The sequence below is a fragment of the Papaver somniferum genome, chromosome 11 (genome assembly GCF_003573695.1).
Source record: "Papaver somniferum cultivar HN1 chromosome 11, ASM357369v1, whole genome shotgun sequence".
Lineage (NCBI taxonomy): Eukaryota > Viridiplantae > Streptophyta > Magnoliopsida > Ranunculales > Papaveraceae > Papaver > Papaver somniferum.
In genome coordinates, this window is record NC_039368.1 from 116,300,464 (window position 1) to 116,372,552 (window position 72,089).

Here is a 72,089-nt window from a genome sequence, read left to right on the forward strand (position 1 = left end):
CGGTTGGTCTTCTATAACCACCTCTTGGTCTTCCATAACCACCTCTTGATAAAATATATGGTACATTCTATAAAAAAATTAAATATTTCACATCATTTTTTACGAAAAATACACAGAAATGACTGGGTCAATATTGAAAACCCAGCCGTCAATAACTAAACGGCTAGGTGGAAAGGCAACACTAGAGCCATAATATTATTTACGTCTGGGTCGAGTAGGGATATTCTAGCCGTCAAGAAATAAACGGCTGGGTCGACCGCCCATGGTCCCATCCGTAAGAAGTTTACGGATACGAGTTCCTGGCCGTTTATTTCCCTATTTTTGGATTAGTCTTATTATGGCTTAGTCCAGCCGTAAAACTATAAACGGTTCAGTAACCCAGACGTCGCCGTCAACATTAAATATCATTTAATACTTTCGTCCAGGAAACCTAACCGCCGATGACAGTATTAAATGCTTCACATGCACGTAGAAAAAAGCTGGCCGTAACTGATTAGTTACAGCCAGGAAGTTTTCATCGTCCCATCCGTAAGATTTCATAACAGCTGGGAGTTCATGAACTGTGAGCCGTATAACATAATAACGGCCATGAGTTCATTGTTTCCCAGACGTGATTGTACCTGGCGGCTGGAAAACTAGGATTTTCGGAAGGAAAAAACTTGAACTTCTAGCCATTCTGAGATTAAGAACTGAAACTGGAGCTAGAATAAAGATATACCTGGTAATCTTGAGCATTGGTTTCTTCGATTTCTTTTTCTTCTTGGGTTGGTCCTTCGAAATCATAGTAAGGTTCATAAGGGTTATTTTGAGTTTGAGAAAAATTTCATGATTTTCTGAAAAATCAGCAAAGAACAGATCGTTGTTGATGATAATAATATGTTATCATATTTTGAAGATGAATGGTCACCTACATCAAAATTTTTGCTTGAATCACCCATTTGCAAAAAATTTCTCCAATTTTGTTTTTCTCTTCTGCTTCTTCTTCTCCTTCTTCTCTGATTTTCTTTTGTTTTGATTTTCAGTTTCATCACTTAACTTAAAGAGATAAATTAGTCTTAATTGATTTGTTAATCATGATTAATAATGTTAATTGCGTTTTATCATCTAAAAATATATGGGTCATATAGTCTTTATATAAATATATTACGAGGTGTGTCCCAATTGATATTTGGTGACCCTAGAAAGCCCCGGAAAAAATGGATTTTCTTAGCACCAATAATAGAGTTCAAATTTTATCTAGGAGGCTTATAAGCGGAAGTAATAACTCCGCTATAATAATAATTTCTTTTTTGCGGTCTCAAAGCTATAATTTATGGAACTTTTACAAATTATTTTTCCCATACATTGTTATTATTCAAACATGTAGCCAAAGCCATCGCATTATTTTTTTCGTTACTCTTCGATTGGATTACACCACTATCTAATAAGAGCCCAGTGCCTTGGAATCATATCTGAGTTCACAAAGCCCACAAGGTGAAATGAGTGTACTGGTAACTGGCCTACGGCTTTTGGGGGCACTTCCCTTGTAGAATTTCCTCTCTACTCATTTAAGTTCCTCATTCAACCTCGATAAAGCATATTTTCATTTCATTAAAGAATAAGTATGTACACCCAAGCACTAATGTCTTTAGTGTAATTACTGTGCAAGTTAAGGATTAAGTTAAGGCGGCTAATAATCTAGTCAATAATGTCGAATAAAAAAGCAATACTCCAAATTGAAATACGCAACCACTCCCACAAAGGCAAATAAAAGGTTGCAAAAAAGGAAAAGAAAAGTTGCATCTAAGAAAATCATCAAAGTTAAAAGGCAAATCATAATCACTTGAAGCTATTACGATGAGGTATGAACTTATAAATGAATTCGACGTCGGAGCTTCAGCCGACGATGTCTGGGCAGTTTACAGCTCTCCCGATCTCCCAAGGCTCATAGTTGAATTACTTCCCGGTGTTTTCAAAAAGATCGATGTGGTCGAAGGTAACGGTGGTCTTGGCACGGTTCTTCACCTCGTCTATCCTCATGGTACGTACGCATATACTTATCAACGCTAATCATTTTCTTACATGTATTAATCAATTAATTAATTGTGGTTATCAGGATCTGTGCCACTCTCTTACAAGGAGAAGTTCGTAACCATGGATAACCATAAACGACTGAAAGAGGTGCGACAGATCGAAGGAGGATATCTGGAGATGGGCTGTACATTTTACATGGATAGTTTCCAAATCCTGAAGAAAACTCATGATTCATGCACCATAAGATCGATTACCAAATACGAAGTTAGCGCCGAACTCGCAGAAAAAGTTTCTTCTCATATCAGTGTCGAGTCCCTTGTTGATATGGCTCGAGCTATCTCAAAATACGTCATCCAAAACAACGAGAAAAACAAGGCAGAAGATCCTTCAACTTGTTCTGAAGAAGGTCATGATAAAAAGCATGGTCATTTGCATAGGATTTGGATTTCTTTGTTTGGTAAGTAATTAGAGATGATAATTATTTGATGATGATGCAGATCATTAAGCCCTTCTTTAGTGTACTTTAAATTTTCTTTGATTTGATCAAGACTTGCTATGTGCGGTGACGGGTTGTGAATAGGGTGTTCGTATTTTAAATTTGTAATCCAATCGAAGAGTAACGAAAAAAATAATGCGATGGCTTTGGCTACATGTTTGAATAATAATAATGTATGGGAAAAATAATTTGTAAAAGTTCGATAAATTATAGCTTTGAGACCGCAAAAAAGAAATTATTATTATAGCGGAGTTATTACTTCCGCTTATAAGCCTCCTAGATAAAATTTGAACTCTATTATTGGTGCTAAGAAAGTCCGTTTTTTTCGGGGCTTTCTAGGGTCATCAAATATCAATTGGGACACACCTCATAATATATTTATATAAAGACTAATATGACCCATATAATTTTAGATGATAAAACGCGATTAACATTATTAATCATGATTAGCAAATCAATTAAGACTAATTTATCTCTTTAAGTGAAGTGATGAAACTGAAAATCAAAACAAAAGAAAATCAGAGAAGAAGGAGAAGAAGAAGCAGAAGAGAAAAACAAAATTGGAGAAATTTTTTGCAAATGGGTGATTCAAGCAAAAATTTTGATGTAGGTGACCATTCATCTTCAAAATATGATAACATATTATTATCATCAACAACGATCTGTTCTTTGCTGATTTTTCAGAAAATCATGAAATTTTTCTCAAACTCAAAATAACCCTTATGAACCTTACTATGATTTCGAAGGACCAACCCAAGAAGAAAAAGAAATCGAAGAAACCAATTCTCAAGATTACCAGGTATATCTTTATTCTAGCTCCAATTTCAGTTCTTAAAATTTCAAAGGACCAACCCGTAACCGCGGATTTTATCCGTATCCGTCCGTAAAATTGCGGGTGAAAACCAATCCGCAAGAGTTATGGACCGTACATGGATGCATTTTCAAATCCGCATGCGGTGCGGTTACGGTTACGGGTGGGCTTTAAAAACCGCGGATTATCCGCACCGCAGGGCAACCTACTTATCTATCTATTTGAATGCTTGCAATGAACCGTCAAGTTCAAATTCATGCTAGTAGCATTGTTTTCAGTACTTACAAGCTCAGCATATCGCAACCAAGAACCTTTGAGGCTTATAATATTCTCGGACTTTTTTAATGGGCCTCGTCTGTTTTGGAATATCTGTAAGTGCTACACTTATAAAGCACATAGTTCAGGAATTACTTCACCAGATCCTTGGATGAGAACAATATATCCCTTGGGCCTTCGCAGCATTTACAACACTAGTATCAGGCCGCCTTACAGAATCAACACACGGAAGACATAATTGCTGGGAAATTTATATACTTCAAGACAACAATTACGGCTGTGAATTCGGCTCTACCAGTCTAGCTAATCTTTTTCTTTTCTTTTTGTTTTACCAAATCCGCGGTTAATCCGCAACCGGTCCGTACAATCCGCGGATCCGCGGATATGAAATCTGCGGATGATTGGGCCGGTCACGGTTTGATTTTCCAAATCCACAATTTTGACGGTTTGGTTGCGGGTGACCCCTAATCCGCAACCGTCCGTCCGTTGCACACCCCTACAATTTTTTGGGACCATTGTTTTATTTGGGGTATGACATTAGAAGAAGATCTAGGTCACTCCTTATCTAGATATTTATATTAATACCTAAACTACCCTCCTGACTAATTTTGGGTAATGATTAGTTAGTGTAATGATTAGTGCAATGATTAATTTAAAGACAAAATATTACCATTTTTAAGAACGATTTTTTGAAGGTTGTTTTAGGCATACATGAATCTTATTAGGCATACCTAATAAAGACAAAAAAGGATGTGAAATAACAAAATCAGAAGCCCCTTCACCAAATTTTCTTTTAATGGCAAATATGCCCTTTTAGGATTAGTGTTAATACTAATGACTAGTTAAAATAATTCTTATTAGCTTAAAATCATAAAAAGTTTGTGTTTTTTCACTAAGGTTCGGCGAGTCTGGAATATGTTCGGCTTAATATATCAGCCGAACCCAACTGGATATTGACAACTAATGAAAAGTTCGACAAGCTGAAAGTGTTATTATTATGAGACGAACCCACTTTGTAGCCCCTAGTTCGGCTTGTTTAAAAATGTCATAATGAGCCGAACCTAATCCTGTGTGATCTAGAAGAAAAATTATGTGACGTTCGGCTTACATTGAGAAAATCGTAAGCGCCGAACCTTTTGGTAGTACATGGTTCGGCTATTTACATAAGTATTATATAAGCCAAACCTGATCATTTATTTTCCTGATAATTGTTGAAGTAAGAATTTTGTATTGGTTCGGCACATAATGTGAATATCGTAATAACCGAACCTCGTAAATGTGCTAGGTTCGACACATGTTATGATTATTGAATACGCCGAACCCTTATGCGTCTCTATCTGTGACTAGGTTCGACTTGAAATTTCATGCACTGTTCATATACACTTAAAGGAAGCTTTTGTAAAGAACAGTTCCGCTAAAAACGCAACTCAATTTTGAGCCGAATCCAACACCGTAACCGTCATTTAATCGATAAAAACAGCAAATAGGAGATTAGGTTTGTAAAAACTTACTTTCTTATCCTCATTTGTGGAGTTGTAGATGTAGTTGGTTCAATTTCTGGTTCAATTGGTGGTTGATTTTCAGTATCTACACCTTCATCTTCAATTGGTTCTTCTTCTTCAATTGATGGATTAGAAGACAATTTGGTTTGCCTAGACCCTGTTATTTTCTTTTTGTACGAGTCATTATGTAGTTGAGTTTAATCGACGATCAAATTTTTACGATCGACAATTAATCACGGTAATGAATTTTTTCTTTTTCGCGGGAGGGGATGAGTTCGGCTAGGGGAGGAAGAAGAAGAGATGTTAAGGGAAATTGATTTTGATTTTTTGGAAAACTAATTTTAGATTTTTGTATTAAGGGTATATAGGTAATTGAATTACCCATAGGGCACCCCTTATAAAGTCACCCAAGATGGGACTATTGTTTTGTATGCCTAAAAAGATTTAGGTCAGCCTTCATTTTTTGGGACCATGGATTTTTTGGGGACCATGATTTTATTTTGGGTAAGGCATTAGAAGTAAATCTAGGTCACCCCTTATATATATAGATATTTATATTAACACCTAAACTACCCTTCCGATTAATTTTGGTTAATGATTAGTTAGTGTTAATAATAGTTAGTATAATGATTAGTGCAATGATTAAGTTAAAAATAATTAGTGGCATTGAAAATTCAGATAGAGTTTTTTTTTTTTTGAAAGAAGTAGAATTATTGAGAGAGTAAAGTTAAAGAAGATGAAGAAGGAAAACATGAAAACGATGGATTTTACCAACCACAACCGGAGGAAGAGTATTTGGGTACCCAAGTATGCTTCAAACTTAGATAATGTTGGTTGAATTGCTCCAAATTTTCAAAAAAATGTAAATTTTTAGTATAGATTTGGGTTTGTTCGGTTACCTTATGTGAAGAACAGGTTACCGAACTCATCTGGAAGTGTAGTTCGGTTATCTTTTCCAAACACGCAGGTTATCGAACTCGCACTTTAATGGAGGTTTTTAGCCGTTCGATTAACAGACATGTTACAGACTTTGTTAATAGATTTACAGAGTCATGTTCGGTTGGTTCGCAAACTTTAACGCAAAAACATATCTAACGAACTCCACATGTATGTAATTAGTGAAGAGTACAACAATTTCAAAAAATTAGAAGCCACCGAAATTTCACCACCAAGAAATACACTTGGGGTGCTTAAAGTACAACAATTTTAAAGGGAACTATATATATATATACATCTCTTAGCGGTATATAGATCTTATGGTACGTAACAACAAGAATGACTTAATGCATGCAATAACAATTGAGATATTTTGTAAAAAGGTCGTATATTTTTGCTTATATTAGGGTCCGGATCGTAAAACATGTCGGTGATGCATTAGGGTCGTAGACTAACTGAAGATCGATATTTTTAAAAGTATCATTAGTTGATCTTTATTTTTTGCCAAAAACCTAGATCCTCAGCTGACTAGCGTTGACAGTTAGGATATTGTTAAAATATTTTACCCTCTAGTCTTTTCACATCTCTTTCCATCCGGTGGGGAAGTCTCTTTTCTCCAATTCTTTTTTGTTTTCCGTACATCCATTCTTCGAACACCTAATGATCCTTTTTGTTGTACATCCATTTCTTCGAACACCTAATGATCAAGAGCAGGAGCAGAAGCAAAACCTGATGGTGTCGCTCATTAAGAATTCCTTTTATGTAACTGTATACTCCTGCAAATTCAAATCATACACAACCCACATACCATAGTCCATCAGAAACTCAAAACATTCATAATCTCCTCCATTTAGTGCCCGTTATCATAGGCAGTAACAACATCAGAACCCATCTGTTCTTTGTATCTCTTGAGTCAATATCTGGACTTCGTCGTCCTCCACTCTATGACCAGATACAGCGACGTTGAATGCATAGTGACTATCAAAAACCTTAGGTTGGGAAGCGTATGAATCTTCCATGGAAGATAAGAACCCTGTTTCTGTTTATGGATGATAAATTACGATGTATTATTAGTATTTTATGGGTTATAGCTTCTTCTCAACAAACTGGGCTACTTTGGTTTAAATAGAAAAGAAAAATTAGTTAGTCTAATTAGTTAATGGTTAATCAATGAGATTTATTAAACAACTTGAATGTCTCAGATAATAAGTTGAAATTGTTGAATAGATGAATACCCTACCATCATTCGGCCACCAAGAACCAAAGGCAACATCGACTCTTCCATGTCATCTTGAACTGCCCCCTTTAATTAGCACCAACCGGAATCATATATAAATTTAGCCGTAAACCTTGGTTTAGTTAAGTGTTTAACCAGGTTTGGATAAAAGGTCATTCAACCATTTCATAGGGGTATTTTAGTAAACATATGAGACGGTCAAAGTTGGTCTACGACCCTATCGCATTTAGATCATAAAACAAAACCTAAGAGCGCCATCTCTTAGGCTTCGGAATAAGCCGATCCAAAGCAGTCACTGCCGCAAGTGCACCTTATTGTGTCTTGGTGAAAGTCAATATTTTCATATCCTTAACTGAGAAATACAATTATTCATACTATATGGAAAAAGATAATTGGTGTGGCACTTTTGTTTTGAGTTGTTTAGTAGTGCGGCATATCGCAAAACATGTCTTTGATAATATGTCAGCCAATACCAACATGGGAAGGCTGCAACCTGCTACCAGCAGTGTAAATAACCTTTGAACTTGATGCTTAATTATATTTCAGACAAAAAGAAGAAAACAAAAACATACTGCTGGCAGCTTATTAAATCAACAAGAACAACATTGTTTCTGGAGCAAGATCATCAAGGAACTATTGTTGAATTAGCTTTCTTCTTGTTCTCTAGCACATATTTTGAGATAGCTCTAGCCATGGTGACTAGAGAATCGACACTGATGAGAGGAGAAACTTTAACAGCAAGGTCATCTCTAATTTCGTACTTAGTTATGGATCTGATGATGCATGAATCGCGACCTCTTTTTATGACTTGGAAACTGTCCATGTAGAAGGTTACACCCATTTTCAGGTACCCTCCTTCGATTTGTAGTACCTCCTTCAAACGCCTGCGGTTATCGATTGTCACGAATTTCTCCTTGTACGTAAGCGGCACCGATCCTTCATTGTTGAAAAGATTATGCATGCATATATATATATATATATACATGCAATATTAAAATGGTAACACGGATTCAGAAACAGAAAATATTAACAATGTTCACAATGAGAAGCAAATTGTGAAGATTTATACGTACCAGGAGGATAAACAAGGCGGAGAATGGTACCAACGCCACCATCGCCTTTAAGTACATCTATTCTTTTGAACATACCGGGTAATAATTTCACAATGAGTTTAGGGAGGTTATGAGAGCTGTAAACTGCCCATACTTCATCGGCTGAGGCTGCTACGTTGAAGTCATTAACAAGGGTATATTTCGATGATTCTCCCGTACCAATTAAGAATAACAAAAAGATTGATAAACCAGCTTGATATTTCATTTTCTCTTTATGAACTCCAGCTGCTCCACTATATATAACTGATGGGTTACCTTAAAGCTTGAAATGGGTTAGGACAGAAGTAATCAGGTTTAGGTTTTTCTTTCAACTCATGGCCTAGTTTAGGTATTTATAGTCCGGAACTCGGTTCTTTGCAATTTTCGGGTGGATAGTATAAACATGAACATAGTAGGTTGACACATTTTTCTCATGGTTGCTAATGGGTTACTAGATTAACGAGGGTATGAATTTCACATGACCAATTAGTGGAAAATGCTTACTTCGCTATCCTCAGTAGTTTTCTGGTACCCCTATAAGCAATTTTGCATTCTGTAGAGTAAGAAAAGACCCTTCGATGCACAGAGAAATATGGGGTGGTTGATTAGTTGATAACAATCGACAATCTTAAAATGTCACGAAATCCAAAATTTCAAATTCTGAAGTCTAAACTTTCACCTACTGGCAGCATTGCTGACCATTCGGTGCATAAATGTTGTTGAATAGGAAGAAACAAAATTTGACAAGCCTTACTTGTACTTCTAACTGCTCCCGGCAGCTGTATTTTTCTTGGATAGCCGCCATGTACATTGTATCACATGGATATGACAGAACATGTCACCAGGGTCTTACTTACAACCGCCCACACATAGCCTACAACTCTACAAATGTTAGATTCTTTATTGGTACTTTTTGCTGACATCTTATTTTATTTTATTTATTTATTTCGGATAGGAAAAGACTTAATTGTTCCTTGCTAAACTATGATGGTTGTTCCTTAGCTAAACTTAATCGTAAAAGAACCCTTCTCGATGGACCGACAAAAAAACGAAGACAAAAAAACAAAAAAAACTTCCGAAAAATGGATCATTTGTCCAAATATTTTTCAAACATGGTTTAAATGGACGAGTAAAAATTAGTATGAGTGAAATGGACAAAAAGAAAATAACAAAGATGAAACTGGATTCATCATGATTTAAACTTAAAAAATAACAAGGATGAAACTGGATCCGTCCTGTGTAAATTAAAAATAAGAAAAAGTATTTGAAAATTAGCATGATGAAACTGATTACATCCTGACTATTTTTAAATTTTTGGTCATTTAAACGGTATCAAAATCTAAGTGTCCTTTTCACCCAGAAATTATTGGTTTTGGTCTTTTTAACCAATTTTGTGAAAAGTTTCTCGGTGTACTGAAATGCACATATGTTTTGGGTGCGGTGACCCTTTGATCCGTCTAATTTAGCATATTCAACCCAGAACAAGTTTTATTTGTGACTTAAAAATTTACACCCGTAGTGATCATAAATTACTGCCTGTTGTTGGGGTTTCTGATAAAATTATCTAAGAAATCTAACTAAGTTATTGAGATATTTAATTCGTGTCATACATATATGGAACAACTAATAATCATATTATGTGAACACAATGAGATGGTCGTTATACATAGTAAAATTTGATAAGTATGTACAAGAGAGTGAATAGAGAAATTAATGAATTAATTGAGTAACATGTTCATGACTTCAAGTTACATCCATAACCAACAAAAATAATTTAGCAACTCATTGTTTTACCAAAAATCATGAAAATATCAATAAGAAGATATAAACTAATCCTAAGATTCGAAAATGCTATATATCCGGATAAATAACAACATTTTCTGATGTTAATCCTAAGATTCGAAAATGCTATATATCCGGCTAAATAACAACATTTTCTGATGTGGCAGAAAGAGAATGTTTTTATCTTTACCACGTCACTTAAAAGTAAAAACCAAATATTTCTAATATATATATTTATTTATTTATTGGTCTTTTATTTCGTTAAAAGTTGAAACTAGGTCATGAGAAAAACCAAATCCTCACATAGATCGATTTTTATCGAACCAAGGTTATTAAGAAAATGAAAAAAAAATCAAGGTGAAATATTGATCAAGAGCAACATGTATAGGAGCTATGGTGTTGCGTCGTGCTACATTGGCTTGGATGAGGCTTTGGCTGAGGCTGATACTATGATATGCTCGCCATTTAAGTTGTGGTGTTGAGTCGTGCTGCTTTGGTTTGGCTGAGGATGATGCTATGCTATGCTCTCCGTGTGTGCCGATTGGCCGGCCACTGAAAGCCTAAATACTCATTTTCATGGAGGGCGGTGATACGTGTGGAAGAGGTGGGTTTTAGGTATGTAGACTAACAACCTCTCTTCTTTATTTTCCTATAAATTTCTTTACAACTCAAATCAGCGAACACGTAAAGGCAACCCTGCAGTTTGTGAAGGAGGGAAAGCCTTATGTAGGCAAGATTGTGAAGGGGAAACACCTCGTAGCTTCTGCAACTGGGACATTGTGTAAGTATATCCGCATTAATGGTCGAGAATTCTTAAACCCATTAACACGGTGAATATTGTCCATCTGGTCCAAAACAAAACAATCGCGACGCGGGTAGCGTCAAGTATTTTGCTTGTCGTAGTGCAAGTTGTGCAAGGCTTGGACATGTCGGCGTAAAATCTACGTTCGACTCTTAGGAGATATTCTCTAGTCGACCCGGTACTTGCTACTGGAAAAGACTTTGGATTTGGATATTGATCAAGTTTAACATCATAAACAAGCAACTCTTTGTTCATCTTTTAATTCGTTTCACTTCTCCTGCCAGAAAATCTAATTCATGTTGATTGAAATATTATAATCTATAAAAACAAAATTTAACTACTTTGATTATGCCTCTAACTGAATTACTAACAAGATTTGATCGATGAAGAAAAGTGTTTCTATACCTGATTGATTGGTCATTAGTTTTGATCGTCAATAACAATTCTCAAAAATTACAAATTTATGATAAGGAATATCGAGGATTACCCAAGATCGACCTTTCGATGCTACTGACATTAGAGAACTAGAAATTAAGTCAAGGATTCCAAACGTTTAGTTTGATGTGAAGAAGAAGATAAAATAAATATATCAAAATTTTAGTTTTTATTTTAATTACTGTGGCGTGTTAGTGGCAATAGGTTTCTCCTTCTACTAGGTCATTGTCACCTCAGAAAATGCGGTCAAGCAGTTGTTCAAGTAGCGGGATTACGCTAAGATTATTGAGATATTTTTCACGGTTACAGATCCTATATCCTTCTGTTATTGTGGATAATTTGTACATTTTAAAAAAAAATAGTTTAGAGGGTCGACTTATATAGTACTCATCAATTCGAGGTTTTCTGGGTCCCTATTTGCTTGACTTTGAAACCAAAGGCATGCAAAAACATCACGTTTACATATGGGTCAAATACTCATAAACCTAGCTATAGGTAGCTCTGAAAAACAAATTTTATGATGGTGTTCCAGACTCCCATACGGCTAGGTCAAATAGACCAAAACATGTTCGTATGTAACTCTGAATTTGTATGTTGTTCTTTGTCGTTTCCTGAATATAATTCCCTCGTCCTACATAGATTCACCATATTATTATTTTTTCCTTAATTTCGTCAATTCATTCTCTACACGATAAAGGTCAATAAAACTTAGTATCTCTTCATATGAACTGATGAATAGGTTGGATACACTAGACCTAGCCATAAGTGTCTCGGGAATTCTTGTCGCGAAATTCAGTTGTCTTCATCTAGGTTGAGGGTTGATTTCCTAGCCATATGTGCATCTGAAACTCCACAAACTCAGATCATTATACGACTAGGTCTTGAGATACTTTCCCATCTTATGTCCTTTTGAAATTGGACTCTTAAACTCCTTTTTGTATCACAATGAACTAAGTGGGAAATTTTGAATAACTCTTGCTAGTTATTAGAAGATTAGGATTATCTATTTTGAATTTATCTTGAACAATTGTTATCTCTTTCTTAAGAAGTTTGTTAATCAATTTGATTAAACATTGTGTTGCGTACTTGTTTCAGAGCATACACCGATACTAGAAAAAATAATGCCTAAATACTTTTCAAACCAAAACTTCAAAAACCTCAGCTGTAACAAGCAGTGTTGACACTATTGATTTCATATATTCTTCTTACCAGATAAGTATTCATCTATTGAATGGTACAATTTATCTATAATTGGAAAAATCTGTTAAATTATCTATAGATGGTCATGGAAAGCTTGGATATATCTTACTAGTGATGATAAATAACAAAGTTGAATCTGATTCAAAATTTAAAACTTGGAGATCTGAAAATTCCTTGGTTATTGGATGGATTCTCCAATCCACGAAAAGTTACATCCCCAACCCACATATATTGCTAAAAAAATTGGGATTAGTTCTTGCAACGTATTTGAATCTTCGAAAACTCATCACAGATATTTGTGTTGAAATCTTAATTGTGGAGTAAAAAGCAAGGTGACAGAAACATCACAACATACTTCAATGAGATGTCGCCTGGTGGCAGGATCTAGACCAATATTATGTTGATAAATGGGAAATCCAAATGATTTTATCTGTTTTTGAAATCGTGAATTCGTGTTTATCTATTTTTGGATGGAGTGAACCCAAGTTTAGATGAAGTAAGAGGTAGGGTTTTAGGAAAGAAACCACTTCCTAAGTTAAGGAAGTATTTTCAGAGTTGAGGCAAGAGGAAGCTATAAATCGAGCTTGCTACACACTCAGATTCAACATGAGAGTTATTTTTTAGTTTTCCATGGAGCACATGTAGATGGAGCAAAGACAAAGAAACCATTGTGTGATCATTGTAAAAAACCATGACGTACTCATGAGAAGTGTTGGAAGTTTCACCCACACTTGAAGTTTCAAATCCCACGAGAAACTTTGCTAGTAGAGCATTGCAAATGACACCATAAGAGAGACAAAATATAAACAAGCACACAACCACACAACACAATATATACGTGGTCCACATTTACAGGCTACATACACGACCAACACCACCAAAAAACTTCAATTATAATCAAAGACCATTACATGTCTTTTCCTCAACCCAAGACAAGACTCAAAGAGTTAACAAGGTTTACCCAAGAACACCATTGAGGAAACCATGGAAATCCTCTAAACCATTATTCAAACCAGCCCCATATCTTCTCATCTTCACCTTCTTCACAGCTGGTGGTAACAGAGGAGAAACATGGAAATACTAGAAACTTGGTTTAGGGTCTTAGATACTAAAACACCAAAACCTCTTGCTACAAGTTTTTCTCGTACCGATATTGATCTTCACAGTAGCACTCGACCCTCTAAACAAAAAGACTGAAATACTAAACACAAGGATTTACCACTCTTATATGTTGGATTGATTTACATCTCTAATTCTAATTCTTTATATAGAGAACAAACTTGGCCCTTAAGAAAAAAGTTATTTTGGAAACAAGTTTTCCCAACTCGTCCCTTAAGTTCCCAAACTTTAGGAACAAGATTTGTACAAGATAGAGTTTGACTTTTAGTTTAAATCCCAAGAGACTAAATGCGAAAATTCTCCATCTCGGATCATGCTTTCAAGCATCAGACGATCAAACAAAGAATCACCTTTATCCAACTACACACCATCTTTATATGCCCTTAGAATTACCTTTGAAGCTGAGATCAGAACTTCCATATTCGACCAAAAATCCATGATATTGATAAAATTCTTTCAGAAGAATACTTGTGAAACTGACTACTCTTTAAAAAACCCATGAAAATCTTCAATCGCCATCAACAAACCCTTACACATACTCCAGCATTGATCACCAAAAGAACCATCTAGAAGAATCATCATTAGATCTACCTAATCATTAAGCTAACAACATATTAAACTCTAATCCAAAAAGGAAGAATTAACTTTAATATCATGCTTCAGCACATGTCATGATTACCATGTATCTGAGACTAATCATCAGATATTCCCATTGTGGTTAAAAATCTTAATCCTTTAAGCAATTCTCAAATTAAAGCCGCTATCATTCTGACATGCTTTCTACCACCATTATACCCAACATAATTGCAAAACATATGTACCGTGTGCATGCCCATATTCTCTTGGTACATGCTTCTGAGATCAGGCATATTCTTGATATCACGTGCAAGCCATCAAGAATATTTTAACATAGATTTAATTAAGAACATAAATTTATAACATCTCATGCATAACTTCCAAGCATTCCCTGTATTGCTTTTACATGAGACTTCATAGCCCCATCCTTTCTCGATCCAAACTTTGGAACCCATTATTTATAGTATGGTTACTAACACCCTTCAAGAAGTATATATGTATTCTACCTCATTCATCTTTATTCTGCATCCCATACTACATCGTAAAACGAAACGAAGAACATACATTTTTACCAAGTTGAACCTCCGATTTTTAAATCACATCACAAACCCATCTTTATGTTAACACTAGTTGAAATATTATTTTCATAAGCATATTTGTTCACCAGAACAATGAATTATCGTTCAAATTCATGTTCAGTCACACCCACCCATCCAATGACTCTGATACCAATTTGTTGGGAAAATTGGCACCCCGAGCGCAGTAAAACACAGGATCACAAAGGAAAATGTGATTTGAAACAAACATGAGAAAAATAATAAGAGAGACAAAAGATAAACAAGCACACAACCATACAATACAAGATATACGTGGTTCAGCTTTACAGGATAATCCACGGCCAACATCATCGGAAAACTTCCATTATAATCAAAGACATTACATGCTCTTTACGCAACCCAGGAAAATACCCAAAGAGTTAACAAAACTGAAACGTGAACACCATCGAAGAAACCATAGAAACGAACTCTCTAAACTAGTCTTCAAACCAGCCTCATGTTTTTTCTTACACCTTCTTCATATCTACTAATAACAGAGGACATGAAAACACTAGAAACTTGATATAGTGCAAAGCCCTAAATCTTAAACACTATAATACCAAAATCCCCTCTCCATAAGTTCTTTTCACACCGATATTGACCATCACGGTAGCACTCGATCCTCCCGAGTCCCAACAAATACCAAAATTCTAAACACAAGGATTTACCACTCTTCTAGTTTGGATTGATTTACACCTCTAATTCTTGTCCTTTATATAGAGAAAAAAACTTGGCCCTTAAGAAAAATTTACTTTGGAAGCAAGTTTTCCCAACTTGGCCCCTAAGTTCCTAAACTTTAGAAACAAGCTTTGCACATAAAGATTGGTACTTGTCCCAAACAATTTGATACCAGTCTTGGTGATAGGGATTGTATTTCCCCCGAAAAAGAATCCACCTCCAAAACTTAAAGGTGAGAAAACCACCCAAATTCATGCATTTAACCTTACATAATTCGTTTTTGACGGGTAGACTCTGATTCATCTCGGTGCGTTGGACGAGGATGGATTTTCAAATCACACAATTTTCACATATAGGAGGCGGTTGAAACATCACCCTTCCGTTGGACATTCGATCCAAAAGATAACATATATAATTGTAGGAAATTAATATAGTTTCCTATAGATTAGGGCTTTTTAGAGAACTTTGTTCCCATTATTCTCATTTACCTATTCCTCATTTATTCTCTCTTGTTGGTTCTCAGCTTGTAGCTAGGTTACCAACACCTTCCATGTAATATTACTATTTTTCCTATTTTCAATAAAAGCCCTCAGAGGCACGTTTCATAATAATAATTAATAATAATTCGTTAGTGCTTAGTTTTCTTATAGATGAATATGTTCCTTTAAGTTGTCAGAAGTCCTCGAACATTTATACTTTACATTGCTTTTGTAATTGCTATGTTGTATTTCTTTAAATTTCAGTAGTCTTAGTTATATCACTCTTGTTCATCATTTATCAATTTTCATTTTATTTTTTTAAAGCCCCTTAATCCAGTCTCGTTTAGTCTGTTGATCCGCGCAGTGAAAAGATATTTTTATTTTTTACTTTTTTTATTATTTTTTTTTGCAAATTGGTTCAGCTAAAAGAAGGCTAACTTAGGATGTTAGAAACCCATGGTACAATTACAGTAGAACAATCTAATGAAGGGTTAGAGGTTTTCTTTGCATTAGATTTATCTACTGCGAGAGCATTAATAATACAAGATGTGGAATGACCTCTTAATTAAAAACAGAAGTAAATTGTTTTGCTTCCTAAGATAATAAGTCAACAACATTTTTTGTCGAAAATCCAAGAAAATTTGAGCAGAGGATGATTTCATATTTCGCTTCTTCCATTATATCATGGTTCTGCCAAGAGATGATAAATGAGATCCCATTTAGGTAGTCAAAATATTTCTGCAATCTCCTTCTATGCTGAAAAAAAAGGTTGATTTTCTTTGGCCACTGAGCTGCTTAAAGTAATTTTAATGTTTTCGGTCCTTCTGGAGATGATGTTGTGGTCGGTCCTGCTTTTCCTTGTTCAAAGTCACCTGTATCATTTCTAAGGATTTGATAAACACTTGCATGGTCAATCTTAGATTTCCAAGCTACGTCCATGTTGATTTTACGGTGAGAAGTGCATGGGGATTTCCAAGGTTCCTTTGCCTATGTAGATATATTGTTCTACCTAGGTCTTGTCTTGCTGTTTTTTTCAAATGTCTCTGGATTTCTAAAATTATTTGAATGTACGTTCTTTGGGGTTTTTTTTTTCCGAACACCCTATTGTATTTGTCCTTCCAAATAAACAAGATTTTAGTCATGACTAGTTCTAAAGAAATGTCAGTACTAGGATTTGGCAAAATGACAGTAAAAAAATAAGTGATTTATGGTTTCATCTGTATCACAACCGAAAGGGAATTTTGGAGACAGTTCCTTCATGGATCCTGAGAGTTTACAATTCGTCGACATCGTATTTAGAAAAAATTTCCATGTGAGTAATTTTACTCCCCATGATAAATCTTGTTTTCGAGAGTTTTTCACAAAATAATCAAACATGTTTAAGTTATTTGTATTTACAGTGTTTTCATCCATCTCCTCCCACATGCTGGTGGGCCCAGATCCCTGTTAATTCGCTGATCGTAGGTCCCATCATCTCCTCTCAATGACGGTTTTGGGGAGTTTTTGGGCGGTCTGTTAAGAATCATTGGATGAAATAATCCATAGCCGTCGTTGATGGGTCTGTCGAAGTGAGGCCCATTTTGTATCTGTGTTTTCTCACAGGTGGATGAGAGAGCTGATGACTCTTCTCCACTACAGTGTCTAGTGTCTACTGAAATAGAGAAGGTTTTTAGATAGCGAAACAAGTTCTAGATAGAAAGAGATATAGAGTCAGAGCGAAATGGGAGTTGATTATTACAAGGTTCTTGAAGTCGATAGGAATGCAAGTGATGATGATTTGAAGAAAGCATATAGAAAACTAGCAATGAAATGGCATCCTGATAAAAACCCTAACAACAAGAAAGATGCCGAAGCTAAATTCAAACAAATCTCTGAAGCTTACGATGTAAAAATTCCTAAAACCCGTTTTGTATTTGTAGTTTTATTTCATTCTAATTATAGTTCACTTACTTTTTCATGTGTAGGTTTTGAGTGATTCTCAAAAGAGAGTAATTTATGATCAGTACGGAGAAGAAGGTTTAAAGGGCCAAGTTCCGCCACCTCAATCTGGTGGTGGTGGTTACTCTGATTATGCTGATTATGGTGGTGGTGGTGGTGCATTTAGGTTTAACCCAAGGAGTGCAGATGACATATTCTCTGAGTTTTTCGGGTTTTCAAGTCCATTTGGTGGTGCTCATAATGGCGGCGGTGGTGGTGGTTATTCGAGGAGTGTTTTTGGGGATGATATCTTTGCTTCATTTAGAGGTGGAGGTGGTGGTTGTGGCGAGGGTTCTGTTCCAAGGAGAAGTGCTCCGATTGAGCGAACACTAACTTGTAATTTGGAGGATTTGTATAAAGGGACTATTAAGAAAATGAAGATCTCCAGGGAGGTTACTGATTCAAGTGGGTAAGTTTCTTTGTTCCAGTTACTATGATTGAATGAATTATAGTTTAGTTTGTACTGTGTTTTTGAAATGGTGAACATTTGTTAGATTCTGGTGACGGATTAGCCGGAGAGTAGGTTTAACTCTTTACTTATGTTGCATTATGCTTTCTTGTGAATGAATGTGATTGTTGGGAGATTATGGCTTCTCGAGTAGCAATTAGGTATGTTGGGAGATTGAAGCTCCGCATGTTTATGTTTCAATGTAATCTTGAAGTGTTGGTAAATTTGTGCAACTGTTGTTTGATTAATTATTTTGTATGTACATATAACAATGCATTTTTTGGTGTGGGCAATTTTTTTAGTACGATTCTAAATGGAGCTTCGAGTATTTATATTCGAGAATTCAGGTCGATTTCTTTAAAACTAATACTTTTGCTTCTATGACGGCCTTAGCATCTCAGGTTATTCTATCGGTTTCATGGGGATTGTCAGATTCAGAAGTTTGTAGCGAGCATTGGCAATAAACAGCAATAGATGAAGTTGTCGTGTAGCTTTCTCTTTTTTAATTCCAAATTACTCTTCCGGCATGCTCAGTTTGCCAGTGGTTTAGAGTTCCGCTGTAGGTCATCCTTGGGGTTTATTTCATGTGGGTAAGAACACACAATGTAGGTTACTGGGGTAGATATCAGGGCCTACGTGCAGTTCATGCACTTCAAATTCTAAAGACAATCATCCTACTTTCTGATAATTTCAGTTTTAGTAAATAGTAGTTGGCTGGAATACTCGCAAACTGCGTATTACAAGTTGCTGGTCATCCACCTGCCAAATGAGATGTCTAGAGCATATTGCCATTGGTCTGAAAAGAGAAGTGTTTATAAAAGTTCATCGTGGATCATTACACACATCCAATGAGTAACCAGATCTTATATCTAGGAGCTGCATATCCTACTGTTGGACCAGTGTAAGCAAATAAAAATCTGTCGGCTTGTTGCTTTTCTGTATCTTCTTTGTGCATATAATTGTATTACTGAAAAGCAATGTTAGACAGAGTTGTGTGTTCTACAGTTGTACTCTATAACAAATAAAAGCATGTATTGTACCGTTGTACCTTAATTGCTTTTCGAATTTATGGTGCATATAATTGTACTGCTAAAAGGCAATTGTGGAAATAGTTGCCAAATTCTATTTACTACAGTAAGAAACTTGGAAGTTCTGGTTAGCCTTGTTAATTTACAGTACCAGTTTTACAATTGGAATCTTATCTAACATTTTTTTTCGTACTGTTTCTTTCTAAAGGAGGCCTACGACAGTAGAGGAAATTCTGTCGATTGTGATCAAGCCAGGTTGGAAGAAGGGGACTAAGATCACATTCCCAGAGAAGGGCAATGAGCAGCGAGGTATGATACCTGCAGATTTGGTTTTCATAATTGACGAGAAACCTCACAATTTATTCAAGAGGGACAGCAACGACCTGATTGTGAGCATGAAGGTATCTCTGGTTGAAGCGTTAACAGGATACACAGCACAAATAACAACTCTAGATGGTCGAAGTCTAACCATTCCCGTCACGTCAGTCATCAGCCCCACCCACGAAGAAGTTGTCGAAGGAGAGGGAATGCCAATCCCAAAGGATCCGTCCAAGAAAGGAAACCTAAGAGTCAAGTTCAACATCAAATTCCCAGCCAAGCTTACACCAGAGCAGAAAACGGGTATAAAACGATTGTTGAATTCCTCATGAATGCATGGCATCTCTCTACTTTAACCTACCTCAGCCGACTCAACGAGAGTTGATGCATTTTCACTTTCTTGCCATTAGCTCTAGCAATAATAAATTTTACTTCGGTAGCAATTACTTCACTTGAACAAAGAAGCTGTGCCGCATGCTAAACACTGTCACCTCAGTTTCCTGCTTTAGGGCATCATGTAGTAGTAGCCCTTAGCTATAACCTCTACTTGTTTTTCCTTTAAGAAAATTTTCATGTCTACTTTGAGTTCCTTTTCAGTAGATGAACACTTCTTTTGTAATTGTCCTAGCAGCAGTGGTGAATACAGGTTGTTGACCTTGAAAACATTACGACTCCTCTCCAAGAGGGTCAAGATTCTAGATCAAAAATATCAGTCCCTCAAAATCCCATACTGGTCTTGAGTGGGACCAGTGTTTTCCACGTGGACACGGTCGCTATCGTCCACCTCGACACAAATAATACTTTTCCACAGTTGTTTCTTTTCTCTACTCATTTGGTATTGTCAATCGTTATAAAGCAAAGTTGTTGTAAATGGTCCACCCACTTCGATAGGTATTTCACTTGGAAACTTTATGGTGTCAATTTCAGTATTTCAAACCAATTTGCTTTTCATTATTAATTGCATCTTTGAATGCAAGGAATCTTTTGGGGGATATTTGATTGACATTTTGGATTTTGGTGTTGGATTCTATTTCGCGTGCAAATACAAGACAATTCTTGTTTAACCAGGATATCTTGCGTAACTTGGATATCACTGGGTTTGATTGGTAGGATTGGTTTTTTCGTGTTTTTCTTCACTGGTGGAGATTTCTAAACCAGCGTACACATTGACATTCAAGACCATAGTATTATTCTTCGTCGTCGTCATTTTGGTGCATCGAACATTTTGGGGGTCATTTTCAGTCTAAACAGGAAACAAATGTGAATGGTGACGATCTTTTAAACATAAATAACTTTCTATTTAGGGTAAAGTCCTCGTCATAAAACACTAAGCTCCCACTAATGCATTTCTTCAATCATTCATCTTCTTTGTTTTGGTCCTTTTTAGACTACTTTTTCATCTCCCACAAATCCTGTGATTCATTCATTTCATGGGAAACTGTTAATGGATTCTAAGTATTGAGTCACCAAGCTTAAGCTTAAGAAGTGAACTTAACTGTATACTTCTTTTTGCTTGCTTAAGTTGTTTTGGGTAATCAGAAATGCCTTCAAATTCAAACAAAGTGGAGACATCAATGCATAGCGCTAGCATTACTTTATACCCAAAGGACTCCCAACATTAAAGTGGTGATAGCAGCCGTGCTATCACAATGGACCCTTCAAGGCTTTAACTTTACTTGCCAAAACATATTACACCGTGTGGTGGGTCTCGCATGGTCCATCCACAGCCGTGCACCCGACTAAGAATGTCCAAGCATTTGCGCGTCGACGCAACTAAACGGGTCGGATCCAAATACGGGTACCAAGGATTGAGTTTGGTCATATAGGATCAAAACTGTCTCCCCACTAAACCCTGTTAACTAGACAAATGAGACTTTATGTCATGTCTAATCATGGAAACAAAAGTTTGATTAACTAAACCAAAAGTTTCAAAACAATATGCGCTTGTGGAAATGAAAAGATGCATAGATCCCCCCACAGAGTTGCAACAGCAACAGCAACAGCATCATAATTTTCATAGTCATTGTTCATTCCACTAACTACATGCTACTCATCATCAAAACAGTATATATACTACTGAGAATGAGATGACCCAAAAAAATAAGTTCTTCTAGAAAGGTAAAACATATTCTTAAAAGAGTATTAATTAAGTTTTTTCGAGTCAACTATGATAATGTAAACTAAGAAAAACTTTATATGAGAAAGGAGAAGAAGACATTTTCATTTTCTCTAGAGTTTCCACTACTTGATGTTTGCTTTGCTAAGCAGCAAGGTCAGTGGCTCCAACCAATCTTTCTTCTTCTTCCAATATATGTACATTACACTAAGAAAGCTGAATAATTTCAGCAAGTGGGCGCATAGTATACCTAGCATCATATACAGAAGAACTAACATCAATTCAAATTTTATCACTTCAACTTCAATTTTACCAATTTGAAGGGTTCATATGGGTGGATGATGCAGTAGTGGTCCTCTTCTTCTTCTTCTTCTTCTTCTTCTTTCCATGGACCCATTTTCTCTCTTTTTTTCCTCTTTACCAACTTTTCTTTTTTCGCTTTTTTTTTTTTCTTCGTTGAATCGCATCTCTTCTAGAGATGCTTGAGCACTTAAAATTGTTTCCCTTCCTTATCTAGTTCACCATCAAAGCACATTTTGATGGTTTGTGCTGTGCTTAAAGGAAATATGTTGCTTAGCCTAGCTGAAAGTATGTGTATCTTTTTGGTTACTATTCCGGGCAGCATCTCTCAAAAGCTGCATGCAACACGTTTGAAAGATTATGTTTTGAATATGCTTTGTTAAAAATATGATGATCATGCATTTTTGTGATAACAAGAAAGAACATATTTGACTGATCTCATTTCAAAATGCCATGCATTACTTGTATAGATGCGCATCTAGAGGTTATGGATATCCCCCACCCAAACCCTAATGACGCCAATGGGGGTGTTTATGTGAAAACCTGTGTCCCTAATGACCCTTTGAGTCTTGGGAAGGGTAACTTAAATTTGCTTCTCTGGTCTTTTTTGAGGTGAGATTTGGACTAAACGTAAAAGCTTGGGTTATTGCCAAAGTGGGACAAAAGGGAAAGAAACAAAAACATTCCAATCAAACACCTTTTTAACTTTGAATAGCATCTTTAGGGTTAAGATTTTATGGCAGGACAAGTTGGGGGAACTTAAGGGGGAGTGATCAGTGCCAAAAGTAAAAGCAGCAGAAGAGTGTATATGTTCCTCCTACTTCTTAGCTAGTTCCTATCCTCCTGGAAAACAAACTACACGCCTAGTGCCACTTGTCGTTCCCGTGTTACTCCAGCCACTCTTTTGATCCCTTGGCTTAAAATCTCCCAAACTTTTGCAAGTGGCATGTATTATTTCGAGGCTGCTTCCTCACTCACCCGAATTCATTCGTATCACACTGTCCATCGGACTGATAATCCCGCATGAAATTTGATAACCTTCTGCAACAGTCATGCTGTATTCCGAAGCTTTAGATATGCATAGTATAAAACTAAATAAATTACACGAAAACAATATAATTTGACAACGAACTGTCACGAAAATATCAAGAAGCATTATTTTTTGTTTCTTGATGAACATGACATTTACTTCTGGAAGAAATTGTTTACTGCTTTAGTAATGAAGTAATTTCCAAGGAATGCAGATCTAAGTTGGTGTGAATTTCCAAAACCAAACAAAGTTCAAAAATTATGTGAATAAAAATATAGGCCCCCTGTACCAACAGCTTTGTCCAATAAAACATAAGAATCAAATTATGAATTCAAAAAGTAGTTGATTTTCTAGTGTATATGTGCAGTTATTTTGGGGCATTGGGACCCCATCTACAGATCGTTCCAATAAGATTTGATAAACATTTTCAATGATATATTCACTAGTGAATAATACTATTCCCCCTTTCCTTGAGTGATGATGTCAAAGATATTTGTTAACAAGCAAAGATCAAAAATACCGCACCTAACAAATACCCCAACCAGTGCACAGAACATACTTGGTGGATGAAGCTCAATCTCCATGGTTTCAATTCTTCTTCTCATAATTTTTTCAGAAGAACATCCCAGTTCTAGATGATTAACAAGGCAATGATAATAATTTTTTCAGAATAATTTTTAAAAGCAAAAGAGGTTGACTTTTCATAAAGCAAATTATTTTTACTTCGGACTTATGGATTTGTTTTTGGTATTCAAACACCCTGTAAATATCAAGAAACCCTCGGCGTAATTAGAAAGCCAGTGGGTACGACTCGAATCGTACGAGTTAGTGTGACAATTCTGTATGCTGAGGTGAGCACACGAGTCTCCACTCCACTCCACCACCACCTTGCAATTTGCTATTACTAGCAAGTTGCAAACCTTTTATGTTCTGCTCTCTGAAAAAAATCCCAAAAACAATCTTTTTCTTTCTTTCCACCTTTCATGTCAACACAGTCAGATGTAACTTTTCTGTGTCCCCTCCTCCCTCCCTCCATGGCCCCATCCCAATTAGTGGTCATGGCATCTTCCACACCTCCCTTAGATATCACAGAGTCTGACTGAGAGAGATCAAAACTGAGAGATTCCATAACAGAGAATCAGTGCTTCTGTTTTTTTCTCTACAGTGTGTCTAAAAAATAAACAATTTAAAAGCAAAGATATGAACTCATCAACTTTACTTGAAATTTTTTATTTCTGAAAGCAGAGATATTATTTTCTTCTCAGAAAATTATTTTATTTTTAGGAGGAAGTGTTAGTTATGCCAACACCAGTGACTACAGCGAGACAGTGCTTAACAGCAGAAGCTTCAAAAGGTTTAGATGAAGCTGTTACCGTTGCTAAACGTAGAGGTCATGCACAGACAACTTCACTTCACGTAATCTCTTCATTTTTGATACTTCCTTCGTCTTCCATCCTCCGGGACGCTTGTTTACGCACGCGCAACTCTTCGTACTCGTCGAATGTTAAGTTTAAAGCTTTAGAGCTTTGTTTTAATGTCGCACTTGACCGTTTACCTTCATCACAACATAATGGTAGTAGTGGAAATGGTAATGAACCGCCGGTTTCTAATTCGTTAATGGCTGCCATCAAAAGATCTCAAGCTAACCAGAGGAGGAACCCGGAGAGTTATCATCTTTATCATCTTCAACAAAACCAGCAGCAATCTTCAGTTTCTTGTGTCAAAGTTGAAACTCAGCAGCTGGTGCTGTCTATACTTGATGATCCTGTTGTTAGTCGTGTTTTCGCTGACGCAGGGTTCCGTAGTACCGATATAAAGTTCTCCATACTTCGTCCATTACGGTATAATTCATCGTACCCGCCTTTGTTTCTGTGTAATCTAGCAGCTGGTGCAGCAGCAGGAGTTGGTCCTGATGGTGTTTCTGTAAGTGACTATGAATCTGGCCGGAAGAGTTTTAGCTTTCCGTTCTCAGGGTTTTCCGAAATTTCTGACGGAGACGAGAATTGCAGGAGAATTGGAGAAATTCTTGTGAGGAAGAAAGGTAGAAATCCGTTACTAGTTGGTGTCCATGCTAAAGATGCTATAACAAGTTTCAAAGAAAATGTAGAGAGTCAGAAAAACGGAGTGTTGCCGGTTGAATTGCCCCGGTTGGATTTTATATCCATCGAAAGCGAAGTTATGGAGTTTGTTGCCAAGAATGGAAGTGAAAGACGAATGGGTTCGAAATTTGATGAGTTGAGTCAATTAGTAAAGAATTCTTCTGGTGTTGTTGTCAGTTTTGGAGATTTAAATGGCTTCGCAGGAGATGGTTCGAGCGGCGGCGATGCTAGTAGTTATTTGATTTCGAAATTGACAAATTTGGTGGAGACTTGCAGTGGCAAGTTATGGCTAATGGGTTCAACAAGTAGTTATGAGACATATTTGAGGTTTATCACAAAATTTCCTACTGTTGAAAAAGATTGGGACTTGCAGATTTTACCTACTGCTTCTTTTAGATCTTCCATTGGTGGCTACTTCTCTAAACCTCACAGGTTAGTATCTTAATTCATTTACATATTATGACTTTTGGTTGTCTATAGTGAGTGATGATACGAGTGACCTGAGTTCGAAACTCAGTTTATCAGAATAAATAAAACCATCAAGATATTTAGGTTGTAGTAATATGAAGAGGAGGATGTTCTTCTTTTAGACTTTTTCGGTTAATTCAGTTGAGTTAGAGATTAGAGTTCTCTATTAGTTTGGTAGTTTTATGTTTTTATTTCCAAATCTGTGGGAATTATGTTTGATGTAGGCATCTTCAGAAAGAACATTAAGTTTTTTCAAATGCTAGACCACTGAAAAGTGGTCCATTAAGGGTATAATAATATCTTAGATCCGATGTGGTCCATCATTGATTGCATTTCATATAGGAAAATCTCACGCCGCAGACAAAAATTAGCGTCGACCAAAAGAAGCTTTTGAAAACTTAAAACTTGATAATTGCCGTTCTTTTGTAAGCTTTTATGGAGTGCTTTAAGAACATAGAGAAGGCATGCTAAATGATTCTAGAGTTGGTTTCGCCTCAATCCCTCCGAGGGTTAAACTTCTAATACAGTAATTTTACAATCTCATAGTCTGTGCTCATGATATACTTGCAGCTTAATGGAGTCATTTATACCACTAGGCGGGTTCTTTTCCACACCGCCCAACCTGGCGGCTCCGCTAGGCAGCACATACCGACCTTTTTCTCGCTGCAAACTGTGCAGTGATAAGTGTGAGCAAGAAGTTTCTGCTGTTCTGACGGTGGGACGGACCAATTCACAGTCAGATCAGCACCAAGCAAGCTTGCCTGCGTGGCTGCAGTCTGCTGACGTCGACACAAACATTGGGATGGATTTGGGCAAGGTATGCATCTGCCAATATTTGTCTCCTCATTGCTCAAAAATGAAACTCTAAGACGCTTGAATAAGTAAACATTGTGCTCCATTTCTCCGCTGCAGGCCAAAGATGATAAAACAGAATTACATGCTAAAGTTACAGTGCTGCAAAAGAAATGGAATGATATTTGCCAATGTCTCCACCACAACAGCTCACCGTTGGAAGGAGATGTTAGTCGAGCGGGATCACAAGCATTTCCTTGCATTATGGGTTTTCCAGTTGCGCAGGAAAGGAAAGAAAGAGTCGGTGGTCATGCTAACACTATGTTTGATGAAAGTGAATGTGATAGTGCACAGCTGGAGTTGCCTAAGGCCTCGGAACAGGGTGTAACCTTGTCAGCTCCGGTTGATTTGAAAGATAAAAGCACCATAACCTTGTCAGGGAGTTCTCCACAGAAACTGCCCCAAAGACCTTCTTCCAAGGGTGACGCGAATCCTGCTTACTCTCTATCTGTTGTACTTGATGGTCACGGGTCTCCTTGCTCCGCTGCGTCGGTTACAACAGATTTAGGTCTCGGAACACTCTACTCGTCTCTCCAGGACCCAAAGCATCCCACTAGTCAAGCTAATGAAGAAATTGAGGTGGTCAAAGGAAAACCTCTCAAGCCCCACCAGCTTCAATCTTCTTCCTGCACAGGGCCTAATTCAAGTGCACAGTTTGATTCGACAGATTTCAAGTTATTCTTGAAATCTCTTAAAGAAAAGGTTGGCCGACAAGATGAAGCAATATATGCGGTGAGCCGTACTGTAGCTCTCTGCAGATCAGGAAAGGAACGGCGCCGCAGAGCAAGCTTGAAAGGTGACATATGGTTCAGTTTCCTCGGGTCTGACATGGTTGCCAAAAAGAAACTTGCTATTGCCCTTGCAGAGATGCTGTTCGGCAGCAGAGAAAGTGTAATATGTGTGGATTTAGCTTGTCCTGACGGGGTCTCTCCACCAAACTCGATCTTTCATTCCAAAAAGATGAATGGTTTCGACACAAGTTTCAGAGGGAGTTTTATAGTTGACTACATCTATTCAGAGATAAGGAAGAATCCACTGTCAGTAGTTTTTCTCGAAAATGTCGATAAGGCGGATACCGGGGTGCATAATTGCCTAGTCCATGCTATCCAGACCGGCAAATTTATAGATTCTCGTGGACGAGAGATTGGTATCAACAATTCTGTCTTTGCAGTTACGTCAAGCGAGATCAAGAGTAATGAAACGTTCAGTTTCAGGAAAGAAACACAAAAATTCTCTGAGGAAAAGATTCTAGTAGCCCAAGGCTGGCAAATGCAGATACTGATCAGAAATGACCCTGAGTACTGCATCCCCGCATTACTCAATAAGTCTAACGTATTCGTGTCTTCAAGAAACCCCAGTTCTATTCCAGCATTTTTGAACAAAAGAAAGCTGAATGAAACCATGGAAACAGCGAAACGAATTCAGAAAACGTCCAGTAAGTGTCTGGACTTGAACTTACCCGTCGAAGCAGCTTCAGAAGATTCTACTTTAGCTTCTCTGGATAATTTAACTAGCCTAGTGGATGAATGTGTGGTATTTGAGCCCTTCGACTTCGACTCCCTTGCCAGTGACATACTGAAAAAAATGGACGAAAGCTACAAGAACACAATTGGGAATGAGGGTTTCTTGGAAGTTGATTCACAAGCAATGGAGCAAATACTTGCAGCTGCATGGTTGTGCGACAGCAGAAACTCATTGGACAATTGGGTCGAATATGTTGTTGGCAGTACTTTTGCTGAGGCTCGGGAAAGATATAGTGTTGGAACTGGTACAGTTTTGAAACTTGTTAGCTGTGAGGGTCTCCCAATGCAGGATCAAGCATTGGAAGTTTGCCTTCCTGCAAGAATTATTCTGCAGTGATGGAATTCTTGCAAGTGCCGTGATGTATAAAGTATAGTATTAATGTAGTAAAATCCCGATCAGAAAAAAGTATTAATGTAGTAAATTAGAGTCTGTAATTTTCAGCTTTAACCTGTTTAATCCCATGGTTTTAATTTTCTCTTCAGGAAAAAAGTGAACCACGTTCATACATAAATTTTTTGAGGCATACGAATTTATTTTCCAAACTAGGGTGTGTTTATAATGGGTGTCTAATGGGTATGTAACGACCTATATACTAGAGCCGGTAAACGGGCGGGCCGGGACTGGCTTGTACCCAACCCGCGGGTTACGGGTTAAAACGGGCCCAAGCTTGCGGGTTGTTATTCTTCACGGATCGTCGTTTCTCCAACCCGTACCCGTAACGGGTAAAGCTTGCAGACTAACCCGTTAGCCCGTAAATTAATGTTAAAAATTAAAACTAAATTAAATTTAATTACAGGATTCATTTATGACATAATTTCCAAATTAATCAAAGAGGTTTAGCCCAAAATCAATTACATTTAATTTATGACTTAAACTCAAAATACTGAAATCTGTGAAGTGTGAAAAACTGAGCATCACCTCCACTGAATTCTCAATTAAACCCACTTTTGGTCCCCATCCATCCATCTTTGTTGTGCAAGTAATCAACAGAACCAAGAGTTCATGATGACCGGTTATACCTTATTCAGTCACCACAAGCAAGACAAACCCACTCAAGGTACCAGTAACATCACCACTACCTTCCATTAAATCAGCCAGAACAACCAACCCCGTGTCATGTTATTGCCAAGTAGAAAAGCCCAGAACAATGTTGATAGGATGGTCAAGGACTAGATTAGGAAATCTAGTTGGTTTGGGAAACCAATTACTAGTATCCTAAGTATAGCAACTTAAGAGGTTTGTTTCTTAGAATTAAGTTAGGAAACCATATACTTGTAGGAAAGTAATCCTTATTAAGGAATGTGTCCAGCCCTATTGATATGTATAAATATCCATAGAGAGAACTAGAGAAAACACACCAGAACTAAGTAAAAAGTTCTCTTCTTCTCTACTTAGTCTTTGTATATTCCAACCTATACGGTGATATATAAAATTGCTTATTACTTCCCGAGGATTCAACCTCGTTAAATACTTGTTCTTCTTGTGTGTTGTGATTGTGTTCTTGGCGATATTAAGATACCTCGTAAAAGTGCAAACCTAACGCTTCCGCAGGCTTTGGCGCAACAATTGGTATCAGAGCAAGGAGACGCTCTTGGATACGGGTACTCAGATTGAAGTTGAAGTGAAGGTATTTTTTCTGAAGATTGCTTAAGGTAATACTAATCTCAAAAGTTCTGTTTTTATCAATATTTGGTTGTTTGAGAACAATGGTTAACGGGGATAAACCAGTTGATCTGAAAGATCCTTTAGGAGAATATTCGGAGTCCACAAGTAAAGATAAAGAAACAAAAGAAGAAATACTTCATTCACATAGATCACAACTCAAGGTAGAAAAGTTTACAGGAACCAATAACTTTTGTTTATGGAGAACGGAAGTAATGGATGCTCTTGTTCATCTTGACCTAAAAGAAGCTCTAGAAAATCATCCAGTTGAGATGTCTGATAAGCAGTGGAACAAGATGAATAGATTATGTCTTGCTTCGATACAAGGGTGTTTAGCAACTGCAGTAAGAGTTAATTATCAGCACGAGACTTCAGCTAAGGAGCTCTGGGAAAAGCTAGAGAAAGAATACCTTGTGAAGAACGTGGTCAATAGGATACATCTTAAAAGGAATTTGTATCTCTATAACATGAAGAAAGGTGCAAACCTAACTGAGCACCTAGATTCATATAATAAAATTCTTGCTGAGTTGGTTAACTACGATGAGAAGATCAACGACGAGGAACAATCTTTGTGAAAAGATGAGGGTACCCAAATATACCACAATCTAAAACTTTTCCACCTATAAGTACCTTTCTTTCCGAAAGTGATTGTATATGGACAGATTCGAGACAATACAACAAATCGGTCTCACACTTCTTGTGATCGTCTATGGATACGTGATCGAGACAATACAACAAAGAAGTGTACTTGATAATAGGTTCGGACTTAACCAAACACTATAGGATTATATATCAAGTAAATGGAAATTAACATTTGTGTATTTTACTTCTAATTATAATAAGCAATTATAATTACAGAAATAGAAAAGTAAAAGACGCAGCAAGATTTTGTTAACGAGGAAACCGCAAATGCAGCAAAACCCCGGGACCTAGTCCAGATTGAATACTCTCATAATTAAGCCGCTATAAAAAATCTAAACCAACTTCGTAGAGTTGAGACCAAGCAACTAAAACTATAGTTCACCTAGTTTCCTCAGTATCCCTGCGCCTCCAACTTCCAATAAGTCACGCACTTGGAACAATTCCTTTGGTTCTTATTCCAAACAGTAAAGGAACAATAAATCTGTTCGATGACAACTCTTTCCAATCAAGTGATATGAGTCTGACAAAGGATCTCTCGTTTATCACATAAAAACCTTTGTCGGGTCCTTAGATCTGTTTCTTACTAATCACCACGTAAGACTTAAGCAATCAATACTTTTAATCACAAAGAAGTGTGTTGATGCCTATATACGCAACTATCTAATCAATCGATTATGACAAGGATAAATCGGATTATAGTCGGATCCCTTTCCAGCCGAAACAAGTATTGTACACACCAAAGATTATGAACCCAAAAAGTCTTCTTGTCTTAAAATCTTCTTTGATCTTCAATAAACACCTTCACACAATCAACTTGAATCTCTTGTGATCAATCACACACAGAATTGAGTCTGTTAACGTTGGATTATCACAAGACGTCTTTAGATCTACAAACAGTTCTAAAGATCCCCGTCGAAACTTCGATCTATTTTTAGTGAATCTTATATCATAAGAGAAGATTCTCAAGAATAAACAAACTAGGTGCAATCAAAGTTCAACCACTGTTAGTCAATCAAATCAATCAAAAACTAATAATAAACCGTAATTATCTAGTTTCCCACCAACGTTACTAATAGAGCTTCTCAATCCCCAAGAAGTCTTTAAACCGAGCGGTCGTAAGCGATTACTCCTAATTAGGGTACTCTCCACTCTGATAGGCGACTCCACCAGTAACAATACAACTGAGGTAGTTTTGCTGGCTCTGAGGATTAGTTAGCAAGAGAAGCAAACTTCAATATTTATATACAAGGAAGTTTGGACACCAAGGAATTTCCAAAATCGAATATTCTCAAAGATATGCAATAAACACAGAATCGGTTTTCATGATTTCTGGAAATGCTTTGTCCAAATATTGACCGAATTCACTTAGAAAAATCTATAATCAGTAAATGCACATTACTAATTATTATTTTCCAAAGATATGTTATTTAATTGTTGGATATTAAATACCATATAAAATCAAGAAACCTTTAATAAAAAAGATTCTCAAGGGATTCTCCTTATCTATCAAGGAATATCTTTGAACAATTAATGATAAGAGTTACGACCCGTTTTCAAAGAATGATGACATCCTTACTTTGTAAGTCCTCTTTCATACTTACAATCTTGGAAACAAAAGCATTTGACTTCCAAGAACTATGTGATTGATTATCAGATCAAATCACCAATCATGGGTATCACGGTTCTACAAAAACAAGTTTCGGTTCTACCTCCTGTGAGTACTTTGCATAGTCACACTAGTTACCAAAATTCGGTTGACTAGGTACTAGGATCGGTTCCCCACATATTATGGTAACTACCTGTAATTTGGTGCACATGTGCATATGATCGGTCCCCCTCACTACTAGGAACTTGTTTCACATGTTCATAGGATCGGTTCCTCTCACACTAATAACGTGTAGCACCTCTTACAAGGATCGATTCCCCTCTTGAAAATTTACTTGCACCTCTTACTAGGATCGGTTCCCCTTTCACTAATAAAAGTTACTATTTGCAAGGCATCGACCATACCATCTTGAGTGATTACTTAAGATCGGTTTTACTAATAAAAGTTGTGCCAATAACTTAAGTCGGGCATACGTGGATAGTTTTACCAACCACATAAACAAGTGTATGATGGGTTATACACATCACGCATATTGGTAGTTCAAAATAGATTTGCAATGAATAGCATTACCAATAAGCCTAGAGATTTCCCTTTCGATCCACAAACAAGTTTGTGAACTTACTTCCTTTAAATGAATGTAAAAACATTGTTTCCTAGGATGAAATCTTCACTCACACCCATACATAATCACAATAGCATTTAAACGATTATGTTGATGTCTCATATACAAAGTTTAATGGTTAAGCAATAAACCTCGTATCACATTCCTTAATACTATGTCTATCTAGAGTTCATACACAGCTTCGCAGTTTCGTTTTCAATATGCACGACTTGAAAGATATGTTAGGGAATGAAACAGTTCAAGTCAAATATTACTAACCTCAAGAGGAAGGATGATTGTTGTTGTAGCTCCATACATCTTCACCATCTTCAAGTCTTGTAATACTTGTAAGTCTCAAATCCTAATACTTTCAAGCTAACCTGTACAAAATTGACTCTAGTATATAATCAAGCGACTCTTTATGTGAGTTTTGGTTCACTGAAATATGACAACCAAACTTGACATACCAACGCTTGGTGGGTTTAACCGAGCAATGCTCTAACAATCTCCCCCCTTTGTCAATTTTAGTGACAAAACTCTTACATCATATGAATAAACAAATTACAAGAATTCATTATAACATATGCTTGATTCCAAGTTCAACAACACATAACCTGCATTAAATTCAATCTTCAAATGCCGCTGCTGACACTATAATAACAAAGATAATACTCCCCTTAAAAGTAAACTAGGTAGATTTTCAATCCGCACAAACTTTGTTATTTCAATGTAGTACCTCATAACTACATATCACATGGTATGCGACTCCCCCTTAGTCTATGCTTTCACTCTATTCGTTAGAATAAACATTTTAGCACAAATGTCCTTTCCCTTAGTAATACTAACTCATACAAGCCAATACCACTTGTTTACTCCATATATTTCTCCCCCTTTTTGTCACAAAAATGATAAAGAAACGAAAAAATAAAGGACAAACCGAAAGGATCTTACAAATCTCACAAAAAGTAGATGTAAACCTATAAGAGTTAAGCACGAGGGTTTTACACACCATCTTTAGATAACCAATACTAAAACCGAAACTACAAGTTTTGATTTTAATATGCCATCTAGAACACAATTGCATAAAGCAATTTTGGATAGTTTAGCAAACCAAAAATCGACTAATCACTTAGTTCTTTGCTAAACCGACTGTACAAATACAATCGCTTATTCGATAAGACCAAAATAAAGATAAAAGACTTAACTTTATTTTTCTCACCAGGTTTTAATTTTTCACAAGGAAAAACTTAGACCTTCCCTTTTAACAAGACAAATACTAGGTTAGTTAACTAGTAATTCTCGTTAAGGCATTCGGCTAGACTTGAATAACCAAATCCTATCTCATTTGATAAGTCTAACTTGGATCTGAAGATCTTAGTTTCTCTTATCCGAACATCACTTGGAACAAAAAAATGATCCCGAAATCATATTTCTCTAAGCCTTAAACAATTCATACAAACCAATAAATTAACTTGCATAATTGTTTATCTTAACCGGAACCAATTGAATCAACATAGATATTAAAGCACCGCAATTGCACCGACGTTTTGTAAGCTTAAACTATTGATATCACAAAGACACCAATGGTTTTCTTAACCGGAAAACAATTGAATCACACACATCAATTGTACCGAATCATTTGTAAGCCTAAACAATTGAAATTAAAAGATAACAAATGTTTTTTTTAACCGAAACCAATTGAATCACACATCCATACACACATAATGGAATAAACATCAATTGTACCGAAAATTTTTGTTAAGCAAAAACAATAGAGATATGAAATAAAAACATGGATTTTCTTAAACAGGAAAACAATTAACTAACAAGATTGTTACCTCAAATTTCTCATCCTCATCTCCAAAAATATTTGCATCTTCTTTCCGGGAGAATTAATATCAAAATATCATCATGTTGTCATCCTTATGCAAAACAAAAGAATAACAACAACCAACCTTTACTAGAGAAAGGTTGAAAACCGGTTATAACTATTGCAAGAAAAAGTTAGAACCTTGAAACACATATGCTTTTATGCTAAACCGAAATTCAACATATTGTGACTTTTTCGCATATTGTTTCCCAGAACCCCTCATGATCATTTGATAAAGCCTACCAACAAGGGATAGAACTCAATCCCGCTAAATCAAAAAGTCAAGCAAACCACAAGGGTTAGCACAATATGAGATCGAATATCAAGGTAATAAAACCGAAATCAAACATCTCATAATCATACATAGCAATAATAAAAAGCATTTAAGCACATGCTATGTAAACCGAAAACTATCACAAGAAAAATTATAAACTAATAATTTTATTCATAATAAGATAGTTTTATTCGTAATAGACTTTACAATTATTGAAGAAAATCAAAAAATGAAGTTTATTCTAACTTGAAGATATTAATCTTTATTTATTTGCTCACAAGGAGCCTTCAGCCGGTGTTCTTCTATTTTGGATTCATGATCCCAAAACTCAGATTCAATATGAAGAATACCTTTATGAGTTTTTCCATCCTTTCTAGCAGTAAATGCTATCTGTTTTTGAAAGCAGTCAAGTTGTTTTCCAATTTTTTCAAGATGGAATAAAAGGGGCTTCTTGAAAGAATTATGTGGAAATTTTCCAACAACCTTCTTATGAGATCGGCTTCCCACCAATTGACTTATATCTTATCTGTCACAGAAGAAATACTTCTCAAGTCATCAACTTCATCCCCTGAGATAAGTTCACAAATCTTATGATTATACATTGAAAACCAAGATGTCTCTTGATTCTTGATTCTTGGAGATGAGATAGATTCTGAAATCTTGATCATTTGACTGACAATGATACCACATAGATCAATTTGATCATCTCCTTTTGACAGAAAATAAACAAGTTCTGCAAAGTCTTTGTCCCGTGCTGACTTATCTCTGGTACTTTCAAATAGAGTAGCTAATGCAAGTTTACCAAATACCTTCATATTAAAGGGTATATCCTTTGTTGGTAATCTACCTTTTTCCCAACTTGTTGATTTTCCAATGAGATGTGTTGAAATCCTATCGTGTTCAATTTCAACTCCAGTAATCATGTGATTACATTATTCATTGTATTCGATGACATTGGCGATTGTCTTTCGATCAACATAGTAGATACCACGACCAACAAGAGTGACAAAAGTAAGTTTTTCACGATTAATATTATGTATAGTCCTTGTTTTGGACCTCTGGATCAAATCTATTTTCAGCGGTAAACGCTATTTTCTTGAGATTGTTATATTTTCTAAAGCATGAGTTGTCCACAAAGCGAGCAAAATCATGCTTGTCATCGATACTGTTAGGAAACCTGATCGTATCAATATCATCATATCTGACTCGGTCATCGGAAATCGTAGCTCTTGATTTCCTCTTCCTCATATTTATGAAAATATAAAAAACCCTAGTTACGTTTTCGAACAGTCTTTCCAAATATGTTTGTAGACAAACCAAGATAATATCTTTTATAGGAATAGTGTATGACAAAAACCAGTATTAACTAGTTTTAGGAAATATACTAAGAATCGGAAATCGTGGCTTGTGGGGATACAATTCCGATTATGTGTCTAGGTTCTTCTTTTAGAAAACCGATTTTTCATGGACTGGATCTTTATTTTGGATTGATTACATATTTTTGCCCAAAAATCTGTTTACTCTTTTATTACCAGAAATTAATAACATTCTTTGAAATCCACTCAAGAATTTTCCAATAGAGTATACGGAATTAAATTTGAACAAAATATGATATTTATAAAAAATACCATTCGAATCAATCATCTTGTAATATTTCAAAAGATCACTTGCTTCATTAAAACAGTTGTGAGGTTTATGAAGCAATCCATTATTAATAAAATTATTAACTGAAAAATTATACCTTGTTGAAAAAGCGAGGGTCTAACAACACCACCCAATATTTCGCTTAGCAATCTGTATGGAAAAACTCGAATATACTTTTAAGAGAATCAACAAGACTCAATCAATTAAAAGTATATCAACGAGTTTATATCTCTCTCTTGATTTGATTTACTCAAGCAGGAACTGCGAGTTCTAATCAAATACAAGGAATAACTTGGATGGTACCAAAGACCAATATCCATGGATCAATCAATGACAATCAACAACCAAAGGTTGGATTACTCTAATTGATAATCTAACACACAACTTGTATTATTTCAATTATAAAGATAAAACAATATAATGCAGAAATTCAAATAACACAGACACCAGAAATTTTTTTAACGAGGAAACTGCAAATGCAGAAAAACCCCGGAACCTAGTCCAGATTGAACACACACTGTATTAAGCCTCTACAGACACTAGCCTACTCCAAGATAACTTCGGACTGGACTGTAATTGAACCCCAATCAGTCTCCCACTGATCCAAGGTACGGTTGTACTGCCTACACCTATGATCCCAGCAGGATACTGCGCACTTGATTCCCTTAGCTGATCTCACCCACAACCAAGAGTTGCTACGACCCAAGGTCGAAAACTTGACAATAAACAAATCTATCTCATACAGACAAGTCTATCAAAGGATCAATCTGTCTCCCACAGATAAACCCTAAAGGTTTTGTTCCGTCTTTTGATAATAATCAAGGTGAACAGGAACTAATTGATAATTCGGTCTTATATTCCCGAAGAACAGCCTAGAGTTATCAATCACCTCACAACAATCTTAATTGTATGGTAGCGAAACAAGATGTTGTGGAATCACAAAAAATGAGACAAAGATGTTTGTGGTTATTTTTTATATCTTGCCTATCGGAGATATCAATCTCAAGCCAATCAATCTGATTGTACTCGTACGATAGAAGATGCAAGATCAGATCACACAACTACGATAAAAGTAGTATCGGTTTGGCTTCACAATCCCAATGAAGTCTTTAAGTCGTTAACCTGGTTTTATAAGAAGAAAACCAAAGGTTAAAGGAGAACCGACTCTAGTACGCAAACTAGTATCACAGTAAGGTGTGGGGATTAGTTTTTGCACAAATACTAGAGTTCTCCTTATATAGTCTTTCAAATCAGGGTTTGCAATTAAGTTACCTTGGTAATAAAGCAATCAATATCCACTGTTAGATGAAAACCTGATTTAGATTCAAACTAATATTTCTCAACCGTTAGATCGAAAACTTAGCTTGTTACACACACTTGACAATGCACGCTTCTAGGTTTGTTAACCGTACCCAAACGTATGCGCTTTTTGGTTCAACAATAGTTAACCAAATGGTTAGCCATATGAGCATTCCATATCAACCATGTTCTTCTTCACCATAACTAGTTCAAATGATTTCAAATGAACTAGTTAGAGAGTTGTTCAATTGCAAGGAAATCTCATGTAATATACAAGACACAATTGAAGCAAAGATGATTTGATTCACTTGAATCGGTTCATGAACTTTTATATCCACGGTTTGCAAACTACACTCCTTAGTCTTTTTAAGTTTAAGTTCAGAAATCATTTTCATATATATAATCTTCTCAAGTTCGCACACTAGGTTCGCGGACTTAAGTTACCGGGCAGAGTTTACAAACTCCAGCAGAAATTCTCGGGTATGAGAACTTCGCCAGTTCGCGGACTTGGTTCGCAGACTGAGTTCGCAGACTTAGTTTCACGCAAGTAGTTTGTCAACTCCAGCATAAATTCTCGGGTTTGAGAACTTCGGCAGTTCGCGGACTGAGTTCGCGGACTTGGCTTACGCTATTCTTCTGGTTCTCTTGATCAACAAAGTTCGCAAGCTTTGGTTCAAGGAATAGGAATTATACATAAATGTGTTTCCACAACAATGCTTATGTACACCATTAGTTATGTAATCTAAACTCTCATTTCAATCATTGAAACATTCTTAGAGAACGTTATACAGTTGTTACACTATTTCTCGTCAAAGCAATTTTCAAGATGATTGAAACATATCATGACTTTCGTCACATGGTAAAGATAAACTTGGTTAAAGATAAAAGCTTACCAACTCATATTTCGAGATATAGATAGGCGAGGTATACTCGGCTCGAAATACCAAATGTTTATAATCAAAGTCTATATATATAGCATACGACTTCTTGTCTTAAAGAGTAGGAGATAGAGTAGATAGACTTTTGAGCGATACATAAGTTCAAGTCTTCACATACATTTTTTTCGAGAAGTTTCATCGGTTCCTTGAGTAGTTATTCTACTTGTATGATGAATCGCCATGAAGTCCTTGATCTCAATTACAGTTTCTATCCTAGTCCGAGACTTATCTATAATAAACTAGAAATCAAGACTTATAGTTTTGATCACTAACATTGACAAACATGCTTGAGATAGAAACGCATGCGAGTTCGACCGAGCAATGCTCTAACAATCTCCCCCCTTGTCAATTTTAGTGACAAAACTATCAATACATATGGAATACAAAAAAGATAAAGAAACTTTAGTAGCTCCTATTCCACATGCCTAATATTCAACATTCCTCGAAATCTTCGTCACTTCCAAGTACTCCAATGATCCCAAAGGTTGTAAGTTTAGCATCACCGTTATTGAAGATCCGTTGCTATAACAATGAGAAAGCATCGGTCTCGATCATTGTTATACAGTGTCATAATATTATCACACAGCGTCAAAGTTCAATTGTATCATAACTTTAACAATAATACTATGGTGATATGTATCACTCCCCCTTAGTCAATACTCCATCTCACATGGAACCACTCCCCCTTACACAATGATCCGAAAACCATATGTATTTGTAGTGTGAACTACATATTAATTCTACCCCTTTTTGTCAATAAAATTGGCAAAGGTACAAGAACGGGATCATAATGAAATTTTCGAGAGAGACATTTCATGACAAAAGAAAAAAAATACATACCAACTAATTTTGATGCAATCATAAAGCCGAAGCTAAATGCATTCATCAAGGAGTTTAAATATACAAGATAACCCCTCTAAAATTCCACAACCGCACACCCCTCAAGATATGACCATTAAGCACAAGTTCAAAAGAACTCTCCCCCATTTGATGTCATTCCCGAAGGAACAACAAGAGCGACCTTAATTTCGAAAGAAATGAAGGATTTTTATTGGACACAAAAAACCATGAGAATGATTTCCTATATTCAAAAACTCAATCAAATTAATCACAAGTAAATCCATGATTAATTTAATCGTAATAAGCAATCAAATTAAACATAAAAAGTGATCAATTCAATTGATTATGCTCAACATAAGAGAACTTATGGAGACACGAAAATACTCAACTAGATTAATTACAAGACAACACATAATTAATCTAATTGGAATACACAACCAAACTAATCACAAAAGTAATCAATTTAATTGTCATTTGTTTTGCTCGACATAAGAAAACTTACGGAGCAATAACTAAATAACAAAACAAGATGATTAATTTAGTTCAATATGCTCGACATAACATATCTCATGGAACAACAACTAAGCTAAAAAATCAACTTGGTTGTATAGTGTTCAGCATAAGATACATTACGGAGCCTCACAATAATACACAAAATATGGATCAGGGATGATCAATACTGCGGAATACACAAGGATTCATTCTATTTTCCACCACTAATTGCATAACGATATTAATAGACATAATCCTTGAAAAAAAAAAGATTTTAACCTATCTTCCATAAAATATTTTACAATATAGGCTTAACTTTTGTATTTGTCAAAAATCCATTCATTCTTTTATCAATATGTGAATACCGATCATGAACGACTTTACTTTTGACAAAGTATGGGACAAACATAGTTCACGGACGTAAACACCAATATCCCATAACAAATTGCAATATGAAAAATCATAAAGATTAATACTGCAAAAACATCATCTTCCAAATAGTTTTTAGAATTCAAACCAATAAACCTAAAAAAAAAAAGATGAAAAAATAATAGCTATGTGTAGTCACAATCATTGCATTTCAAAACACTAGTTATTCTTCCAACTAGACCAAAAATAAAACATACTAGGAAACAATATCTTTGAGAAATTCTTTATCATTCCCGAACTCTTTGTCATCAACAGCCATTGGAACATAAGGTTCGTGGAGATAGGAGTTAATATCAACAAACCGTCTTGGTTGATGATGTCGAACCACGGCTTTCTGAATTTCCAAAGATCTTAAAACGCAAGCCTTTATTTCAAGAATCTCCTTTCTTACTTCCTTCAACTCATCAAGAACATCAGAAAACTTCTGAGAGTTAGAAGGGACAACCCTTGGCTTTCTTGTATTCCTCCTCTTTCTTTTCAAGGACGGAGTTACTGAAGATTTTTTTTTCCTTGATTGATGGCTTAACAATCATGTTGATATCTTTTCCATCGAAAGACATGATGCTTAGAGCATCCACAGTCATGGAGTCGACCAAATGCCAAATAGCAGACCAAAAGCTAAAAAAAATTGGCATTTTACACTGAGCAACCACAGTCGTGGAAGACTATTTTTAGTCAGGCGGAAGTATAACAAACGCCCCAGTTCAGGCGCACTTTTAATGACCGTCCCAGTTCAGGCGCGCTTTTAATGACCGTCTCATTCAGGCGCATTTTTAATGTCCGCCTCATTCAGGCGCACTTTTAATGACCGTCTGATATCAGGCGCATTTTTAATGTGCGCCTGATTCAGGCGCACTTTTAATGTCCGTCTAATTCAGGCGCACTTTTAATGATCGCCTGATTTCAGGCGCACTTTCAATGACCGCCTGATTCAGGCGCACTTTTAATGACCGCCTGATTAGTGAATTTACATAAATATTAGCCACTAATCTTCTTCTAATAACGTATTAGCCCACTAATCTTCTTCTAATAACGTATTAGCCCACTAAACGAGTGAATATACCAACGTCCCATTGGGGCGTACATTAAAACAACGTCCCATTGGGACGTAAAATATACCAACGTCCCATTGGGGCGTACAATATAACTACGTCTGTGTTGGGGCGTATGTATTACATGCGTTTGGTTAGGCGGAGTTTATAGATGCGCCTGATTCATACGTTAATTATACTTCCGTCTGATTTCATACGGTCACTAAAATCTCGTCTGCTTTCATACGCTATTAATACTTCCGTCCCACTATATTTCGTTTAGTCTGGGTTAACGACCACATTTGGTCTCAAACCCTAATTTTGGCGATCAAATTTGGGTTTGGTCCCTTCCGTTGCGGCATATTTTGAGACCAAATTTGAGTTTAGTCCCCAAATTTGGCCGTGACTGTGGTTGCTCTTAGAGAACAGTTTTAAACAACTGGTTTTTGTGAGTGAAATTCACAATCTCATCAAGCAGTCTTAAGATATAAAGGATATCAGAGAGAAAAAGGGAATGTAGGGTTCGCAACCTTTAAACAGGTTCGTGGAGGTCCAACTCTAAACCCTATGAAGAGTAGAATTGTCGATAATAACCCTTTATTTGATAGACAGGACAACAAACCTAAGAAAAAAAAACTTTTCCTAAAGCCTGAGCGGTACACAATCTTATCTCTTTTGATCAGGCACATGAGACAAGATTTACCAAACAACACAATTAATTTTTACTGTGGTGAACGACAATTTGTCCATCATTTTCCTCTTGAGAGGAATCCTCTGACTTCTGTCTATCAAAGCGATTTGACCATACCTTCTTCTCTAATGGTCTTATTTTGTCTTTGGAAACCAAATTCTTAGACGAAGATAAAACCCTACATACCTCAGCAGTCTTCTGGGAAAGTTTAAGCTTCCTTGCCAATCGATTTGCTCTTCGTTGAAGTTTGTTGGTGTGCCTCACTTGATGTTTGTACTTGTAACATCTTGATAGTTCATGACCCTTCTGAGAACAAAACGAGCACGTCAATCTTGGATAGTATTCAGGCATCTATGGTGTGAAATCATCTAGACACATAGTAGATCTTGAAATATTACAAACAGAGTTTCCAAAGGATGGGTGAATTGATTCTTCCATCTTGATTGGATTTTCTTCTTCACCGAAACCATCAAGGTTGATATATGTATTGCCACAATTATCAAAATAAATGTTTTCACATAGAAGACCGATACTTGATTTCCTATCTTCATCAGAATCATAGATCTCAAACATCTCATCAAGTGTTACAGCAAGACTTTTGTTCCCAGTGTATTTTGTACGATTTGGGAACTCGTTCGCAAAATGACCAAAATCTTTACACTTAAAGCACTGTGGCATATCCTCGTCATCAGCCTCGTCAGCATCCCTATTTTTTGGAGGAACGCGATTGTGAGGTTTATCTGACAACCTAGCAAGATTTTGTTAACGAGGAAACCACAAATGCAGAAAAACCCCGGGACCTAGTCCATATTGAATACTCTCAGAATTAAGCCGCTATACAAAAACTAAACCAACTTCGTATAGTTGAGACCAAGCAACTAAACCTATAGTTCACCTAGTTTCCTCAGTATCCTTGCGCCTCCAACTTCCAATAAGTCACGCACTTGGAACAATTCCTTTGGTTCGTATTCCAAACAGTAAAGGAACAACAAATATGTTCGGTAACAACTCTTTTCAATCAAGTGATATGAGTCTGACAAAGGCTCTCTCGTTTATCACATAAACACATTTGTCGGGTCCTTAGATCTCTTTCTTACCAATCACCACAGTGATTATAAGCCTTAAGCAATCAACACTTTTAATCACAAAGAAGTGTGTTTATGCCGATCTACACAACTATATATTCAATCGATTATCACAAGGATAAATCGGATTATAGTCGGATCCCTTTCCAGCCGAAACAAGTATTGTGCACACCAAAGATTATGAACCCAAAAAGTCTTCTTGTCTTCAAATCTTCTTTGATATTCAATAAACACCTGCACACAATCAACTTGAATCTCTTGTGATCAATCACACACAGAATGGAGTCTATTAACATTGGATTATCACAAGACGTCTTAGATCTATAAACAATTCTAAAGATCCCCGTCGAAACTTCGATCTAGTTTGAGTGAATCTTATATCAGAAGAGAAGATTCTCAAGAATAAACAAACTAGGTGCAATCAAAGTTCAACCATCGTTAGTCAATCAAATCAATCGAAAATTAATAATAAACCGCAATTATCTAATTTCCCACCAACGGTACTAATAGAGCTTCTAAATCCCAAAGTAGTCTTTAAACCGAGCGTTCGTAAGCGATTTCTCCTAATTAGGGTAATCTCCACTCCGATAGGCGGCTCCACCAGTAACAACACAATTGAGGTAGTTTTGGTGGCTCTGGGGATTAGTTTGCAAGAGAAGCAAACTTCAGTATTTATAGACAAGGAAGTTTGGACACCATGGAATTTCCAAAACCGAATATTCTGAAAGATATGCAATAAACACAGAATCGGTTTTCATAATTCCTGGAAATGCTTTGTCCAAATATTGACAGAAATTCACTTAGAAAAATCTATAATCAGTAAATGCACATTACTAATTATTATTTTCCAAAGATATGTTACTTAATTGTTGGATATTAAATGCCATATAAAATCAAGAAACCTTTAATAAAAAAGATTCTCAATTAATTTCGATCCCGGGATTCTCCTTAGCTATCAAGGAATATCTTTGAACAATTAATGATAAGAGTTAAAACCCGTGTTCAAAGAATGACGACATCCTTACTTTGTAAGTCCTCTTTCATACTTACAATCTTGGAAACAAAAGCATTCGACTTCCAAGAACTATGTGATTGATTATCCTATCAAATCACCAATCATGGGTATCACGGTTCTACCAAATCAAGTTTCGGTTCTACCTCCTTGAGTACTTTGCATAGTCACACTAGTTACCAAAATTCGGTTGACTAGGTACTAGGATCAGTTCCCCATATATTATGGTAACTACCTGTAATTTGGTGCACATGTGCATAGGATCGGTTCCCCTCACTACTAAGAACTTGTTGCACATGTTCATAGAACGTGTGGCACCTCTTACAAGGATCGATTCCCCTCTTGCAAATTTACTTGCACCTCTTACTAGGATCGGTTCCCCTTTCACTAATAAAAGTTACTATTTGCAAGGCATCGACCATACCATCTTGACTGATTACTTAAGATCAATTTTACTGACAAAATTTATACCAATAACTTAAGTCAGGTATCCGTGAATAGTTTTACCAACTACATAAACAAGTTTATGATAGGTTATACACATCACGCATATTGGTAGTTCAAAATAGATTTGCAATGAATAGCATTACCAATAAGCCTAGAGATTTCCCTTTCGATCCACAAAAAAGTTTGTGAACTTACTTCCTTTAGACGAATGTAAAAACATTGTTTCCTAGGATGAAATCTTCACTCACACCCATACATAATCACAATAGCATTTAAACGATTATGTAGATGTCTCATATACAAAGTTTAATGGTTAAGCAATAAACCTCGTATTGTATTCCTTTATAATATGTCTATCTAGAGTTCATACATAGCTTCGCAGTTTCATTTTCAATATGCACAACTTGAAAGATACGTTAGGGAATGAAACAGTTCATACATAACTTAAGTCAGGCCCCACCATGCCAAACCGTCTGTACCAAACCCTTGGCGCCACTATGCCAAGCCATCCCCGTCATTGGCCTTGGCCACACCATGCCGGCCTTCCCTATGCGTCTACTAAAACGAAGGCGTGCAACGATCAACGATCACCCTTACATCCTAGATGCAAATCCTAGCCGTCCAAGGTCGCCAAACAACGCATGGTAACCTTTGTCCCAAACCGCACCAAGGCATGCCTACCACCTTGCCGCGCCATACCATGCCGGCCTTCCCCATGCCACTACCAAAACGAAGGCGTGCGACGATCAACGTCCACCCTTCCATCCTAAATGCAAATCCTAGCCGTCCAAGGTCGCTAAACAATGCATGGTAACCTTTGGCCCAAAACCCTAGTTTTGGCCACGCCAAACCGCGCCAAGGCATGCCATGCCACGTGTGCCAATGACATGCCAACCACCTTGCCGCGCCATACCATTCCGGCCTTCCCCATGCGGCTACCAAAACGAAGGCGTGCGACGATCAACGGCCACCCTTCCATCCTAGATGCAAATCCTACCCGTCCAAGGTCTCCAAACAACGCATGGTAACCTTTGGCCCAAAACTCTAGTTTTGTCCACGCCAAAAAGCGCCAAGGCATGCCATGCCACATGTGCCAATGGAATGCCAACCACCTTGTCGCGCCATACCATGTCGGCCTTCCCTATGCGGCTACCAAAACGAAGGCCTGCAACAATCAACGGTTACCAACTAACACATGGCAACCTTTGGCCCTAGTTTGGTCGCGCCTAAACAAAGCCAAAACCCTAACTTTTGGCCGCGCCTAAACTGGGCCATATTAAAGCCATACTGATCATACTTTCATGCCACTGGCTACCAAATGAAAGGTTGCAATAATCAACGACTACCTTACTCTTAAGATGCAAAATCTCGACCGTTGAAGGTCACCACCGAGCCGACAAGTCTCCCAAGCTCAACTTGCCAGACAACAACAACATCTTACATGTTTTCCACGAAAATACTCGAGACATCAACACATGTTACAAACTAGGGGATGCTCATTGGGTATTGGTTTGGAGGTTTACAGCGTGCGGCGTACACTACGCTCGTTATAAGAAAGAGTCATAAGGATGAGGCGGTTAGTAAATACAGGGAGTAATGGTGAAACACTTTCTTTTATGGAACATCAATTCCAAGCGCTACCGGTTACCACCTCCTCCCATTTACTCACCTGTTTTCCATTTCTTCATGAGACCAGAGTACGTTTCACTTCGACTTGTATAAATAGGCATTACCTATTTCTACCGAACGACAAGTTCAGGTCAGGAGGATACAACACTCAGAAAACATTTGCTAGATTTCCATCTGTTAGCTTCCCACTTTCTGATACAAGTCGTGAAACAACTAATCTTCCAGAATAAACTATTCTGGTCTCAACACTTTCTTCGCTCACCTCCCCAAAACCAACCCTTCTCTTCACTTTGTGGCTGAAGCAAGTCTGGAACGACCATTTCTTGGTTTAGGCCGGATTTGTACAGATTGATCTCTCGAATCTAAATTACTCCCTTGCAGTACATTATTTAGGGTTTAAATTCGTTCTCACCCACACACCCGAAATTACCAAAATCAGCAGAAACTGTTTTCACCCTCAAAAAATTGGCGACCACAGTGGGAGATCAATCTCTCGGTTCCAATACCATTTTCAGAACATGTTTCTCTAACTCAGGAATATGGTCGGTTTTAGGTCTGAATCCGTGTCCTAAAGTTCTAATCAGGAAAACGGCAATGTTTCCTCCCCCAACGCAACGCCCAACAACGCAATCGACGAAGGAATTTCAAGGCTGACTGCTTGGTGCGGATTCAGGAGATGCACACCAAGAACATGAGTTTAATGAAAGATGCGATTAACATCATACTGGATTTTCTCATCAACTTAATGGCAGAATCGAATGATTCACTTGCCCCGGAAACTCCAGGACTGGGGACTAACATCCCAAACGATCACTCCCGAGTCAACAGCTTCACTACTAACCAGAAACCAGTAGGCCAGGAAGCGGCCTCGCTGGTGGAGAATCTATGTGAACTCTTACATCTTTCAAAAGATCAACGGATGGAGTTGTTCACCGCCATCAATCGAATAACGTTAAACGCGTCCTTGATTCCTTCACGCTTGGAAACGTAAAGAACACCGGAGATGTCCATCAACAATATCACGTTTACCGACGACGATATGATGGCAGAGGAAGGACATAATCGGGCCCTACACGTCACATCCCGTATCAAGGATATGGAATTCAAAAGGGCTCTCATCGACACGGGAGCATCTTCCAATGTTGTTACCCTCAGGACGCTCAGAACGTCCAGGGTATGTACGAACGAAGTCGTGTGACAGTCCACTACAATGACCGATTTCGAAGGCAACCAAACCAGCACGTATGGGTACGTCAACCTGAATTTATCAGTAGGACCCGTCCAGTCAAAAATAAAGTTCGAGGTAATCGAAAAGGAGCTAGATTACCACATGATATTGGGATGACCATGTATCCACGACAACAGAATCATTCCTTCGACGTATCACCAATGCTTGAAAACCATGTTAAACGGAGAAGTCATTCGTATCGCCGCATCATTATCTCCCTATGCGCCGATCTGCGGCATGAAGATTTTTGAGACAAAAAAGGGCCCGCAGGCCACGACCAACAAGGCTCACCACACTCCACTGCCAAAGTGGACTTCCATTGAAGAAAGCGATGGTTCTGCACCGCTTCACGGAGAAACCCGGTCTCACATCACCCCTTCGAAATAGAGACACGCCATCCTCCACCCGACAAATCGGAGTGCGGCTTGCACCCATACCAAGTGAGGACGGGCTTTTATCATACGTCATGATGAAAAAAGGAAAACTGTATATCAGCGCCACTGTTAGCAATTAACAGGAGAGACTACCACACAGTCTCTCCGCCCAATGGAACGCAAACGTAGTAACGATCTGCATGAGTAGGTACCTGATGCACCACGACAGCTACAAGACGGAACCAACTCTACCATGGACGAACTTGAGGTTGTTAATGTCGGGAGTGAAGAATCTCCGTGACCCATCTCGATCAGCTCGACTCTGTGCGCGGACGAACGCGTAAAGCTGGTAGACATTCTCAAGGAATATCAAGACGTATTCGCATGGATATACGAGGAAATGCCTGGCTTGGACGAGAAGCTAGTCACTCATCATTTACAAGTGATACCCGGGTCCAAACCGGTCAAGCAAACCCCGAGACAATTCCAGCACGATGTGGAAGAACATATTAAGGTAGAGATTCAAAAGCTACTAGCGGCTGGTTTCATCAAACCGATTCACCACCCCACTTTGTTGGCCAACGTAGTTCCGGTAAAAAAGAAGAATGGCCAGATCAGGTGATGTGTCGATTTTAGGGATTTGAATAAATGTTGCCCTAAAGATTACTTTCCGCTCCCCAACATTGACATGCTAGTAGACGTCACCAGTGGACATGGCATGTTCTCTTTTATGGATGGATACAACGTCTACAACCAAATAAAGATGTACGAACACGACGCAAGTAAGACGGCTTTTCGAACTCCTCTTGGAAACTTTTACTACACTATGATGCCATTCGGTTTGAAAAACGCTGGCGTCGCATACTAACGCGCCATGAACACCATTTTTCACGATATGATGCATAAGCAAGTCGAAGATTATGTAGATGACATAGTGGTTAAGTCAAAAACTCGTGCATCCCATGCAGGAATTCTGCGGCAGGTATTCTAAAGATGTCGCGAGTACAACTGAAGATGAATCCATTGAAGTATGCTTTTGGTGTCTCTTCGGGCAAGTTCCTAAGTTTTCAGGTGACTGCTGAGGGAATTAAAGTTGACCCAGTTAAAACACAAGCCATCCTCACGATGACACCACCGCGAACCGTGAAAGAACTACAGAGTTTCATGGGTAAAATAAACTACATTCTCCGCTTCATACCAGGATTGGATCAACTTGTTGCTTCGTTTACCCCCTTACTGAAGAAAGGAGCAAGCTTCGTCTGGACCACACTACAACAAGAAGCGTTTCGGAAGATTTAGCAAACATTATCTTCCCCGGCCATCATGAAATCTCCCATACAAGGAAGACCGCTACACCTCTACACTGCCTTTAGTGGCACTGCTGTCGGAGCTCTACTCACCCAAGAAGATGACGAAGGGATTGAGCATCCCATCTACTACTTCAGCCGGACTTTAAGAGATGCCGAACTCAGATATCCCAAAGCATAAAAAGCGTGTTTAGCTTTGATCCACTCCATCCAGAAATTCAGACATTACCTGCTTTCCAATAAAGTGGTGCTTATATCTAAGTCTGATCCTGTGAAGTTCCTCCTCTCAAAACCGGCCCTAATAGGAAGACCGGCCGAATGGCTCCTCCAAATGTCAGAATTCCACATAACATGCGCTTCCCCGAGATCCATCAAGGGCAAGCAGTTGCGGATTTGCTGGCGGCGTCTCCGAGAGAATACCATGACGCTACACGAGGACCTCCCTGGAGACTTTCCAGAAATCCCTTTCATCCAAGAAGAAACGTGGCTACTATTCTTCGACGGCTCCACTACTCCTAACAACGGTACTGGAGGAGCATGTGTGGTTCTAGTATCCCCGTCCGGTGAAGTATTCTAGCACTCCTTCAAGCTAGACCTCCTCTGCACTAACAATTCAGCAGAATATGAAGCCTTTCTCATCGGTTGTCCTTGGCTAAACGAGCTGAAGCCACATGTCTGTAAATAAGAGGGGATTCTAAATTACTTGTCAACCAAGTAAATGGATTATACGCACTGAAGGAAGTAACCTTGGCCCCATACAGAGCTGAGGCATAAAAACTGCTAAACTACTTCGCCGACGCAACCATAACGCATATTGGGCGCAGCGGCAACCAACACGCTGATTGCCTAGCCACGCTAGCATCAAAACTGCAATTTGAAGGTTTTGAGGAAACCCTGACAGTGAAGAGACGAACCGTGGCTTCAACATGGCTTTCACAACCCGAAGAGGATGAATCTGGTGACTGGAGAACACCAATTATCCAAGAGCTTAACAGCTCGCTTTTCCAGGGAAAGGTCAGTCTCAAAACCTTACAAAATTTCTTCATGATCTGAGGGGTGCTATATCATCGAAATCCATACGGTTCCTTGTCAAGATGTCTTGGAGAGGGAGAAGCACAACAACAACTCAACCGCGTCCATGATGAAATCTGCGGGCAAACATTAGTGGTAACACTCTATCGCCGTTTGCAACGCCTTGGCTACTACTGGCAATAAATGGAAGCTCAATCTCGATTACTTCAAAGAACCTGTTCCAACTGTCAAGCGCCACCACATCAATTAGAAGTTTCCAATATCGGTCACGATGGGGACTGGCAGGAGCCATATATCAGTTACCTTCGCGACAACATACTCCCCACCAATAGGAAGGATGCAGCCAAAATAAAACAAAGGTCTGAGAGATTTGTATTCCACGAAGGAATCTTATATCGTAAGAGCTTTGGAGGAAGTTTGCTACGATGTTTGAACGAAGCAGAAATCACAATCATGCTGAAAGATATGCACGAAGGCGAACACCAAGGAAAACAGAAATTATTTCTTCAGATACACGAGAAATACTACTGGCCAACCATGGAGGATGATGCAGCTGTTGTCGTCCAGAGATGCAAAAAATGCCAAATTCACGGAAACCTTATCCATGTACTGTCGACTCCCCTGCATACGATAATCAGTTCGTGGCTCTTTCATAGCTGGGGACTCGATATCATTGGAAAGATCAATCCGCCGTCCTCAAAGTATCACGAGTACATAATAACAGCAACCGAATATTTCACCAAACGGGTCGAAGCCATACCTTTACGAGGGACGAATGGAACCACAATCGCGACATTCATTAAGGAGTACATTATCTGCCGATTTGGCGTGCCTAAACATATCATCACCGACAACGGCACTCCTTTCGCAAACGAGCAAGTACGGGAGTTACTCGAAGAATACGGAATTGAGAAAGTCTTATCCACCATGTATTACCCCCAAGGGAACTGACAGGCTGAAAGCACCAATAAAACTCTGATCTGAATCCTCAGTCGGACAGTGCATGATAATCCTCGGACATGGCATGAGCAATTGCCAATAACACTCTGGGCGTACCGGACATCACCAAGAAGTTCCACCGGGGCCTCTCCCTACTCCCTTGTTTAAGGCGAAAATGCCATCCTCCCAGCAGAAGTTAAAATCCCATCGGATAGGATTGCCGAAGCAAGCGGAGTTCGATGGAATGAAGCTGAAGTATTGAGCGCCAGAGTTGCTGAATTGGACACTGTATATTTCAGAAGATCCAAGGTGGAATAACACGCATAAGCATACAGAAATAGGGTTTCCAGAGCGTATAACAAAACTGTGAAGCCTCGGGTTTTTCAAGTGGGAGATTTGGTACTGAAGACTGCCAAACACATTCAACAAGACGCGTCCGCACCAAAATTCTCCGCAAAGTGGGAAAGGTCTTATATAGTCACGAAAGCGTAAAACAGTGGGTACTACAAGGTCATTAAAGAAGACGGAGGAAAACTGGAAGCAATCATCAACGGAAAGTGGCTTAAGGCATACTACGCCTGACCACCACCTCGCGCCCCGCCGTATCACAAACACGGATAGCCAGGCATCTTTCAACTTTTCTTCCACATATCAAATATCAAGTTTCTTTTCCTTTGTTTGATTGAATTAAATCAATAAAATTCTCTTATTCTTTCAAAAAAAAAATACAAAAAAAAGAGAGAGATCAAAAACATGCTTAAAACCTAGAAAGAAACCAAACATCTCACAACCACATAACTCAGAAAATCCCATCCAACAGATTGTAATCCCTCGAAAGAATCATCTTTAACCGGCTTTGATACCTTTCAGTCTTACTTTTCAAGTTCCGGATTGACTCTTCCACCTTCTGTGACTCCATGTCCAGATCTTTCTCCTCTTCCGGAATAGCTTTCGTAGCAGGGACCACGCCATCAACAATACCGGCTCTGTCGACTTTCACAATATCAAGACGATGTCGCAACCAACTAACGTTGAACTTCAGAGATTCACAGGTAGACACCATGTTCTCCCACTTTTGAATAGTTGATTCCGCGACAGCACGGATAGACATACTCTCCATTTTTGCGACCTTCGGCAAGAGACAATTCACTATGGAAACTAAAGCGAATGAATAATATTGCACCACGTTCCTGGTGGAGATGTGGCCATATATCCTCCATATCTTTGTGTAAAGAGTCACGAATTCTTTCCGCACCAGAAACCCACCGACGTTCCGATAGTTAGAGGAAAGACACCTCATGCGGGTTCCGCACGACAAACCTGCATTGGGATACTCATGACAAGAAATTCCTAAGTCGGCGTTCTCCATATCTGCAGCAGCTGGTGGGATCGGGCTTAAAGTAAAATGGGTAACCAAATCATCTTCATCAATAATGGTAACACACGCTCCGACGGGATATATCTACACATAAGAAAACTTTTGTCATTCATCGGCAAACAATGAAACACCTGTTGATAAATAAAAACATACCGGTATAATATTCTTGACTCGAATGACCCGGATGGGGGAATTGTTGCAAGAGTCAGGCCTTACGCGTTTGACTGGAGAATCTAGCTGGCTTGAGGATGATTCACTTCTGATCGACATGATGAAGAGAGGTGGATTCAACAAGAGAAAATTTTTGTTGTAAAACTGGGAAGACGATGCAACTTCACCGGCATAAACACTGTGGAAACCCTAAAGGAAGAAAGAGAAACACAAACTGAATAAACGGAACGTGATTACATCACGACCGGGAAATCAGCCTCAAACGGAACCCCTCATCAAAAACCCTAATGAAAGCCAAACGAGATAGCAGGGCGTGATACTTTGACATTTGAATGAGGAAAGGACTTCCTATTCGAGTCAAGTAAGGAAAAGAGGCAATCGGTCCCGCAAAGACAAAGCACCACCATGCCAAGACGTCCGCGCATGCTTTGCCTCACCAAAACGTGTCATGCCTTGCACCACCTTCGATTTTCATCAAACCGTGTCATTCCTTGCACCACCGTCCGCGCATGCTTTGCCTCACCAAACCGTGTCATGCCTTGCACCACCGTCCCCTCATGCTTTGCCTCACAAAACCATGTCATGCCTTGCACCACCGTCCGCGCCGTGACTTGCCGCGCCAACACCAACAAACTCGCCAAGCCAGCGTCACGATGTTCTCTAACCAAGCCAAGGTGATGCATGGCCAGACTAAGCCGACGATTTTCATCTCACCACTCCACGGTATGCACCACCAGTACAATTTATGCAAGTCCGCCAACACGGGAAGCACAAACTCTCTTTACCGCTCGAAAAAGGTTAGTCGGACCTTCCTGACTATCTTTTCACGACTTGTTGTTTCGATTTTTGTCCTAGCCTGTCACCATCTTATGCTTACCTCGCAACGATGCTCCCGTTCCGAGCTAAGAAGGGGACTTAATGTCGATGGTGGTTTTTAGCTTAGGGTTAAAATTGTAAAACCGCATAACTGACATGATGTCACTATGACCACTAGCACATTTATTGAATCGATTGCATTCATGAAAATCTGATCGTCTAGGATCGTATCCTACAGAGATTTTTAATCAAAACAAGTAAGGTACCTGTTTTTAGAATCGTAAGAATATGAAAGCTTCATATTTCCTCGTGAAATAGGGTAGAGAGAATATCTTGGAATTGGTTTGGGAAGTTACGTGCAGTTTTGGTAAACATATCTTCCCTGATTCGACTTCACTATGTTTGGAAAGAATTGAAGCAATTCTGGACGCGTAAATCTAATAAAAAGGAAGTTATTGTCGGCACTTGGGAGAGAAGAAAAAGAGAGATATACTCGGGATGTAATGACCCTGTGGTGTATATAAAGGCTGGTTGGAGGAAAAGGAAGGCTATCTAGACTTTGGGAGACCAACAAAGGTACAGAGGAGAAGAAATCAGAGATGCAGGAATTGTTGCTGCTGCTGCTGCAGTTATCAAGAACACGAAGAACATTGGACTAAAGGAGTCAGTCGCAGAGCAGTCTTATATTCTACAGCAGTTTACTTTTATCGTTACCTGTAATAGTGCAATTGCAACACTATAAACTGTTGTGAATCTCTGTTTTAGCGCTTTTCTCTTGCTTTTCACCTATTTGAGCTATGAATACCTATTTTGAGCACGTGAATAATATGAGGAGCTAAACCCCATTGCTGAGGCGACGGAGGAAGCCATTTTTCCAATTATTATGTGGTAATTTCTATTTAACTTAATTATTGCAATTCTTTTATGATTATTTGCACTGAACTGAAATCGAATATATGATTTTGATTAAGTGGTTGTGTTCTCAATTGATGGGTCATGCTTAGGTTAAGTCTTTTGACGGTCCATGCTTTCGATTTACAACTATTGTTTTGAGAATCTACTTGTCTAGGCAAAAATATTAGAATCACTTTAAAAGTAAAGAGTTGCATGAATATTGATTAGATTGAACCACATAAAAATTGGAGATTGGTGGAATCCTGAGTCTCGGTGCTTTTAAAATATTGATACCTTCTTTTACATAATTTTGCTAGTTTTAGTATTTTCTTTAATTAAGTCTAAAATCAACAACTTCACAAGTCCGAGAATCAAACCCTTTTCTTACCACTGTAAAAACTACATCAACCCGCATAAAAAAACTTGCAATAGATAATCATTCTAAATCTTCTTTTAATCCGCCAATTGAAGAGCAAGAAGAAGTTGAAGGATTGGAAGCAAAGATTCAACAGAATGAAGAACCAACTCTTAAATTGAAGATTAAAATGTATTTTCTATAAACCCTCTCTTATTTTATTATTTTTCATTGATAGAATATGATTAATTCAGTATAAACAAGAACTTTTTGGGGTTATAGAATGAAGTTCGGCTGATTAGCAAGATGAATTATCGGCCGAACTGTTCATTGTTCTTCGTTCTGAAAGTACTTATGAACAGTTCGGCTGGTAATTCATTTCTAAACGATAGCCGAACTTCCTAGGTGGTTAATACAGTGTCAGGTTCGGCTAATACCTTGCCAACCATTACCGGACGAGATGAGAAGTGAAATTTACCCCAGGTGGTTGTCAGGTTCGGCTGAGTTGATTAGATCACTTTCAAGCCGAACATCTCTCTGTAAACCAAGGTTTTTAAAGCGTGAAGCGAAGCGTGAATCGTTTTACATTTTCTAAGAAGCGAAGCGTATGTTGAAGCGTGAATCGTAGATTCATGGTTGATATTTGAAGTGGATGCTTTCTTATAAATAACAATAATTTTTAGTGGGGATTACAAAATCCAGGAAGATAATATTTATATAATCTAAAATAAGTCCTTAAGTTATCAAAAACTAAAGCGTGGCACAGTGGTTGACCTCGTTGGAGTCGAGCTGGAGAGGTGGGAGGTTCAATTCCCACCGAGAACATCTTATTTTTCTTTTAAAACGGGCGGGGAAATGTGTTGACTGGTCAAGAATCGCATCTTAATTGAAGAATCTTACACTTCGAAAATATTGATTTGTAGGCTACAGGTTCGGCTGGCTCGTGCTAATGAGTTATCAGCCGAATTTCTCTCTGTAAACTCAAGTCTTTCGATCTTGTTTTTTCCATAACTTCTTCGTCTGATGTCGCAATGACCTCATTCTTTTTACATTGTCTTCATCTTTTCATTCTCTTGAAGATGAATATAAGATATCCTTGATTTTAGTGAGTTGAATTTGGACTTTGGTATTCTCCATTAGTAGACTTCAATTTCGTAACACTTTTAGTCATTTCCACTTATTTTGGTTGATTCATCATAAGAAAGGTAGGACAATAGAAAAAAATAAAAGCCTAACCCCTAAATGTTTATGAACTTAAGTGTTTCCTGGAAAATCAGTAACCTGTTCGACTGATACGATTTTTCGAATATGAGCCGAACTTGAAAAAATTATGGTTCGATTTATACGATATTTAGAGTAAAAACCGAACCTTTACTTTAGTTTTTTTTTTTCAAAACTCTCAGGATAGGTTCCGCTTATAAATAAAATTTCTTATAAGCCAAACAATTAAGTAGTGAGTAGGTCGGAAGTTACAAAATATAAGTTCGGTCAATAACTATTGTATTTCGAGTAAGCCGAACTGTTCATCTTCTGTAGCATACCAGTTAGGTTCGACTGATAATTTCAAGCCGAACCTATCCTTGGTTCGCCGAATTTGGGCGAAAAAAATCATTTTTTTGATAATTTCGACCTACACTAATGAAATTAAAATACAAAACAATTTTTTTTAATGATTCAACCTCATCATTGAGATTACTTGAATCAAAATACAATATTTATTTTCTCACTTTCCCTTCTCATTCTCCAAAAAGAAAATCAAACTTTTGTTTTTCTTCCCCCAAATTTAAGTTTTATAACTTAATCATCCTAATCACTAATAATTAACATTAATCATCCTAATCACTAATAATTAACATTAATCATCCTAATCACTAATCAAAATTATTAACAATTAATCATTATTATTAACACTAGTAACAAAAGGACAGATTTGCCATTACAAAAATGTTTGGATAAGGGCCTTTTAAATTTACTATCTAATAACCCTATTTTATCATTACTTGAGATGCCCTAAAAGTTTGGGCCCGACTTCTCAAAAAATACACCAGCCAGTTGGCCGAGTTGGTTGAACAATGAATGTTCAAAATTTCCTATCTCCCTCAAACGAAGCCTTTGTCCACCTTAGGCACCTTAGAGCAACTGCAGTGGTGCGACCAAAACCAAAGACCAAAGACTAAAAAAAAAAAGATCAAATTTGGGTTTAGTCCGTCGTGTGGCGTAGAGGGAGAAGAGTAAATTTGGTCGCGCGTTGATATAAAGTTCGCCTGGACATCGAGCGTTGGTAAAGTTTACGCCTGGAATCAGGCGTTGATAAAGATAACGCCTGAAATGGGGCGTTTGTAAAGATTACGCCTGAAATCAGGCGTTAATAAAGATTACGCTTGGAGGAATTCAAACAGAGAAAATAAATATAAAAAAAAAATAATGGGGCGGAGGTATAAAGCCCGCCCCATGTGATGGTGGTCTTAATTGTAAGCTTGGCGCGTAATGTATATCAACGTCCACTAAAGACGTTAAATTTATCCCCGCCTGGTAGTCAGGCGTAATGTATATCAACGCCCAGTGGGGCGTACATTTAACCTCCGCCCGTTCCAGGCGAATTCTTTACGAACGCCCCTACATCAGGCGTTAACTTTACAAACGCTCGATGAATTGCGGACATTATATCAACGCCCGTTGTGTAGGCGGACATTATATAAACGCCCGACTATATTTGGGTTTGGTCTTGGTCGCAGATCAAATTTGGTCTGGTTTTTAATCTTTGATCAAATTGATCGATAGTCCGTCTCACTACGCCTATACACTGGACCTAATATTTGGGTTTGGTCGTCCATTGTGGACGCTCTTAGAGCAACTGCAGTGGTGCGATCAAAACCAAAGATCAAAGATCAAAAAAAGACCAAAATTTGGGTTTAGTCCGTGTTGTGACGCAACGGTACATGATTAAAATTTCGTCAGGCGGACTTTAAAAGTCCGCCCCAATTTTTTTTCGTAAAATTTCATCAGGCGGACTTTAAAAGTCTGCCCCATTTTTTGTAAATTTCATCAGGCGGACTTTAAAAGTCCGCCCCATTAAAATTTCATCAGGCGGACTTTAAAAGTCCGCCCCATTCTTTATAACTTTCATCAGGCGGACTTTAAAAGTCCGCCTCATTCTTTTTTTTTTATTTAATTAAAATTTCATCGGGCGTAATTTAAATCTCCGCCCGTTAACAAGCGTACTTTAAATTTACGCCCAGCAACAAACGTACTTTAAATTTACGCCCGACTATATTAGAATTTGGGATTTGGTCGCGACCATATTTGGTCTGGAATTTGATCTTTGATTGAGATTTGATCTTTACTCCGTCCCACTGTGTTACGATCTCATCCCAAATTTTTGGTTATACTCGCCCACTGTGGATGCTCTTAGGCCATAACATTTTGATCTCACATCACTACTACCAATCATTAGAAACTGTATAGTCAACTCAGTTGATTTAAATAAGTTTTTCATTTATCAAGTGTTTTGCAAGTATTATCGCAATTAGCTGCATGGAAAATGGTTCTAAAATGCCTGAACAGTACGTAAGCAAAATTTATTTTCAGTTTAGACAACACCACATATTAGTGGGCTCGGCTTAAAATTTAATATCTCACAGTGAAACAACAAAACGATGCCCACATTTTCTCATGTATAAAAAAAAAAGAATTTAGTTTACTGTAAATTTATTATTAAATTTAACTGTAGTTCACAATATATATATATATATATATATATATATATATATATATATATATATATATATATATATATATATATATATATAAGGTCACAATATACATATATATAAGTTTGTAAGAGTCAATTATTGTGATCTATTTAATACCCAAAAAATATGATCATTATAACCATATACTGAATATATTCCTCTAATTTAATTAACAAAAGAATATTCGTAGTAATAACAACAATAACCAAATAATCAAGTGAATAAGTGTGTATGTTGGTTTTGCGATTAAGGGCAAACTAGTCATTTTAAAGGTCATGCGGGGAACATTCGAGTCAATCAGGATAACTTTGGCTCAGATGGTTACCATTGATCCGCGATTAACATGCCATGACTACTGGGTCATGACCACTTGGCCGCGACTAACAAGGCAAGGCCACTAGCTAGGCCGTGATTAACATGCCACAACTACCAAGCCGCGACTAAAAAAGTGCGACCACTAGGTCACGATTAGGCCGTGACTTATAGGTCGCAACTAAAAGCATTCAATAGGGTCGATTTTGTCGTGAATAGCTCGACCTTATTAGAGCACAACTTACGTTCTGGCATCACAAGTAAAGTCAGGGTTTTTAGCTCTGATCATGTGAACCTATATGTATGGCTTCATTTATGAGGGTCTCATGACCGGCTCCTAGAACGTCAGCACGAGAATCACTGGTCATGTCCATCCCTCGAACTCATGGCTAACACCTACTAATTTTTACACAAGACATATTGGTAAGGGAAAAATATCGTTTTGTCCTTTTCTAGGTGGGCCAATGTCTGTTTGGTCCTTTAGGAAAACGCCTTTACTGTTTGGTCCATAATTATTTAAAAATATTAAACTGATAAAAGTATCCTTTCGTGTTAATTTTTACTTATTTTCTTGTAGCAGTTCATTCCAGAAATGAAGTCCATATAAAAACCTATACAAACCAGAGTTCATTCCAGAAATGAAGTCCATATAAAAACCTATACAAACCAGAGTTCATTCCAGAAATGAAATCCATATAAAAACCTAAAAAAACAGACTTCATTCCAGAAATGAAGTCCATATAAAAACCTATACAAACCAGACTTCATTCCAGAAATGAAATCCATATAAAAACCTATACAAACCAGAGTTCGTTCCAGAAATGAAATCCATATAAAAACCTATACAAACCAGAGTTCGTTCCAGAAATGAAGTCCATGTAAAAACCTATACAAACCAGAGTTCGTTCCAGAAATGAAGTCCATATAAAAACCTATACAAACCAGAGTTCATTCCAGAAATGAAGTCCATATAAAAACCTAAAAAAACAGACTTCATTCCAGAAATGAAGTCCATATAAAAACCTGTACAAACCAGACTTCATTTTTTGGAATAACTCCATATAAAAACATTAGCAGCATCATCTTCATCTTCAACAACAGCAGCAGCAAAGAACTTCATCAAAATTTATCGTCGTCATTCATCTTCAACAACAGCAGCAACAACAAACGACGAAAAACACCCAAATCTTCATCTTCTTCATCGATTTCAACAACATCATATTCATCGTCGTCTTCAACATCATCTTCAACGTCGTCTTCAACAGAAACAAACAACATCATCGTCTTCATCTTCTTCTTTATCAAGACAGCAACATAAAAAACCCTAAAAACAGAGTTCATCTTCATCTTCAACAAAAGCAGCAGCAGCACCATGAGATCGCCGTTGTATTCATCAAGTAGATCGGGTACGTCATCATCTTCAACATCAAATCTGATCAAATCATCAAGAAAAAAGGAAGAAAAGAGAGGGAGAAAAGTAGATCTGAAAAAGAAAAGAAGATGAGAGAGAAAGTAAATCTGAGAATGAGATACTTTCTAGTAATTTTGGTATATATATGGTCACCCTAGGACCAAACCATTATTTTCTAGGACCAAACAATAATATAAGGGTATTTCTTCCACCACACAATGAAAATTACATCATCCATGACATCACCCTAGGACCAAACCATAATTTCTAGGACCAAACTATAATATATTTTCCCAAATAGGACCAAACAGACACATGACTGAGTCAACTGGACTAGACTCTTTCTAATATATTATTCCTAGGACCATATGGTATTTCCTACTATTGGTAATGTCTTACGCTCATGGACACGTCTGCGGGTGATCCTATGAGCCTGAGCATTTTGAGCACAACTCGATATTAAGTATCAATGAGCATAACTTAAACGCGAATCACTATATTATATAGAGTAACCTTTATGGGCATGATCACGACTGACTCCTAGTATGTCCCCTCGAGACTCGCTGGTCAAGTCAACAAGATCCTTAGTCTCGTACAAACAAAAAACACTCTCATTAGGCACAAGCTTCATCCTCAGTCTTATAAAGCATGTCCACGATTGGCACCATAAGCCTGGGCGACATAAAATCATTCAAACATGTAAAGAAGTTATACATAAGCTCCTTAGAGCTTCGTGGGTTCATCAAGTAGACGTATAAGGGGAATTCAGCCTCCACAATCCATGCATGGACGGTTGTATAAGTTGATGCTCAATTTCATATTATCTCGCGTCTCACACACGATCCATAAGTTATCACATGTTATCTTGTCATTTCCACATGACCCGGACTAGTACATATAACTCACAAATTAGGGAATACTCCTCCACCTAAGTCAATATCGACTACGGAGAATACTATTACCCTGCCAACACGTCACATATGAAGGATGGCTCATCCAAATACATGGGGGTGGGATAGATAAGGGTTTTGGTATGTCGATCTATGAGATGTGTAAGGATACTCTGTTGTATCCCATAGTGCTAAATAAATTGGTCAGTCAATGAGGTTACGGAATCAAGAGATGAAATCAACTCATTGTAGATAGAAATTCATGTGATCATGGACGAGAGGCTTATCGCACCGTTCATCCTTATCCAACCAACTTGAGATCATATAGTTCAGTTATAAATAGGTCACCAATAGACCCTATGTACTAAACTCATCACATATAACATTCTTCTTCGACCAAACAATTAATCTGATCTTTCTCTTCCTTTTGCTTCCCTTCCTAAGACTAACATGATTCCTTCAACCTGTAACTGAAGCATTTTCTGAACAACCATGATCTTGGTTTAGGAAAAGGTCTTCGTGCTTAACCTACTGCAACTCAAAAAAAAACCCAGAAAAACTCAATTCTACCCTTTCACCTATTTTTAGGTATCTACACTATCGTACTGCGGAAATAATATATTAACACTACAAAATTAATAATATATTTTTCTTGTGTGCTTATATATCAATATATCTATCTTATCTAAAATGGTTAGTTGTGATGTTATTAGATAAAAAACTGACGAAAAACGTGAAAGCAAATTTGTTTATTTTTTAACAAAATTATGTGAATTTGTGATTTGAGAGGAACCAAAAGATAAAATGAGGCGAAATAACCACGTCATCCATGGGTATCATATGACACCAAATAGTGCTAACATGCAAGTATGATCCAGTTTGCTGAATTAGGAGAAAAAAAGAAGTAATATTTGTCACTAATTTTTATATTTTAAGTCTTTATTTTGAGAAGACAATATTTATCGAAAATAAAGGCAAATTCAAAATATGCCTAGCAGTTAATTTTTGTTATATATTATTACTAATCTTCTTCCTTTTCATGTGCTTCTTATTTCATAAATTGTTTTTCGCTCTTCTTTTTAGTTTTCATAAATTCTGAATCTTCGCTAATAATATGCTCTTCTTTTTTCATACAACCCCAAACTTGATTTAAATCAGATATGTCTTACACTAATATTTTCATATTCAAAATCACGATATGAAATATACTTCAAATCACTAAGCATATTTCAGGCAACTGGAAAATTTTAGGTTACAAGAAATTTTTTGGATTACAATAAAAATTATCGATGACATTGAAAGTTTAAGCCATACGACATATTTTGGGTCATAAGATATAAGATTCTTAATGGTCGATCTACGATTACTTTGGAATCATGAAGAAGATTTTGGAACATAATAACATATTCAGTGTTTAAATGGACACATGTGGGTGGGATAATATTTGCATTGGGGCGAAAATTCAGGTCGTGAAGCAAATTTTGGGTCATAGTGGAAATTTTGAGTAAAAGATAATCTTTTGGATCTCGACTCTCGAGATATATTTTGGGTATATGGTAATATGTTTTAGTTAATTTACTTTTCTAACAAGGTAGGTTTTGGGTCGTTCGGAAGAATTCAGGTCATAATGATAGATTTAGGTCTTTTAGAATTTTGATTTTATGTGTTAATTAGTTTTTTGTTCATAATGGCAGATTATATGTTAAAATGGAGAATTGGGGATCAAGGTTCACTAAGTAAATTTGGATGTGCTACACTTGAACTTTCATCCTTTTCGGAATCATAATGATTAGATGTTTCATCAAGTGTTGCATCCAAACTCTTGTTGCCAGTGTATTTCATTCGATTTGGACACTCATTGGAAAAGTGACTGAATCCTTTACACTTGAAACACTGTAGCATATTCTCATGTCGGTATTGTTAGAGTCTCTGTTTTTGAAAGAGATATGATTATGTGGCTTAGCTGGCGTCGGAGGCGTTTCTCTAGTGAACCATTTATTTATCTTCCTAAGAAGTTCTCTAAGCTGTCTTGTGATCTTGAAACTAAGTTATCAAGATCTTCATCTGAAAAATCAAGATCAAAAAGATTGTCTACAGAGTTGTCAACACTTTCACTTTTAAGAGTTTTAGTGTTTTTCAGTGCCTTGAACGCAATATTTTTTCCGTTTTTGGATTGCAGTTCATGATCAAAGATCTTCAACTTTCCAACAAGAGTATTTCTGGAAAGAGTTTCAAGGTTATTTTCTTCCATGATAACATGTTTCTTAGACTCGTATCTTGCTGGTAAAGATAGGAGAATTTTCATTATAATGTCCTTTCGGGGAATAGTCTTCCCTAACACATAAGATGCATTAACAATTCCATATACCTTTTGATTAAACTCATCAAACGAATCTTCATCAGCCATACGATTTTCCCAATCAGAATTTAGGTTTTGAAGCCTAGCCTCTTTCTATGATGTATCTCCTTCGAATATTCTTTCTAAAATATCCCAAGAATCTTTAGACTTAGTGCACGAAGTCCCATGGTGTTGAAGATCTGGTATTATGGCGTGGATATAATAGCGTTCATCCCGTCAGAATTATGCTTTGCAGCACTTATCTCAGTTTCACTATATTGTCATAATAGCTTCGCAACAGTGGTTCCTTCTACAACAACTATCGGCGCATCGTAACCAATAACTACAAGTTTCCATGTCTCAAAGTCACGAGATTGTAAAAAGGAATACATAGAAAAAATAGTGAGCATAAGTAATTTGTGTCATCAAATGTTGGCGGTACGTTTATCGAGATTGCACTCTTGTCCATATAGTCAGATTGCTTCAAACACAGACTTGTTAGATGTTAAATGTGTTTGCATTCTCTGATACCAATTGAAAATGTGGGGGTGCCAAAATACACCACCAAGTTTTTCTTAGGAAACTTGTATGGACAGAATCAAATATAATTCCGAGAGTTCAACTAAATGAATCTCAATCAAGGAAGAATATACAGAGTTATATATATTTCTCTCATACTCAAAAAGTTTGCAGAGGCAAGTCTGTGAACCTGATTTGCGGGGTGAGAGTACTTGGTGACTCCAAAGATCAATTTCAAAGTATCAATCAAGTCATATTCAACAAACAAGGATGGATGTATCTACTTTGGTCCGTTAACGCACAATCTGTGATATTTCAATTGTAAAGATAAAAAATATAATATGGAAAAACAATAACACAAACACCCGAAGTTTTGTTAACGAGGAAACTGCAAATGCAGAAAACACCTACGACCTAGTCCAGATTGAATACCAAACTGTATTAATCTTCTACACACACTAGCCTACTACCATTTAACTTTTGACTGGAATGTAATTGAGACCGAATTAAACCCTCCTAGCAAATTAGTTACAGTCGCGCTCCTTACGCCTCTTGAATCCCAGCAGAATTCTGCGCAATTGTCCCTTAGCTGACGTCGCACCAACTAAGAGTTGTTTCAACTCAATTGAATACTTTAAACTAATTTTCTCCCACATATAATCCTATAAGAAAAAGACGGGGTCAAAAAACCACACCCAATATTTCGCTTAGATATCTGTATGGACAAACTCCAATATACTTTTAAGAGAATCAACTAGACAGTCAGAATCAATCTTAATAAAAGTATATCAAAAAGTTATATCACACTTTCTCGATTCAATACTTACTCAAGCAAATCGAAATCTGCGAGTTTAATTGAATACAAGAGAAATCACTTGAACGGTACCAAAAACCAATTTTCAAGGATCAATCAATTTCAATCAACAACTAGAGGTTGGATTTCCCAATTGATCGATTCAACGCACAACCTGTGATATTTCAATTATATAACAAAATATAATACGGAAAATAAATAACACAGACACCAGAAGTTTTGTTAACGAGGAAACCGCAAATGCAGAAAAACCCCGGTACCTAGTCCAGATTGAACATGACACTGTATTAAGCCGCTACAGACACTAGCCTACTACAAATTAATTTCGGACTGGACTGTAGTTGAAACCTAATCAATGTCACACTGATTCAAGGTACAGTTGCGCTTCTTACGTCTCTGATCCCAGCATGATACTACGCACTTGATTCCCTTAGCTGATCTCACTCACAACTAAGAGTTCCTACGACCCAAAATCGAAGACTTTAATAAACAAATATGTATCACACAAAAAAGTCTACGGTAATAGATAAATATGTCTCCCATAGAAATACATACAAGTTTTTGTTCAGTCTTTTGATAAATCATGGTGAACAGGAACCAAATGATAACCCGTACTTATATTCCCGACGAACAGCCTAGAATTATCAATCACCTCACAATAATCTTAATCGACTAGCAAAACAAGATATTGTGGAATCACAAATAATGAGACGAAGGTGTTTGTGACTACTTTGCTATCTTGCCTATCGGAGAAATTAATCTCAATCCAATCTTACGATTGTACTCAAATACGATAGAAACAGCAAGATCAGATCACGCAACTACAGAGAAAATAGTTGGGTCTGGCTTCACAATCGCAATGAAGTCTTCAAGTCATTACCTACAGGGTCTCGACAGAAACCTAAGGTTAAAGGAGAATCGCCTCTAGCTAATACAACTAGTATCACATAGGAGGTGTGGCGATTAGGTTTCCCAGTTGCGAGAGTTCTCCTTTATATAATATTTCAAATCAGGGTTTGCAATCAATGTTAGCTTAGTAACAAAGCATTCAATATTCACTGTTAGATGAAAACCTCATTAGATTCAAGCTAATATCTTTCAACCGTTAGATCGAACTTAGCTTGTTACACATAAATGAAATGCACGTTTATTTAGGTTTGTGTAACCGTACCCAAACATGTACATTTAGTTGGTTCAACAGTAGTTAACCAAATGGTTAGCCATATGAGCACTTTCAGATCAACCATATTCATCTTAACCATATATAACTAGTTCAAATGACTCAAGAGAACTAGTTAGAGAGTTGTTCAATTTCTTAGATCTCATAGAAGTATGTAAGACACAATCGAAGAAAAAACGATTTGATTCACTTGAATCAATTCATGAACTTTATAGCCACGGTTTGCAAGTATGCATTCCTTAGTTTATATAAGTTTAAGTTCACGAATAATCAGTTTTAGAAACTAACCCACTTAAGTATGCATACTGGTACACGGACTTAAATACCCGGAATAAGTTTGTTTTCAATTCACAAACTCCGGCGGAAATTCACGGGATGTGAAATTCCGACAGTACGCGTACTGGTACGCGGACTTCAGTTCCGGTTTTCCTGAGCAGAAAAGTACACATACTTTGGTTCAAGGAATAAGGACTTACACACGTATGAGTTATCACACAATGTTTATATCCTTTCAAGGTTATATTCTAAGCTCGCATTTCAATCATTGAAACATTCTTAGAGGATGTTATATAGTTGTTGTTCACAAGCTATTTTTCGTCAAAGCGATTTTCAAGTAATTGAAACCAATATGACTTTCATCACTAGTAAAGATGAACTTGGACAAAGCGAAAGCTTACCAGCACATATTTCGATAAATAGATAAGCGAGATAAACTCGGCTCGAAATAGCAAACGTGTATAATTATAGTCTATATAGCAATACGACTTTTGTCTCAATATAGGAGATAGAGTAGATAGACTTTTGAGTGATAGATAAGTTCAAGTCTCCACATAACTTTTAGTCGATGAAGTTCCACAAGTTCCTTGAGTAGTTCTTCGTCTTTGTATGATGATCTCCATGGAGTCTAGAGCTCAACTACACTTTCTATCCTAGTCTGAGACTTAGCTAATAGTAGACTAGAAATCAAGACTTATAGTTTGATCACTTACATTGATAAACATGCTTGAGATAGCAATGCATGCGAGTTCGACCGAGCAGTGCTCTAACAATCTCCTCCTTTGTCAATTTTAATGACAAAACTATCAATACATATGGAATACAAAATAAATAAATAAATTTTTGTAGCTTCTCTTCCACATGCATGATCTCCTTGGTTCTTCAACATTACTCGAAATCTTCGTCACTTCCAAGTACTCCAATGATTCCAAAGATTGTAAGTTTAGCATCATCGTTGTTGAAAATTCGTAGTTATAATAATGAGAAAACAAGAGTTCTCAATCATTGTTATACAGTGTCATAGTATTATTACACAGCATCAAAGTTCAATTATATCACAACTTCAACAACAATACTATGGTGATATGTATCACTCCCCCTTAGTCAATACTCCATCTCACATGGAAAACTCCCCCTTACATAATGATTCGAAAACCATATGTATTTGTAGTGTGAACTACACATTAATTCTCCTCCATTATGCCAATAAAATTGGCAAAGGTACGAAAACTAGTGGGATCCTAATGAAATTTCCATAGAGACATTTCATGACCAAAAGAAAGCACATATCAACTTTTTAGATGCCATCATATAGCCGAAGCTAAATGCATTCACCAAGGAGTTTATAAAGATACAAGATAACCCCTATAATATTCCACAGCCGCACTCCCCACAAAGATTTGGCAATTAAGCACAAGTTCAATTAAGAACTCTCCCCCATAAAATGCTATTCCCGGAAGAACAACAAGAGCGACCCTACTTTCACAAGAAAAGAAGGATTTCTTTGGACATAACAAATCACATACAAATATGAATTTGACTCCAAAATACTCAATTAAATTAACCACAAGAAAACCAATGATTAATTTAATCGGAAATGCTCAACATAAGAGAACTTATGGATCCGTAGAGTATATATACATAAAAATATGGATCAGGGAAGATAAATATTGCGGAAAAGACAAGGATTCATTCTATTTTCCACCACTATTTGCACAATGACATATAATAGACATAATCCTCGTAAACAAAAGTTCATCCTTTCTTCCATCAATATTTGCATAATGACATACAATAGGCTTAACTTTTGTAATGTCAAAAGTTCATTCATTCTTTTATCAATACTTGCATATCGACATGTGAAGGACTTAACTTTTGACAAAGTATGGGACAATCATAGTTCATGGACGCAAACACACGTATCCCATAACAAATTGCAATATATAAAACCATAAAGATTAATACTGCAAAAATCATCTACCAACAATTTTAGAATTTAAACAAATAAACCTAAAAACAATTAAGATGAAAACGTTGGACATAGCTATGTGTAATCACAATAATGGCTATTCCAAACTCTAGTTATTCTTCCTAAAAACACAAGAATAAAATTCTCATAAGAAGATTTACTAGACAAAATAAAATCAACAAGCTAAAGAAAAAGGACAGACACTTAAACCATCAAAACTGAGCACGGACCGAGATCAAATAGACGTTTCGAAATCCTCACGAGCCTTGAGGTCTTTGAGCTTGTGATTGACAGCATCTACTGCTTCTTTAGAGAAGATATCCTCATTGAGAATATATTTAACATGTGTCTTTATGAGACCAAGGTCAGAAGTAGTAACCTTTTTTAACTCAGTTCTTAACACATCAAGACTCTTCAAAGTATCAACGAGCTGCAGTTTTGCTTCCTCAATATATTTAAGAAAATCATGAACCACTTCAGCAGAAACCATATCCTCATTCTCAACATCCTGATGTGTATAGGCATAGTAACATGAGGCATTAGGATGATCATCTTCTACTAGGGTTCTTTTCTTCCTTCCCTTGGACTTGAAACCAATACCTTTGTCAAGAAACCCTTTTACAAAACCGCTAGAGTTAGAAGAGACATTCTTGACAAGTCACAAAAAAAAATCCCAGAGTATGCGCACGAGACTCAGGGGTTTTGGTATTTAAATGGTTTCTTAGGGAAGGTAACTTTTAGGATTTCTAAAAATTGATTCGTGACAGTAACACGGGTACTCGTACGAACACAATCTTGACCCAACAACAAAGGTACGCAATCGGTCGTATTTTTTACGACACGACCGAATTTCTACTATGTGAAAAATATCACAATATTTTTTTGGCTCAGAAAATTTTATATCTCCATAGAGAAATAATTTAGAGCACACAACATAGTTGCAACAAAAACAAAAGAAGAACAATATCAGACACAACCAAAACTTTAAGCAAAATTGTCTGCAGAAAATAGTTTAACTATGGACGATAAGAAAATAGCTCAACTAAACACACGACAATTTTGCCAACAGTATACCTGATTATTAACACATCTTTCTCAACAGGATTTTTATGAGTAAGTTTTCAATCCTTGTGATTAATTGACACAAGTATGAGCTCTAAGCTCATTAAATGAACTGTGTTTACGGTTGGGTCTCTTTTTCCTTTCGAATCTAGAAAATAATTATTTTTGATGTGAGAAATTATCATAAAACTTACTGTCATAATAATACGAGACAAGGTTTGACTTCTTACCAGAAGAATTTTGATTTGAGGCGGTTGACAACCTGTTGACAATTTCTTTATAACCTTCAATTATCTCCTTCAGGTTGTTTCTCATATCATCATTTTTGTTCCTTTCTCCTGAATTTTTTTTCACATCAAAGGTAACGTTATATCCTCTTTTAACAGAAGAAAAAACTTGATCTTTCCTTAGACAATTTTTGTTAAGACGAGTGTTCTGCTTCTAAGCATTCGAGGAACTCATTGAACTGACTTTCCTGGTAGTATACATAGGGTAAGTACGAAAACCAATTGGTTTAGACATACGAATGTCAGTTACACCTTTGAGAATTAAATCTAAGGTGTGTTGAAGTTGAACAAAGGAATTTTTATTCAACCTAGAGATTCCCTTTTGTTTAACATAACCTTTTTCCTTGCAAAAGAAACATACTTTATGATCACCAGAGTGATTAGATAGTGCAGTCTTAACAACCTCGTTTGGAGATTTCTTCCTTCCATGTGATATGGAACAACCTTGATTAGAGGAGGTGACTAACACATATTTTCAAATAGGAAGGGATTCTGGTTTTACTTATAGAACTGGAACTCCTTCAGTTGTAGTAGAAGTACATGGTATATTAGACTGCTTAGAGCATCCTTGAATTGAGAGTTTACTGAAGCGATGTTCAGTTTCCAAAGCATCCTTTTTGAGGCTCGCCTCGAGTAACATACATGAAGAATGATCTTCAGTATTTTATTTGGATTTACAGTCTCTTATTATACCAATAAGAACATTGACATGATTTTTCAACCGATGAAACCTATCAGCCTGGATTCTAACAAGATTCGGAATCAGTTCACTCTCTTCAGCTGTTTCCCTTTCATTAATAGAGGTAGACTCTTTTGAAGGGTAATCGGAATAATACATGTCAAGGTATGTTGTCTCGTCGGAACACTAGGTTCGTCTATATTTGAGATTGACGAATCTTTCTCTTTAATAGATACAGTCGAGATAGAACTTTTATTTCTGGTGATGCGTTTATCAGAGATAGTACTCTTGTCCATAGAGTTAGATCGCTACAAACACAGACTTATAAGGTCTTTAAACGTGTTTGCTTGCTCTGATACCAATTGAAAAAGCAGGGGTCAAACAACCACACCCAATATTTCGCTTAACAATCTGTATGGACAAACTCCAATACACTTTTAAGAGAATCAACTAGACAGTCAGACTCAATCTTAAGAAAAGTATATCAAATATTTATATCTCACTTTCTCGATTCAATACTTCCTCAAGCAAATAGAAATCTACGAGTATAATTGAATACAAGAGAAATCACTTGAACGGTTCCAAGGACCAATGTTCAAGGATCAATCAATTTCAATCAACAACCAAAGGTTGGATTTCCCAATTGATCGATTCAACGCACAATATATGATATTTCAATTATATAACAAAATATAATGCGGAAAAGAAATAACACAGACACCAGAAGTTTTGTTAACTAGGAAATTGCAAATGCAGAAAAAACCCGGGACCTGGTCCAGATTGAACACCACACTGTATTAAGCCGCTACAACACTAGCCTACTACCAATTAACTTCGTACTGGACTGCAGTTGAACCCTAATCAATCTCATACTGATTCAAGGTTCAGTTGCGCTCCTTATGTCTCTGATCCCAACAGAATACTACGCACTTGATTCCCTTAGCTGATCTCACCCAAAACTAAGAGTTGCTACGACCCAAAGTCGAAGACTTTATTAAATAAATTTGTATCACATAGAAAAGTCTACGGTAATAGATAAATCTGTCTCCCACGGAAATACCTTACAAGTTTTTATTCCGTCTTTTTATAAATCAAGGTGAACAAGAACCAATTGATAACCCGTACTTATATTCCCGAAGAACAGCCTAGAAATATCAATCACCTCACAATAATCTTAATCGACTAGCGAAACAAGATATTGTGGAATCACAAACGATGAGACGAAGGTGTTTGTGACTACTTTTCTATCTTTCCTATCGGAGAAATTAATCTCAAGCCAATCTTACGATTGTACTCAAATACGATAGAAACAACAAGACCAGATCACGCAACTACAGAGAAAATAGTTGGATCTGGATTCACAATCGCAATGAAGTCTTCAAGTCATTACCTACAGGGTCTCGACAGAAACCTAAGGTTAAAGGAGAATCGCCTCTAGCTAATACAACTAGTATCACATAGGAGATGTGGCGATTAGGTTTCCCAGTTACGAGAGTTCTCCTTTATATAATATTTCAAATCAGGGTTTGCAATCAATGTTAGCTTAGTAACAAAGCATTCAATATTCACTGTTAGATGAAAACCTCATTAGATTCAAGCTAATATCTTTCAACCGTTAGATCGAACTTAGCTTGTTACACATAAATGAAATGCACGTTTATTTAGGTTTGTGTAACCGTACCCAAACATGTACATTTAGTTGGTTCAACAGTAGTTAACCAAATG

The 72,089-nt window shown here is 37.2% G+C and overlaps 4 protein-coding genes across 5 annotated transcripts; 3 read left to right on the forward strand and 1 right to left on the reverse strand.

Moving 5' to 3' along the window:
- Positions 1-1,716: 1,716 nt before the first annotated feature.
- Positions 1,717-2,716, forward strand: LOC113323569 (S-norcoclaurine synthase 2-like). Its single transcript, XM_026571890.1, has 2 exons — positions 1,717-2,020; positions 2,096-2,716. Exons 1-2 carry the CDS (start codon positions 1,837-1,839, stop codon positions 2,476-2,478), a joined length of 567 nt encoding a protein of 188 aa, XP_026427675.1. The 5' UTR covers positions 1,717-1,836; the 3' UTR covers positions 2,479-2,716.
- Positions 2,717-7,707: 4,991 nt separating this feature from the next.
- On the reverse strand, positions 7,708-8,669 carry LOC113320585 (S-norcoclaurine synthase-like). Its single transcript, XM_026568490.1, has 2 exons — positions 8,345-8,669; positions 7,708-8,207 (listed from the first exon to the last, which is right to left on the reverse strand). Exons 1-2 carry the CDS (start codon positions 8,586-8,588, stop codon positions 7,897-7,899), a joined length of 555 nt encoding a protein of 184 aa, XP_026424275.1. The 5' UTR covers positions 8,589-8,669; the 3' UTR covers positions 7,708-7,896.
- Positions 8,670-17,634: 8,965 nt separating this feature from the next.
- LOC113324656 (dnaJ protein homolog 1-like) lies at positions 17,635-20,415 on the forward strand. Of its 2 annotated transcripts, none has more exons than XM_026572953.1 (3): positions 17,635-17,914; positions 17,994-18,415; positions 19,691-20,415. In XM_026572953.1, the coding sequence occupies exons 1-3, from the start codon at positions 17,750-17,752 to the stop codon at positions 20,130-20,132; spliced, it is 1,029 nt and encodes a 342-aa protein (XP_026428738.1). In that variant the 5' UTR covers positions 17,635-17,749; the 3' UTR covers positions 20,133-20,415. The 2 variants fall into 2 exon arrangements, with proteins under 2 accessions (XP_026428738.1, XP_026428739.1); XM_026572954.1 differs by lacking the exon at positions 19,691-20,415 and adding an exon at positions 18,848-19,423.
- A 3,809-nt stretch (positions 20,416-24,224) lies between these two features.
- On the forward strand, positions 24,225-28,700 carry LOC113322085 (protein SMAX1-LIKE 7-like). Its single transcript, XM_026570105.1, has 3 exons — positions 24,225-25,777; positions 26,384-26,630; positions 26,726-28,700. Exons 1-3 carry the CDS (start codon positions 24,546-24,548, stop codon positions 28,523-28,525), a joined length of 3,279 nt encoding a protein of 1,092 aa, XP_026425890.1. The 5' UTR covers positions 24,225-24,545; the 3' UTR covers positions 28,526-28,700.
- Positions 28,701-72,089: the final 43,389 nt, after the last annotated feature.

What these genes read in the sequence shown, in the direction of transcription:
- LOC113324656 (XM_026572953.1), top strand. Translation starts at nt 17,750, where the DNA reads ATGGGAGTTGATTATTACAAGGTTCTTGAAGTCGATAGGAATGCAAGT. An exon ending in AAATCTCTGAAGCTTACGAT is followed by an intron (nt 17,915 to 17,993) that starts GTAAAAATTCCT and finishes TTTCATGTGTAG; the next exon opens with GTTTTGAGTGATTCTCAAAA. An exon ending in GAGGTTACTGATTCAAGTGG is followed by an intron (nt 18,416 to 19,690) that starts GTAAGTTTCTTT and finishes TTCTTTCTAAAG; the next exon opens with GAGGCCTACGACAGTAGAGG.
- LOC113323569 (XM_026571890.1), top strand. Translation starts at nt 1,837, where the DNA reads ATGAGGTATGAACTTATAAATGAATTCGACGTCGGAGCTTCAGCCGAC. An exon ending in TCACCTCGTCTATCCTCATG is followed by an intron (nt 2,021 to 2,095) that starts GTACGTACGCAT and finishes TGTGGTTATCAG; the next exon opens with GATCTGTGCCACTCTCTTAC.
- LOC113320585 (XM_026568490.1), bottom strand. Translation starts at nt 8,588, where the DNA reads ATGAAATATCAAGCTGGTTTATCAATCTTTTTGTTATTCTTAATTGGT. An exon ending in CCGCCTTGTTTATCCTCCTG is followed by an intron (nt 8,208 to 8,344) that starts GTACGTATAAAT and finishes TCAACAATGAAG; the next exon opens with GATCGGTGCCGCTTACGTAC.
- LOC113322085 (XM_026570105.1), top strand. Translation starts at nt 24,546, where the DNA reads ATGCCAACACCAGTGACTACAGCGAGACAGTGCTTAACAGCAGAAGCT. An exon ending in TACTTCTCTAAACCTCACAG is followed by an intron (nt 25,778 to 26,383) that starts GTTAGTATCTTA and finishes ATATACTTGCAG; the next exon opens with CTTAATGGAGTCATTTATAC. An exon ending in TTGGGATGGATTTGGGCAAG is followed by an intron (nt 26,631 to 26,725) that starts GTATGCATCTGC and finishes TCTCCGCTGCAG; the next exon opens with GCCAAAGATGATAAAACAGA.